We start from the raw sequence: 72,089 nt of genomic DNA on the forward strand, positions 1-72,089 counted from the left end.
GTGGCCAGACGACGACGAGGAAGACGACAGGCCGCGCCATGCCCCCGACGCCGACAGGACGGGCGCCGGCTCCTCGACGGTGCCGACTGGAGCACCCGGCGTGCCGCAGCGCCCAGCCGATGCCGGGTTGTTCGGCAGTCGGCCGTCCAAGAAGGCCATGGCCACGACCGCTGCGACCAAGCGGCAAGAGTTCGCGAAGGCGGCCACCAGTCGAAAGGGCCCGAAACAGCGCCCAATGGTGTCCGCGTAAGTATTTTGATCACCCTTGTTTTGATCATCTTTGTCTTGTGTTTGTTTCTTCTTTTCTTGCAAACTTCTTCTCAGCTTCTCTTGCTGTGTCGCACAGGGCTCCGCTTTCCCTCTTGCGGGCCCCATCTACCTCGGTGATTGGGCGGCAGACGGCCCCGCAGACACCCGCCGCGTAGATCCGGCCGGCTCCCTTTGGGAGGCGTGGAGAGGAATGCACGGGAGGCGCAGCTGGAGCGGGAGGCCATGGCCCAGGCGAAGCCGGAGGCGGCCGACGCGGCACGGGCGTCGGCCGATGTGATGGCCAAGGCGCGGGCCGACACGGCGGCCAAGGAGCAGTCGGTTGATGTGGCCAAGGCATAGGAGGAGGAGCGGGCCTGCGCTGGGGCTCCGGGGCCCACTGGCTCACAGCAGGTGGAGCCGATGGTGGTAGAGGACCAGGCGCCGGCAGGGGGAGCTGGGGCAGACCTGCCGGCGCTGGAGAGGGGAGGGGACGACCCATCGTCCTGGAGACAGGGGTGCCCCCGCGCACGCCGACTGCTGGTGTGTAGGGCGGCAGACCCGAAGTGCCAGTGCTGCGGCCATCTGGCGGCGAGCTAGTGGTGGGCCGGGTTGCAACGTCCCGCGTTCCGGTGTGCCAGCGCCCAGTGATGGCGGTCTCGGCGCCAAAGCCGATGGATGTTCGGGCCGCGAGTTCGTTGGCGCCCGACACCGAGGCCACCAGCGCCGTTCCGCCAGACTGGACGTCCGGGGCCGGCTCGGGTGTGCTCAACGTGGTGGTGCAGGACATCCTGGCCTACTTCAACGCCCATGCGCGCCACCCTCGTGCAGTCCAGGAAGGAGCTTTTGGCGATGCAGGTGTCCGTCCGGGTACGCTCTCTGGTTTTTGCTTTCAATTCTTGTGATCTTCCGTGGGGGCGCGCCAGCGCACCCACTGGGTGTAGCCCCCAAGTTCCGGGCCGGCTGCTGAGCAGGCCGTTCGGAACTTCAAGGTATGCTCCGAGTGCTGAATTGTCGTTTTGTTGCAGGATTACCACAATCTTCGTGCGGCCGCCTACAACTCCCAGAACCAGGAGCTGGCCAAGCAGGCCGCTGATCTGACCCAGAGCCGAAGTAAGCTCTTCATCTTTCTTTCCATGGGGGTGCGTCTACTTGCTTTTGGTTGATGCTGACGTTTTCTCTTCCTTGTCTTGGCAGAGGCTGTCGCTGATCTGCGGAAGCGCCTGGGCGAGGATGAGTCCGAGCTTCACACCAAGGAGCAGTAGCTCAGCCAGGCCGCCCAGGAGCGGGACTGACTGGCGAAGGAGCTAGCGGACCACGCGGAGAAGCACAAGGCGGAGGTCCAGCGGCTCAAGGACGGCGAAGCTCTCCTTAAGGCCGAGTTCGAGACTCAGTGCTCGAACTGGGATGAGAGGGAGAAGTTTCTGTCGGACGGCAACAGGGAGGTTGAGGACATGATCGAAAGTAAATTGTATCTTCTTTTGTACAGCCGCCGACTGCTGCATGAGCCGACTTCTGGCTTCTAAACTCTTTGTTTTTCTTCTTGGACATAATTTTTTCCCGGTCAGTCCATCGTTGTCAGCCAGGCCATCGAGGCGCGGCGCGAGTAGCCGAGGAGGGCGGGCGTGGACATTCTGCCAAACGCACCTCTGAACCTTGGCGAGTAGCTTCTGGCCATCAAGACGCGCTTAGATCCAGCTAGCCGTCTGCTCCGCCGCCTGTAGTGTGCCGGGTCGCAGGTGCTAACCGCGCTCTGGCCGGATGCCCAGGTCCCCCGCACCCCCAGGCGGACTGCCGACTGGCTAGAGGTGGCGGTTGAGCGGTTCGAAGCTTGGAAGGGCGCCGCAGCCCGGGCGGGCACTCGGACGGCCTTGGAGTTCGTCAAGCCCTGGTACCCGGAGCTGAACCTGGCCTAGCTGGCCACCTTCTGACAAGAGGCCGGGCCCGAGCTGGAGGCGGTGCGCGGCGATCGCCGAGTACGCCGACACCGCTGTCTTCATCCTGGAGCTGGACAAAGAAGGCGCTGTGGTGCCGCCCAACTGGTTTGGGCTGGACCCAGAGGTGGGGGAGGACTAGGCGGAGGAGATCGCCTCCAGCGACGAGGGTGAGGAAGATGAGGACGAGGATGACGAGGACATCGGACCGGACGACGGAGCAAGCAGCCGGCCTCAGCCTGATCAGCCTCGGCCAGTGAGCCGCGGGAAGCCCCGCCGACTGCTGCCGATGCCAACCGAGCCAAGACCCACCAGTCGGCCGCCCCACCAGCCGGTGCCTCTGCCTCTGCCGACGACTCCACTCCGCCTGTAGCGTCCCTGGCCTAGTCGGCCATTTTATCTTTCGTGTTTTTCCAATCTTGTACTTAGAATGAACAAGTTAAATTTGCGCAGTTCCACCCGCTGGGGGTGTAATTCAAACTTTGTTGAATGCTGGCCATCGGCCTTTTGATATGTAAATAACTTTATCTCGCACATGCTTGTGCTTTTGCCGGGTTCTGGCTTGGTTTTCCTTTTGCTCTTTTTGGCTTTTTCCTTTGCCGCCTTCCTTTGGCTGCCGCCCTGCCAGCCGGACAGCCGCTCTGCGGCTGTGGCTGGGATAGGGACTTGGCCGTTTAGGATAGGAAAGTACTTCGGCCGTCTAGAACGTAGCTAGTCAAGCTAGAAGCCGGTCGGCCGGCTGCTCAGTAGCCGGACGGGTGAGGCGAAGAGACGGCTTTCCCTATGATGGCATTCTTCCTTAGTCATTTTTCATGTGGACATCCTTTCCCGCCTTTAGCTCTTGCCAGCCAGGCAGTCGCTCTGCGAGCAACGGCCTTGAGGCAAGAGAGGGCTTAGATATCAGCACACTACTTGTCCGACTGTAGGTGGTACCAGCTTAGGTCAAGGTGGCAAGCCCCCGGGCCGGCTGACCGGACCCGGTGCAGGGTGAAAGAATGAAATAATACATTCATAGGCGAGATCTTACCATATATATAAAAGGGTAGCCCCCGAGTGCTCCTCGAGGGACCCGTTGTCTTTGCATAATACAAAAGGTAGCATGGTACATACAGTGCATCAACTGTAAAATCAACGGAGAAGATTTGCATTCCGTGGGCTCTCTGTTTCCTTGCCGGAACCGTCCCTCTTGCTTGCCCTGGGCTTCTGTGCGTCGATGGGGTAGTAGGAGTCGTTGCCTAGGGTCTCGCTGATGATGAAAGGCCCCTCCCACGGGGCCGAGAGCTTGTGCTGGCCGGCTGTTCTCTGGATCAGCCGGAGCACAAGGTCCCCCTCGCGGAAGGATCGTGGCTTGACCTTCCGGCTATGGTAGCGACGCAGGCCCTGCTGGTAGATGGCGGCCCGGTTGAGTGCCAGCAGTCGGGCCTCTTCCAGCAAGGTGACACCATCTTCTCGCACTTCCTTCACCTCCGCCTCCGTGTACATGGTGACGCGAGGCGAGTCAAACTCGATGTCAGTTGGGATGACGGCCTCGGCCCGTACGCGAGGAAGAAGCGAGTGAAGCCGGTTGCTTTGTTTGGCGTAGTCCAGAGACTCCAAAGGATGGCCGGCAGCGCTTCGATCCAGCAGCCGGCCGAGCACTCCAGCGGCTCGACCAGTCGGGGCTTGATGCCAGACAAGATGAGGCTGTTTGCTCGCTCCACCTGGTCGTTTGACTGGCGGATGGGCAACGGACGCTAAGTCCAGTCGGATGCCCTGTGTCGCGCAGAAATAGGCCAAGGCGCCTTTGACGAAGTTCGTGCCGTTGTCGGTGATGATGCTGTGCGGTACGCCGTACCGGACAGTGATGTCGGCGATGAAGGTCACAGCAGTCGGACCGTTCAGTTTCTTGATTGGCTTCGCCTCAATCCACTTCGTGAACTTGTCCACGGCGACCAACAGATGGGTCATGCCGCCGCGTGCTGTTCTGAACGGGCCCACGATGTCCAACCCCCAGACGGCAAAAGGCCAAGTGAGGGGGATGGTCTTGGGTGTAGAGGCCGGTAGGTGTTGCTTTGAGCTGAAGCGTTGGCACCCCTTGCACTTCTTGACCAACTCCTTAGCGTCGTCCAAAGCAGTCGGCCAGAAGAAACCATGGCAGAAAGCTTTGGCGACAGGGGATCTAGAGGCGGCGTGGTGACCGCACTCGCCTTGGTGAATATCTCTGAGGATTGCCATGCCCTTCTCCCGCTCTACGCAGCGCTGGAAGACGCCAGTCACACTGCACCTGACAAGCTCTCTGTTGACAACTGTGTATGTTGCTGCCCGGTGTTGCACTTGCCGGGCCAGAATCTCGTTGGATGGTAGCTCTCTGCTCACCAGGAAGTTGAGGATGGGCTGCGCCCAAGATGGTGCTTCTACCACTGTCATCACGGACATTGGTACCAGGGCGGCTGGATTGGGAGGCGGCGGGTCATAGCAGGCTGCTGCTTGCATCGTTGAAGTCCCCGGGCCGACTGCCACAGCCACCGGGCCGGGTGGTGAAGTCCCCAGACCGGGTTCGAGTGCTGCAGTCCCCGGGCCGCCTGCCGAAGTCCCCGGGTTGGCTGCTGCAGTCCCCGAGCCGGATCCAACTGCTCCGGGGTCAGCCGGCACGAAGATGGATTCTGATTCCAGCGAAGGCTTGATAGACGGCTTGCGCAGGCACTGGAGGGAGACGCCGGCTGGTATTGCCTGTCGGGTGGAGCCAATCCGTGACAGGGCATCAGATTGCTCGTTGTCGGCCCGTGGCACGTGATGGAGCTCGCACCCGCCATGTTTGCGTCCTTCGCGTCCCAGTCACCTGACGGCTGATGGACCACCAAGTCCGAGTCGCCGTAGCACAGAATCCGGCGGATGCCGATCTCCTTGGACAGCCGGCCGGAGTTCGTGTATGAGCGCCTCGTACTCGGCCACGTGGTTGTTTCGGCTAGAGGAGGAAGAAGGGCAAGGCTAGCTCTATCTCCTCTCTCTATATGTGTGTAGGTTGGCTAGGGTTCTGAACCCTTTGCATGGGTGAACCTGGGGGGTTTATATAGGCCTACCCCCCAGGGGTACAATGGTAATCCGGCCGGGTGTAGGACCCGGCTGTTAGTGTCCCTGGGCGCTGGCTTCTCCGCCAGCTGCTGGGGCCCGCCACTGGGTGGGTCCCGCCAGCTGTCGTGAACTCGGCCGACAGGTCGGGCCCGCCGCCTACGGGCCATGCTGACAACTTTATACTCTAGCCCCGCCCTCGATGATGGAGGCTTTGTCGGGAGGCGCATGCCTACAGTCCCGCCGCCTGGCGGGCGCTCACTGTAGCCACGCTCCGTGTCATCAGATTAATGGCGCACAGACTCCGGGGGAGGGAGGGCCGCCTGCTAGGAGTCGGGCCGCCCTCGATGCCGCTTGCTCGGGTTCTGCCGTCTTCTAGTGGCTCGCGGACAGGTAGGGCCCGCCGCCTGCGGTCCATACCGACCGCCCATCATGGGATCATGGCTCCTGCTAACGTAGGAGGCGTCGTGGGCTGCGTGGCAACAGTGCTGTGCCGGGCGAGGGGTGTCCACTTGGTACACCCGCATTGTGGCCACGTTCGCCCTGGATTCGGGGGTGGCAGGTAGCATTGTAGCCACGCCCCGTCTCGTCGTCGTAAATGGGTGCAAGCGTTGAGGGGGCGAGGGGCCGCCTGTGGGATGCCACCCCGTGAAGCCGCCTGCTGGGGGGCGCACCGTCTCCTAATAGCCGGCCCCATGGACCAGCCGGCCCAAGGAGTCGGCCGTTCGTCCGGAAGGTGTGAGGGGCGCAGCTAGCCCCGATGTCTTGAAATACTATGGGGAGCCGATGAGGCTACCCGTGGTCAATCCCTCCGACAGTAGTCCCCAAAGCTGGTGGGGCGCCGCAGCGGAAATCGAGGAGCCTCAGCAGCTTCCTACTCCGAGTGATCTGGTAGTCTTGCTTCATTCGGCTTCTGGTGATGCAGACTGTTGGATTCGAATCGCCACGGTAGACGCCGGGTGGCGTGCCAGCCGGGCGGCAGGCCTGCCGCCCGTTGCTCGCTTGCCATGCATCACCAGCAGACCAGGTCAGCCGCCAGCCCACGCGTGCGACCGGACGCCGCTGCAGGCCTAGGCCCGCTACTACAGGGCCTCGGCGCGCACGCGGATCTGCTGCGGCCGAGGCAGACGGTTGCCCTTCTCAGGCGCTTTAATTATGCATCGTTAAGGCACAGAATGCGAGGGGCCATGGGGGGCATGGGCGCAGTTAATCCCACGCCCCCCACGCCTTGCCTCTTCGGCTCCGCCGCCGTGGGCCTATATGCAGGGGGAGGAGGGAGCGGCAGTACGCACGCGCGCCCTCCCAGACCTTCGTCTTCTTCTAACTCCATCTTCTCTGCTCCCTCACTGCCGCCGTGCCGCTGCCAGCCGTCGGAGCACCGCTGCAGCCTGCAGTTGCGTGTCTTCTCAGCATCGCCGCGGCCTCGCCATCGCGTGACCGTGTCGCGTCGTCACCATGCAACCACGAGGAATGGCTAGAGGAGACTGGGATGGCTCGAACATCCACGTCGACCATCTCGAGTTCCTCCGCCAGACGTGGCGGCTTCCTCGCGCGGCGAGCGTGGAGGTGCGTATTCCTCCTGAGAAGGAGATCTCGCCGGCCCGGTAGGAGGGCGAGCACGTCGTCTTCAGGACGCACTTCTTCCGCGGCTTTGGCTTGCCGGCGAGCGGCTTCATCCGCTCCTTCCTCGACTTCTACCAACTCCAACCCTGTGCGAAGGATACCTCGGCGTGCTACCCTCGCTCGAGCTGTGGGGGGGAGCTCTTCTACCTCAAGTTCGGCACCACCCCCAAAGGCGTGGCGGCCAAGTGCGGGGCTTGCGTGGCGGTGCAGCGCACCGGCTCCGGGGTCCACTTCCCGGCCCTTACTCTGCTGGAGTCGGCCAAGCTCTGGCGAAAATCATACTTCTACGTCTGGAACATCCACGCGACGTGGGACTACGTCAACTTGCCGCCTTACGCAGCCGGCCCACCAGTTGAGCCCCGCACCAACTGGAAGTTCCGGCCGAGGACACTGTCAGCCGCCGTCTCCACCGCGCTCACCCGGCTCCAAGAGACGATGGAGTCGGAAGGCCTCAAGGCCTTGGACCTATTGGCCACCTTCGTCGAGCGCCCGGTGCTGCCTCTTCAGGCCCGGCCCCACCTGATCAGCGACATGCTCCAGGACACATGTCGGATGTGCACCAAGGCGCTGCCGACTGTTGTGGTGGTCCGGCTGGTCAATTACTTCTCTGACTGCAAGCTCTACTAGGTGAGCTGGCAGTTCGGCAAGGAACTGTAGAGCCGCGCCAACCCACCACCTCTGGTAAGTCTCTAAATCTTTTTTCTTTGCTCTTGTCAATCTTCTCGTGCCGCCTGACCATCCAGCTGTGATGCAGCGCTTCCTGGGCCAGATGGTGTAACATCCCAAAATTCCAAATTTTGGAATGTTATAATAAACAGATAGATTGGATTGATTGTTTGATTGATTGACTGAAAGTGAGTGAATTCAAAATCTTTTGAAAGTTAAATGAGAGGTAATAAAAGGACTTTCCCAAACTTTCATTTTTGCTTTTATGATCTCCATGAATTCAAATTCTTTTCATCACAAAACCCTGGAGAGAAGATGACATGACTTCTTCCATTTATTCAAATGACAAGGGGTGTTGAAAATATTTGAATTTCATTTGAAAATATTTCTAATTCTGAAACTTTATGCAACTCAATGATTTTCACGAAAGAAGATAAAATGACTTCTTCAAAACATATGAAATATGAGTTGGGAGTTTCAAAGGATTAAATTCAAAGTCCCATTGAAATTATTTTTCAATATTGGAGTTATTTGAGTTTTATTCAAATTATTTTTCTCCAAAATAAAAATATACAGAAATTAGGGTAAAATGATTCCCTACATCAGAAAATTGGATATAAATAAATTTGAAATCATTTTGGTATTTTTAAAAGGATTTCTATTGGATTTTATTAAGGCTGTAGCACTGTTTGATTTATTTAAATTTGTGTGGATTTTATTTGACTTTACAAAAATGTTCATGTTGTAGGAAATCTTTTTCTGAAAATTTTGATATATTATATGCCTATATAATATTTTCATTTTTTTTGTTTTTATTTCTTTCTCTGTTTGTTAAAAAAAGATTTTCCGTCCGCCGAACTGGGCCGGCCAAGCTCTTGCCAGGCCAAGGCCCAGCTCCGCGCACCGCCATCGTCCCCGTCGCCCCGTCGCCTAGCCGGACTCCGGCCGGAGTCCGAGCCGCGCCCGCCGCCGCCTTGCCCCTTCCCCACGCCTCCCAAGGCCACCCCTCCTCCTTAAATACCGGGCCACCCCGGCCCCCCTCTCTCTCTCCTCTCTTCTCGCCGCCGCCTCGAGCCGCATCGCCGCCGCCGCTGCCAACCGCCGCCGCCACTGCCAACCACCGCCGCCGCAGCCGCGCCCCGCCGGAGCCGATCCAAACCGCCGCCGCCGCCGCCCGGACTCGCCGCCGGCGCCGGAACCCGACTCTAACCGCCGGTTTTCTTCCGGTCCGGTAAAACCACCCGGTCCGAACCGGTTTTATTTTAAAGGTGCGGTTTTGGTTAAAAACCCATTTTTTTATTTAGTTTAGTTATGTAATGAACGTTTTCTGTTTAGGTAGTTCTAGTGAACAGATTCGTTAGATAACGTTCGGTAATGAACGTTCATTATTTAGCTTTTCCTTTTTCCATTTATTTTTTGCCAGAGACCTATCTGTGATGATTTTATTTACAGTTTAGTCCTTGTTCTTCAAACGGTCACAACTTTTTGCTCGTTTGTCCAAATCCAACAAAACCAACGCCCACGTCTTCGTTATGATCCCCACTATCCAGTAATCCAACTCAAACATGTTTTTGAAATTTTAAAATTTGAATTAGAACAGATTTCAATTCAGACTTCTTTTGTTCATAACTTAAGTTCCGTAACTCCGATTTAGTTGATTCTTTTTGCAAATCGAAGCTCTTGACCTAAACTTTCTGATAAGGCCAAATTCACATAATTTTGGTACTGTTAGAAATTGTTTTATGTTGCAAGAGTTATTTGCTTTGGTTTTGATGTTTTCCGAACTGTCTTCTTCGTTCTTCTCGATCTTTTGAGTGATTTCTTATGTGTGGTTACTATTGTTTGCTTACGATAGATTGACCGGAGTGTGACAAGTAGATCTATCAAGAGTGTTGAGTGCGAATCATCTTCATCAACATTGCAGGCAAGTTCACACTTTGATCATACTTTTCATTACCCAGTTTTTATTGCATTAGACCAATCCTCAAACAACTGCATGATTAGGATCTGATTAATATGTGGGTTTTGGGAAGTAGATGAGGTAGGTACCTATTGTCCTGTTTACTATCAAACCCTTGGGAGTTACTTCTACGTTTGCTTATATTGCTATGCTATGCTCGTAGACGTGGATTGGGTTTGAGTGAATTTCCATGACAGATGTGAGATTGTTAATTAATGGTTCAACTTAAGGTGGCTACTTAAATAAACAACTGGGTGGATTGAGGCAGCTGGAGAACCCAGTGTTGCCTGTATTTTTGGATATCCCGGAGTACCCGTGTGATCATCCTATGGACCGCCACCCTGACTCAAAGGGATCATAAGATTATTCATGCTAGAAACTTCCGTGTGCAGCCACAAGCTATTATGGGCTCTAGCATAGTTTGAGTAAGTTGCATGACCTCTTCCAGTGGTAGGCTAGCAGATGTAGGGGTGTAGTTGGTACTGTCTACCCAGGGTTAGAGTTAATGTTTCTGAAAGACTGTGTCTCGGTCATCCGTTTCTCAAACACCATGCAATGTGAGAAATCCAACGGAGGAGATCGAGTCTTGTGGGAAAAGTGCACAAACCTCTGCAGAGTGTACAAACTAATCATGATTAGCCGTGTCCCCGGTTATGGACATCTTGAGTATCTAGTACTTGGATTATCATGTGAATCTCATCATCATGTTACTTAATTTAATTTGATTGGGTTAATCACGTTCTTAATTGGGATTGAGTGGAGGTACCTTCTCAATGTCTGACAACCACCATGGTAGTTAAATAAATTTATTCCTTTGCAGTAGGGAAAAATTGGCTTTTCGCAAAAACATTATAACCATAGAGCTTTTCCACCAACCATATACGCATGTAGTGATAGTTATTATTCATCATTATCCTCTGGTGTGAATTTGCCAGTACATTAAATGTACTGACCCGTTTTTGGGCTGCAACGTTTCATGTTGCAGGATGTCTTACGACGAGTAAGTGATACGTTAGGGTTACGATTTCTACACTCAACTTTGCCGTTGGTGTTGATGGGAATCCACAACCTTGTTACTTCCGCTTTTGGATTGAGGTAATAGTATTTACGTTACTTTATACATGTGATTTACCTCTGTTATAAATCCTCGAGTACTGTGTGTGTCAGCATACCGATCCAGGGATGACACTTAAGCACAGAGACTTGATCCATTCGGGTCGGGTCGCTACAAGATGGTATCAGAGCACATGTTGACTGTAGGACGTGACCCTAGAAACTGGCAAGCCCATAGGAAGGATTTTCTCTACAACTTTCTTTTCAAAAAGGATCTTTTACCTCTCTTCTCTTCTGAGCTTATTCAAATATTCCGTTTAGTGAGACCATACCCCTTTTACCTTTTGACCACTCGAAGATTCGACTGATGAGACCACTCCAAGAAGAACAAGGTATCAGACAACTAAAGACCATTCGGAATGAAGAGGATTTTACCGTGCATTATGATAATGGAAACTACAACGGTTGAAGATTCCGAAGACTGGGAGAATTTGAAGGCTCTGAAGAATTGCCCAGATGTGTATGACCTAGGAAGGCTACCCCTATGGAACTTGGCAGACTATGGAAGCCGTCAATACCGAGATCAAGTTGTATCGGAGAAAGACCGGAACATGGAGAGTTAGAAACTCAAAGTTTTTGTTAAGAAAACCCAAAGAGAGGAGATATCAGCTATGGAATGATAGCTCATGAAATGACAAGAGCAGAAACACGGCTATCCATGATGTTATCGCCCGCTTATGCTATTGTCACCGTGCCGAGTTAAGCATGCATATGCATGGAAGGATTGGATGGTAGAAGGCTGATGGAGCACCTATCAGCAAGATGAAGTTTTAACTTTAGACCGGTGTATCACCAGGATCCGGAGTGTTACATCAAGAAGTTAAGATGGAGCCTCAGGAAGCAGTATTCGACAAGCAAGCATTTCGTGAAGGACTCATGACCCAGAAGCTGAAAGTAGCCATGATGGAGGAGCAAAACCTCAAGACATCAAAGATTCGTCATGAACTGAAGGACAGTAGGATCATGGTCCATGTCGAGGTTGATGAAACCCAGAAGTTTGGAATGCAACTCCAGAATATTCAAGGATCTCACGAGAGACTTCGCGTCAACAGAGAGGGTCTGGCAAAAGAACTTGAGAAGGACAAGCATGATCGGAAGAAGCCCATTGGAGACATGAACAAGACCTGAAGAGTTTGGCGACTTTGAAGATTTTTGACCTCTAGAAGACCCAACCCCTGTTATATGCCTACGTTAGATGCGACGTTTGTGAGCTGTCATTTGTTTGATGTTTTTCCGACAGCCACGATAAAAATCTGTCTTTTCAAAATTTTGTTTGTATTGTGTGCATCTCTCTCTACCTCTCTTATCTCACCCCAAACCCCTGGACCCAATAGAGGATGAATGGAGATGAGCTTGTATTTTCTGGACCGATGAGTCAATTGGAGACGGACCGATGGATTCAGAACATGGAGGATCACATGAAGAATAACCCTATAGTCGGAAAGGATATGACCCAGCATGCTCTTCAGTGTTTGAAAGAGGTGCTGCTACTTGGTGGAGGATGTACCAAACCATCAATGGATGGCAAGGAGTAACCACTTGGGAAAGAATTTAAGTGGACTCTACAAAGATCTCGTCTTGTGTCCCAGAAATTGAAGCCTTATGGAAAGGATATGAAGAAACCTTGTGCATACAAGCCTTGTGGAGAAATAGGACACAACCATAAGGAACACAAGGATGAATGCCCTAATTGTGAAGGAAGTCACCCAGCTGAAGAATGCCCAACTAGGCAGATCACTTGTTTCTTGTGTGAAGGGACTACCCACTACCCTGCTCAGTGTCACATCTACCCCATGGTACAAAGGACCATCCAGCAGAAGAAAGAAGCAATGAAAAGAGCCCTCATGGAAATTTTAGAGGAATCTGTGATGAAGGAAGAGGTGGAGGACACACCCAAAGAAGAACCAATTAAACCCTGCACCAAGTCATGCTATTCATGTGGAGAAGAAGGACACATCTCCCAAAATTGTCTGAATGGGGATTTAGTAGAATTCCCGACAGAGGAAGTAGAGTATGACCCACAGGAAATAGAAGCCCTGATTGGAACGGAAAAGTCCAGGAAGAGAAGTAGATTGGATCCCAGGAACAACCCAATTTCTACAAAGAGAGACCTGAGTCATATCACATGTTTCAGGTGCAAAAATTCAGGACACTACCACAATGATTGCCCAAAAGGGAAGATGAGGACCCCAGGAGGCTATATAATCACAAGGAAACCCCGAGATATGTCAGAAGTAATATGTTTCCGTTGTGATGAAGCAGGGCACTTTGCCAGAGAATGCCCCAAGGAGACGGAGACTTGTGACAAATAGTGGAGTGCAACGAGAAATATAGTAGTAGTAGTGTGGACATTTCTTTTATTAGTGAGGTGTCGGATTGAGGCATGAAATGGAATGGAGGAGATTGTAATAATTTGAGAATCAATAAAGTTAGCATCATTGGTATTGATTTGGATTTTATGAGTTGTTACTCTATGAAGAAAGATTTTGATCATTTTCGAGGATATGAGAAATATGGTCTATGAAGATAGTGCATTTTAAGGGTGGTAGTACCCTGTGAGGAAACTTGACCCTTGGAAAAGGTAATGATATTCCACGAAGTGGATTTCGAAAAAATAAGTATGAGTTTTATCTCGATATGTTGGATACCCCAAGAATATGAGTGTATGGAGTATTATTGGATGTAAAGGAGGTAGTCTATGAGATTGGAGACAGAGCATGTCTTTGTGTGTTCCCTCTGCGAGGAGTTAAACTATTTGGAGTTAAGGGAAAGTAACCCCGAGATTTGTAGGACCATACCGAGTTTTGGAGCGTATGGGAGAAGTGGCCAACAGGTTGGAGTCACCCGAAGGACTGTTAGGAGTTCATGATGTGTTTCATGTTTCCCAGTTGAAGGAGTGCCATGCAGAGATGGCCAATATTCCCCTGTAAGGACGCTTGACCCTGGAAAGGATAATGATGTTCCACGAAGTGGAGTATGGACTTCATAAGTATAAGTTTTTATATCGATATGTGGGATATTCCCCGAGGATGAAGAGATGAATTACTATTGGATATAAAGGAGGTATGATGTTGGAAATATGGATCAGTGGAATTCCATGATGAGTCTGAGTAATCATGTCCTAGTTTGGTGCCAATAGAAGGAAGTAAGACAATACAATTGGATGGATTTAAGAATACTAGGAAGTTGGAAGTTGGAATAATGATCAGTTGCCCGATGATAAGTTCAAGGTTTACCAGTGATGAGATGGGCCATAACCCACAGGCCCCAGGACCTGCCAAGAAGCAAGCACCCTCTTGCTGAAGGAGAAACCCTGGAAGAAGATACGACTTTATCAGCAGACGATTTCATAGGAGTAACGCAAAACCTGAGAGTTGTGAAGAAACGATAGAGGTTTGTTTGGCTTGCAGAATCCACGGATTATCTGAACTTGGTTCGTTGACAAGAGAAATTCTGCAATGCTTGTGAGGATGACCGAGTTTGATTCGCTAAACCACATACAAGGTAATGATTTGGGTGCGGGATGGATTGATCACCATACCGACTTACTCTTATTGTTCGCTTTGCTATGTGGGATGGAAAATCTGAGTGACTTACCTATAGTAGAGAGACGACGATCAAAACCTTGTTTAAACCTTAGAATGGTATGATAATTTTACCCTTGTACACGGCAGTTGTTGCCAACCGTAGGTTATACGGTGAGTATCAACTCAGACCCATTTCCTACAGGAGAAACCATAAATTGTTGACCACCAGGAGATGTCGATAGTTGTTTAGTATTGGCGCCTGACCCGTCAGCTAAGAAGACCCAGTCATAGAATAACCTTACCAAGAAGAAAGGATACAGAAGAATTGAGGAAAAGGTTATGCCGCTACCGGAAGGGCCAGAGCAGGAATTTTCTCGAGAATTTGAGAAGACCGGCCCCATTCAAGAATAAGGATGGATTATAAGAGTTTTGATGGAACCGTAACCATTCTTCTAAGGGTGGTAGCACCCCAGACCCCTGTGATGATCGATGGATTTCGAGAAGACCCCAAACCCTAACCTATTTCTTTCTTGCCTCTCCGAATCTCGAGGACGAGATTCATTTTAAGGGTGGTAGTTTGTAACATCCCAAAATTCTAAATTTTGGAATGTTATAATAAACAGATAGATTGGATTGATTGTTTGATTGATTGACTGAAAGTGAGTGAATTCAAAATCTTTTGAAAGTTAAATGAGAGGGAATAAAAGGACTTTCCCAAACTTTCATTTTTGCTTTTATGATCGCCATGAATTCAAATTCTTTTCATCACAAAACCCTGGAGAGAAGATGACATGACTTCTTCCATTTATTTAAATGACAAGGGGTGTTGAAAATATTTGAATTTCATTTGAAAATATTTCCAATTCTGAAACTTTATGCAACTCAATGATTTTCACGAGAGAAGATAAAATGACTTCTTCAAAACATATGAAATATGAGTTGGGAGTTTCAAAGGATTAAATTCAAAGCCCATTGAAATTGTTTTTCAATATTGGAGTTATTTGAGTTGTATTTAAATTATTTTTCTCCAAAATAAAAATATACAGAAATTAGGGTAAAATTATTCCCTACATCAGAAAATTGGAGATAAATAAATTTGAAATCATTTTGGTATTTTTAAAAGGATTTCTATTGGATTTTATTAAGGCAGTAGCACTCTTTGATTTATTTAAATTTGTGTGGATTTTATTTGACTTTACAAAAATGTTCATGTTGTAGGAAATCTTTTTCTGAAAATCTTGATATATTATATGCCTATATAATATTTTCATTTTTTTTGTTTTTATTTCTTTCTCTGTTTGTTTTTTTTTTAAAAGAAAAGATTTTCCCTCCGCCGAACTGGGCCGGCCCAGCTCTTGCCAGGCCAAGGCCCAGCTCCTCGCACCGCCATCGTCCCCGTCGCCCCGTCGCCGAGCCGGACTCCGGCCGGAGTCCGAGCCGCGCCCGCCGCCGCCTTGCCCCTTCCCCACGCCTCCCAAGGCCATCCCTCCTCCTTAAATACCGGGCCACCCCTACCCCCCTCTCTCTCTCACCTCTCTTCTCGCCGCCGCCTCGAGCCGCATCGCCGCCGCCGCTGCCAACCACCGCCGCCGCTGCCGCGCCCCGCCGGAGCCGATCCAAACCGCCGCCGCCGCCCGGACTCGCCGAATCGCCGGCGCCGGAACCCGACTCTAACCGCTGGTTTTCTTCCGGTCCGGTAAAACCACCCGGTCCGAACCGGTTTTATTTTAAAGGTGCGGTTTTGGTTAAAAACCCGTTTTTTATTTAGTTTAGTTATGTAATGAACGTTTTCTGTTTAGGTAATTCTAGTGAACAGATTCGTTAGATAACGTTCGGTAACGAACGTTCATTATTTAGCTTTTCCTTTTTTCTATTTATTTTTCACCAGGGACCTATCTGTGATGATTTTTTTTACAGTTTAGTCCCTGTTCTTCAAACGGTCACAACTTTTTGCTCGTTTGTCCAAATCCAACGAAACCAACGCCCACGTTTTCGTTATGATCCCCTATATCCAGTAATCCAACTCAAACATGTTTTTGAAATTTTAAAATTTGAATTAGAACAGATTTCAATTCAGACTTCTTTTGTTCATAACTTAAGTTCCGTAACTCTGATTTAGTTGATTGTTTTTGCAAATCGAAGCTCTTGAGCTAAACTTTCTGATAAGGCCAAATTCACATAATTGTGGTACTATTAGAAATTGTTTTATGTTGCAAAAGTTATTTGCTTTGTTTCGATGTTTTCCGAACTGTCTTCTTCGTTCTTCTCGATCTTTTGAGTGATTGCTTATGTGTGGTTACTATTGTTTGCTTACGATAGATTGACCGGAGTGTGACGAGTAGATCTATCAAGAGTGTTGAGTGCGAATCATCTTCATCAACATTGCAGGCAAGTTCACACTTTGATCATACTTTTCACTACCCAGTTTTATTGCATTAGACCAATCCTCAAACAACTGCATGATTAGGATATGATTAATATGTGGGTTTTTGGGAAGTAGATGAGGTAGTACCTATTGTCCTGTTTACTATCAAACCCTTGGGAGTTACTTCTACGTTTGCTTATATTGCTATGCTATGCTCGTAGACGTGGATTGGGTTTGAGTGAATTTTCCATGACAGATGTGAGATTGTTAATTAATGGTTCAACTTAAGGTGGCTACTTAAATAAACAACTGGGTGGATTGAAGCAGCTGAAGAACCCAGTGTTGCCTGTATTTTTTGGATATCCCGGAGTACCCGTGTGATCATCCTATGGACCGCCAGCCAGACTCAAAGGGATCATAAGATTATTCATGCTAGAAACTTCCGTGTGCAGCCACAAGCTATTATGGGCTCTAGCATAGTTGAGTAAGTTGCATGACCTCTTCCAGTGGTAGGCTAGCAGATGTAGGGGGTGTAGGTTGGTACTGTCTACCCAGGGTTAGAGTTAATGTTTCTGAAAGACTGTGTCTTGGTCATCCGTTTCTCAAACACCATGCAGTGCGAGAAATCCAACGGAGGAGATCGAGTCTTGTGGGAAAAGTGCACAAACCTCTGCAGAGTGTACAAACTAATCATGATTAGCCGTGTCCCCGGTTATGGACATCTTGAGTATCTAGTACTTGGATTATCATGTGAATCTCATCATCATGTTACTTAATTTAATTTGATTGGGTTAATCACGTTCTTAATTGGGATTGAGTTGGAGGTACCTTCTCAATGTTTAACAACCACCATGGTAGTTAAATAAATTTATTCCTTTGCAGTAGGGAAAAATTGGCTTTTCGCAAAAACATTATAACCATAGAGCTTTTCCACCAACCATATACGCATGTAGTGATAGTTATTATTCATCATTATCCTCTGGTGTGAATTTGCCAGTACATTAAATGTACTGACCCGTTTTCGGGCTGCAACGTTTCATGTTGCAGGATATCTTACGACGAGTAAGTGATACGTTAGGGTTACGATTTCTACACTCAACTTTGCCGTTGGTGTTGATGGGAATCCACAACCTTATTACTTCCACTTTTTGGATTGAGGTAATAGTATTTACGTTACTTTATACATGTGATTTACCTCTGTTATAAATCCTCGAGTACTGTGTGTGTCAGCATACCGATCTAGGGATGACATTTAAGCACAGAGACTTGATCCATTCGGTTCGGGTCGCTACAGATGGCAGCCGGCGCGCCGGCCCCAGGCCATCAGTACCTGGCGGACCGCGCGGAAAGCGACGTGGATGACCCCGAGCTGGGGGCGGCCTGCATGGAGGAGGACGACGCCGCAGGAGGCGGCGGTGAGGTAGCAGGCGGCTCCGCGGGACGCGGCATTGGGGAGTGGCCAGACGACGACGAGGAAGACGACAGGCCGCGCCGTGCCCCCGACGCCGACAGGACGGGCGCCGGCTCCTCGACGGTGCCGACTGGAGCACCCGGCGTGCCGCAGCGCCCAGCCGATGGCGGGTTGTTCGGCAGTCGGCCGTCCAAGAAGGCCATGGCCACAACCGCTGCGACCAAGCGGCAAGAATTCGCGAAGGCGGCCACCATTCGACAGGGCCCGAAACAGCGCCCAGTGGTGTCCGCGTAAGTATTTTGATCACCCTTGTTTTGATCATCTTTGTCTTGTGTTTGTTTCTTCTTTTCTTGCAAACTTCTTCTCAGCTTCTCTCGCTGTGTCGCACAGGGCTCCGCTTTCCCTCTTGCGGGCCCCATCTACCTCGGTGATTGGGCGGCAGACGGCCCCGCAGACACCCGCCGCGTAGATCCGGCCCGCTCCCTTTGGGAGGCGTGGAGAGGAATGCGCGGGAGGCGCAGCTGGAGCGGGAGCCCGTGGCGAAGGCGGAGGCGGCCGACGCGGCACGGGGCGTCGGCCGATGTGATGGCCAAGGCGCGGGCTGACACTGCGGCCAAGGAGCAGTTGGTTGATGCGGCCAAGGCATAGGAGGAGGAGCGGGCCCGCGCTGGGGCTCCGGGGCCCACTGGCTCGCAGCAGGTGGAGCCGATGGTGGTAGAGGACCAGGCGCCGGCTGGGGGAGCTGGGGCAGACCTACCGGCGCTGGAGAGGGGAGGGGACGACCCATCATCCCGGAGACAGGGGTGCCCCCGCGCACGCCGACTGCTGGCGTGTAGGGCGGACGGCCCGACGTGCCGGTGGTGCGGCCATCTGGCGGCGAGCTGGTGGTGGGCCGGGTTGCAACGTCCCGTGCTCCGGTGTGCCAGCGCCCAGTGATGGCGGTCTAGGCGCCAAAGCCGATGGATGTTCGGGCCGCGAGTCCATCGGCGCCCGACACCGAGGCCACCAGCGCCGCTCCGCCAGACTGGACGTCCGGGGCTGGCTCGGGTGTGCTCAAGGTGGTGGTGCAGGACATCCTGGCCTACTTCAACGCCGATGCGCGCCACCCTCCTACAGTCCAGGAAGGAGCTTTTGGCGATGCAGGTGTCCGTCCGGGTACGCTCTCTGGTTTTTGCTTTCAATTCTTGTGATCTTCCGTGGGGGCGCGCCAGCACACCCACTGGGTGTAGCCCCCAAGTTCCGGGCTGGCTGCTGAGCAGGCCGTTCGAAACTTCAAGGTATGCTCCGAGTGCTGAATTGTCGTTTTGTTGCAGGATTACCACATTCTTCGTGCGGCTGCCTACAACTCCCAGAACCAGGAGCTGGCCAAGCAGGCCGCTGATCTGACCCAGAGCCGAAGTAAGCTCTTCATCTTTCTTTCCATGGGGGCGCGTCAGCGCACCCGCTGGGTGTAGCCCCCGAGATTCGGGCCGACTGCTGAGCTGTCGGGCTGGATCTTCCAACGACTACTTTCTTTTGGTTGATGCTGATGTTTTCTCTTCCTTGTCTTGGCAGAGGCTGTCGCTAATCTGCGGAAGCGCCTGGGCGAGGACGAGTCCGAGCTTCACACCAAGGAGCAGTAGCGCAGGCAGGCCACCTAGGAGCTGGACCGACTGGCGAAGGAGCTAGTGGACCAGGCGGAGAAGCACAAGGCGGAGGTCCAGCGGCTCAAGCACGGCGAAGCTCTCCTTAAGGCCGAGTTCGAGACTCGGTGCTCGAACTGGGATCAGAGGGAGAAGTTTCTGTCGGAGGGCAACGGGGAGGTCGAGGACATGATCGAAGGTAAATTGTATCTTCTTTTGTACAGCCGCCGACTGCTGCACAAGCCGGCTTCTGGCTTCTAAACTCTTTGTTTTTCTTCTTGGACATAATTTTTTTCCGGTCAGTCCATCGCTATCAGCCAGGCCATCGAGGCGCGGCGCGAGTAGCCGAGGAGGGCGGGCATGGACATTCCGCCAAACGCGCCTTGTAACCTTGGCAAGCAGCTTCTGGCCATCAAGACGCGCTTAGATCCAGCTAGCCGTCTGCTCCGCCGCCTGCAATGTGCCGGGTCGCAGGTGCTAACCGCGCTCTTGGCCGGATGCCGGGTCCCCCGCACCCCCAGGCGGACAGCCGACTGGCTGGAGGTGGCGGTTGAGTGGTTCGAAGCTTGGAAGGGCGCCGCAGCCCGGGCGGGCACTCGTACGGCCTTGGAGTTTGTCAACGCCTGGTACCCGGAGCTGAACCTGGCTCAGCTGGCCACCTTCTGACAGGAGGCCGAGCCCGAGCTGGAGGCGGTGCCAGGCGATCGTCGAGTACGCCGACACCGTTGTCTTCATCCCGGAGCTGGACAAAGAAGGCGCTGTGGTGCCGCCCAACTGGTTTGGGCTGGACCCACAGGTGGGGGAGGACTCGGCGGAGGAGATCGCCTCCAGCGGCGAGGGTGAGGAAGATGAGGACGAGGATGACGAGGACATCAGACCAGACGACGGAGCAAGCAGCCGGCCTCAGCCTGATCAGGCCTCGGCCAGTGACCCGCGGGAAGCCCCGCCGACTGCTGCCAATGCCAACCGAGCCAAGACCCACCAGTCGGCCGCCCCACCAGCCGGCAGCTCTGCCTCTGCCGACGAGTCCATTCCGCCTGCAGCGTCCCTGGCCTAGGCGGCCATTTTATCTTTCGTGTTTTTCCTATCTTGTACTTAGAATGAACAAGTTAAATTTGCGCAGTTCCACCCGCTGGGGGTGTAATTCAAACTTTGTTGAATGCTGGACATGGGCGCCCTTTTGATATGTAAATAACTTTATCTCGCACATGCTTGTGATTTTGCCGGGTTCTGGCTTGGTTTTCCTTTTGCTCTTTTTGGCTTTTTCCTTTGCCGCCTTCCTTTGGCTGCCGCCCTGCCAGCCGGACAGCCATTCTGCGGTCTGTGGCTGGGCTAGGGACTTGGCCGTTTAGGATAGGCAAGTACTTCGGCCGTCTAGAACGTAGCTAGTCAAGCTAGAAGCCGGCCGGCCGGCTGCTCAGTAGCCGGACGGGTGAGGCGAAGAGACGGCTTTCCCTATGCTGGCATTCTTCCTTAGTCATTTTTCATGTGGACATCCTTTCCTGCCTTTAGCTCTTGCCAGCCAGGCAGTCGCTCTGCGAGCAACGGCTTGAGGCAAGAGAAGGCTTAGATGTCGCCCACTACTTGTCCGACTGTAGGTGGTACCATCTTAGGTCAAGGTGGCAAGCCCCCGGGCCGGCTGACCGGACCCGGTGCAGGGCGAAAGAATGAAATAATACATTCATAGGCGAGATCTTACCATACAGATAAAAGGCTAGCCCCCGAGTGCTCCTCGAGGGACCCGTTGTCTTTGCATAATACAAAAGGTAGCATGGTACATACAGTGCATCAACTATAAAATCGACGGAGAAGATTTGCATTCCGTGGGCTCTTTGTTTCCTTGCCGGAACCGTCCCTCTTGCTTGCCCTGGGCTTCTGTGCGTCGATGGGGTAGTAGGAGTCGTTGCCCAGGGCCTCGCTGATGATGAAAGGCTCCTCCCACGGGGCCGAGAGCTTGTGCTGGCCGGCTGTTCTCTAGATCAGCCGGAGCACAAGGTCCCCCTCGCGGAAGGATCGTGGCTTGACCTTCCAGCTGTGGTAGCGACGCAGGCCCTGCTGGTAGATGGCGGACCGGTTGAGTGCCAGCAGTCGGGCCTCTTCCAGCAAGTTGACACCGTCTTCTCGCGCTTCCTTCGCCTCCGCCTCCGTGTACATGGTGACGCGAGGCGAGTCAAACTCGATGTCAGTTGGGATGACGGCCTCGGCCCCGTACACGAGGAAGAAGTGAGTGAAGCCGGTTGCTTTGTTTGGCGTAGTCCAGAGACTCCAAAGGACGACCGTCAGCGCTTCGATCCAGCAGCCGGCCGAGCGCTCCAACGGCTCGACCAGTCGGGGCTTGATGCCAGACAAGATGAGGCTGTTTGCTCGCTCCACCTGGCCGTTTGACTGCGGATGGGCAACGGACGCTAAGTCCAGTCGGATGCCCTGTGTCGCACAGAAATAGGCCAAGGCGCCTTTGACGAAGTTCGTGCCGTTGTCGGTGATGATGCTGTGCGTTACGCCGTACCAGACAGTGATGTCGGCGATGAAGGTCAAAGCAGTCGGACCGTTCAGTTTCTTGATTGGCTTCGCCTCAATCCACTTCGTCAACTTGTCCACGGCGACCAATAGATGGGTCATGCCGCCGCGTGCTGTTTTGAACGGGCCCACCATGTCCAACCCCCATACGGCAAAAGGCCAAGTGAGGGGGATGGTCTTGGGTGTAGAGGCCGGTAGGTGTTGCTTTGAGCTGAAGCGTTGGCACCCCTTGCACTTCTTGACCAACTCCTTAGCGTCGTCCAAAGCAGTCGGCCAGAAGAAACCATGGCGGAAAGCTTTGGCGACAAGGGATCTGGAGGCGGCGTGGTGACCGCACTCACCTTGGTGAATATCTCTGAGGATTGCCATGCCCTTCTCTGGCTCTACGCAGCGCTGGAAGACGCCAGTCACACTGCGCCTGACAAGCTCTCTGTTGACAACTGTGTATGCTGCTGCCCGGTGTTGCACTTGCCGGGCCAGAATCTCGTCGGATGGTAGCTCTCTGCTCACCAGGAAGTTGAGGATGGGCTGTGCCCAAGATGGTGCTTCTACCACTCTCATCACGACCACTGGTACCAGGGCGACTAGATTGGGAGGCGGCGGGTCGGAGCCGGCTGCTGCTTGCATCGTTGAAGTCCCCGGGCCGACTGCTACAGCCACCGAGCCGGGTTGTGAAGTCCCCAGACCGGGTTCGAGTGCTGCAGTCCCCGGGTCACCTGCCGTAGTCCCCGGGTTGGCTGCTGCAGTCCCCGAGCCGGATCCGACTGCTCCGGGGTCAGCCGGCATGAAGATGGATTCTGATTCCGGCGAAGGCTTGATAGACGGCTTGCGCAGGCACTAGAGGGAGATGCTGGCCAGTATTGCCTGTCGGGTGGAGCCAATCCGTGACAGGGCATCAGATTGCTCGTTGTCGGCCCGTGGCACGTGATGGAGCTCACACCCACCATGTTTGCGTCCTTCGCGTCCCAGTCACCTGACCGCTGATGGACCACCAAGTCCGAGTCGCCGTAGCACAGAATCCGGCGGATGCCAATCTCCTTGGCCAGCCGGCCGGAGTCCGTGTATGAGCGCCTCGTACTCGGCCACGTTGTTGGAGGCGGTGAAGTGGATTTGCAGCGTGTACTTGAGCTTGTCTCCTTTGGGAGAGGTGAGGACGATGCCGCTCCCAAAAGGGTGCGCATCTTTGAGCCATCAAAGTTCATCCGCCAATGGGTGGAATCCGGCGCTGGCGGCAGGTACTGGGTCTCGGCCAAGTCGACTAGGAAGTCGGCCAGCGCTTGGGACTTGATGGCGGTGCGGGGCTGGTAGAGGATGGTGTAGTGGGCCAGCTCGATGGCCCACTTCGCCACCCAGCATGATGCATCTCTGTTGCCTATGATCTCGGCAAGTGGGGCGGTTCAGACGACTGTGATGGAGTGCTCTTGGAAATACTGCTTGAGCTTCTTGGCGGCGAAGTACACGCCATAACACATCTTCTGGTAGTGGGGGTAGTTCTGCTTGGAGGCGTACAACATCTCACTCGGGTAGTACACGGGCCTCTGGACCGGCTGTGCCTTGCCACTACTAGGGAAAACCTTATACAAAGAATCTTACCAGCAGCGCGGTTTAAAAACAAACGCTACTGCTACTTACTAGCAGCGGTTTGTATAAAACCGCGCTACTAATAACCTAGTAGCAGTAGCGCGCTATGTCAAAAGAGCGCTGCTACTACAATTGCCAGGGCGTTGCCTCCATACTAGGTATAGTAGTAGCGCTCTTTCCAAAGACGCGCTACTGCTAACGTACTTAGCAGTAGCGCGTTTCGCCAACACACGCTGCTGCTAAGTATCATCCCCTCTTGCAACTAAGTTTAGTCCCATACTGCTAAGAGAACAGGGTGTTGACCACCTTGAATATGTTACTTCTCAAACTATCACAAGCACTTGGTCTTCATTTAACTCTATGTGTAGGATTTGTGGCCGCAATATGAATCTTCACCTGTACCTAAACAGGTGAGGATTCATGTTGACTATTTAGATTCTACACAAAAAGATCATTCATGACCAATGTATTTTTTATGTTTATTTTTACACGCTTAGCCTTAGCAGTAGCGCGTTATTGTATAAAGCGCTACTGCTATAGAGTTTAGTAGTAGAGATTTTCCCTAAAGAGCGCTACTGCTAAAGCCATCATATCTTCTACATCCGGCCCGGCCGCCCCTCACTCTCCCCTCTCCCCTCTCCACTCCCTACTCCATCCCCTCCCTCATCTCGCCATCCGCCGCCGCCGCTGTGCCACCGGCTGCTGCCGCCGTCGCCCCCTCCCTCCTCCATCCCACCACCGTCGCCCCCTACCTCCGTAGCTCCCTCCTCCATCTCCCTCCATCCCGCCGTCGTCGCCCCCCGCCCGCCATCACCGCCACCGAGGTAACTCCTCCTACATCCCTCCTCCTCCCTACCCCTCCTTCCCGCCCCCTCCCTCCTTCCTCCCCCTCCTCCCTCGCTCCTCCTTCCCACCTCCTCCCTCCTTCCTCCCCCTCCTCCCTCCCTCCTTCCTACCCCTCCTTCCTCCCTTTCTTATCACTGTTCGTCATCTGAGCTACCTCTACTTCCTCTACTCCCAAGTCGGTGAGCTAAAAGTCCACCTCCTCTTTATCCACTCCTCGTTGTGTTGAATAGAGTAGAACTAGGGTATTTAGTCAGTGAGCTCATGTGCGAATGCTTATGATAATTGATCCGGATGGAACTGCAAGTTTAAGCATCATTGTATGTGTATGAACATCTTTGTATTGCTGGGAAAATCCGAGTGGCCTATGTTTTTCCGGAGAGTTGATTCATTTCTGTTCCGGCAAATTTCAGGCGCTCGATATGTCCTATTTTAGCAAAGGTCATGCCGGATTTTTTCGTGAATTTAAGCATGACTTGTGCTAGAATATGTAGGAAATATCGAGTGCCCCGGATTTGTGTGTTGAGTTTCCTGGTAGTTGCCTTTGATCGATTTTCAATTAATGTTCCAACTATGAACATAGGAAATGTCTGATGACGAAAAAGATTTCGGTATGTGCGAATACTGCGAAGGCGAGCGCGGCCTGTGCGACAGACATTTCCTAGTTGATGATAGGCGCTTCAGCATCAAGCTGGACGAGAACTTCAAAGTGGATACAATAAGTCACAACGACAAGTCTTTTTTTCGTAATTAAGCATGATTTCTTCTTCTTTTGCTTCAACTTATAATCTTAATTTTTTTACTATTCTGCTAGTGTATCCCCTGCCATGCAAGAATTTTTGTCTTGGATAAGATTGGTTTCAGTCCTATGAAAACTATGGAGGTAAAGAGAGTTCCCTTGAAGACCGAGCATGGTTATACTTTCGACACAAAATTATACAATTCAGACACCTACACGTATTTTGAATGCAAAACTTGGAGAGCAATATGCAAGGCTTATTCATGTGAGCCTGATATGCTTATCACCTTCGATATTCATCCAGAAGGTAATATTGAAGGCAATATCAACATCTGGGTCGATGTGCAGACGCCTCCAGTTCTACCATTATGTGAGTTTCTCAACCATATTTATGTCTTGGATATTGTTTATTCAAAAATAGTTGACAACTAATTTCTATTGACAGCTTATTTCCAATCAAGCAAACATGTCCGTGGCTTGGTAGACATGACCTACTACTATCCCGAGGCTGAACTAAACTATGAGGAGATAACTCATTATGTTTCATGGCTTGAGGATCTTGGTGCTGTCAAGAAAAATTATTTTCCTGGACATGAAAATATTAGTACTCAAAACGTGCGACCAATAGTGTTCGTATTGAACTATGGTCACATCTATTTAGGAAAGATGGAAAGATTTTTACTATTTGTCCTTAGTGCATCTTTTGCATACATTATTTTATAAGCTAAACTTCATTGCTAAGTATGTTACTACGATGTTCTTCAATAGGGACTCCCGATGATAGTTGTGCCTCATTGGATCGAGCCTAAAGGTTGCATGGCAATGGTTAGCTTACGGCCAAGACATCCTACATTGCACATGAGTGCATTCAGGATTTCTCGAAAGCGAGCAAGTCTTAATAGTCAAAGACTGGAGCAGAATTGTGAATGGATCGCAGAGAAGTACTAGGGGGCAGCAATCAGAAGCACATCCCACAATTAGGAGACAGGTTCATCTGCATGCTCCAATATGATGAATCAGGACTGCTACACATGTTCTATGATATTTTACCTGAGAGAGAGAGAGCAGCAGGAGTGATTAGCTAGCTAGAATGAGTTTGAAGATGATGATGTGCTACACTATGACTATGATGATTAAATAGCTAGTGTTGGTGGTAATGACTATGATGATTATTATTAGCTAGTGTTGGTGGTGATTAGATAGCTACACTATGACTATGATGATTAGATAGTGGTAATGACTATGATGATTATTAGTTAGTGTTGTTGGTGATGATATGATGTAAGAGTTTTTATATTAATATGATCATGATGATGAGTTATTATATCATTGGGTCAAAGAACCGCGGATTAGTTTCAAGTGGATGGATCCTAAGTGATCAAGTCATGGATTATCGTGATAATCCATGACTTGATCACTTAGGATCCATCCACTTGAAATTAATCCGTGGTTCTTTCACCTAGTGATTCAATAACTCATTATGATGTAAAAACAATCTCTAAATTGCTACTGTATGAAAACTTGTATAAAGGTGTATGAATAACGACATAAAATAAAAAAAATAGAATACGGAATAATAGTAGTAGAGTGGGCAGTGAGACGTGCTACTAGTAATTACCAGTAGCGCCTGTTGCTCCACGCGCTACTACTAAGTAGATATAGCAGTAGCGCGTGTCAACAACGTTACTGCTAACCTTTAGCTGTAGCGCCGTAGCAGTAGCGCGGTTAACCGCGCAACTGATAGGCTAAAAACCCGCGCTACTGCTAGGCTTTTCCCTAGTAGTGTGCCGTCTTCTAGGCGCTTGACCACGATCACGGTACTGACCACCCGGCTGGTGGCGGCGATGTAGAGCAACATGGGTTCCTTAGCAGCCGGAGCGGCCAGGACAGGCGACATGGTCAGCATCCGCTTGAACTGGAGAAAAACCTCGTCGACCTTGTCATTCCACTCGAAGCAAGTGGTCTTCTTCATCAGCTGGTACAGGGGGAGGGCCTTCTCGTCCAGCCGACTGATGAACCGGCTGAGAGATGCCAAGCACCCGGTGAACTTCTGGACCTCCCGTAGCCGGGTTGGTCTCTACATCCGCTCGATGGCCTTGATCTTCACAGGGTTGCACTCCATGCCGCGTTCGGAGAGAAGCTAGTACTCCGGAGACACATTTCTACAGGTTTAGCTTGATTTGAAAACGGCGCGAATTATCAAAGGTCTCCTTGAGATCCTCCAGAAGGGTGCCACGCTTCTCTGTCTTCACCACAATATTTTCTAAATAGACGTGGGCATTTCTGCCGAGCTGCTTGAGGAGACACTTCTGCATGCAACGCTGAAACATGGCGCCGGCATTTCTCAAGCCGAACATCATGGAAGGCTCCGAATGGTGTGATGAAGGCGGTCTTCAGCCGATCGGCCATGCTCAGCTTGATCTGGTGGTAGCCGGAGTAGGCGTCCAAGAAAGACAACAGCTCGCATCCGGCTATGGAATCAATCACTTGGTCTATCTGAGGCAAGGCAAACAGATCCATGGGGTAGGCTTTGTTGAGGCTAGTTTATTCGATACACATTCGCCACTTGTTGTTCTACTTCAGCACGAGGGCTGGGTTGGCAAGCCAGTCCTGGTAGAATACTTCCACGATGAAGCCGGCTGCCAGAAGCCGGGCGATCTCTTCACCAACAATCCTTCTATTCTTTTCTGACAGGCGGCGGAGGGGTTGCTTGAACGGCTTCGCATCCGGCCTCACATGTAGCTTGTTCTCGGACAAATCCGTCGGAACACCCGGCATGTCCTTGGGGGACCATGCAAAGATGTCCCGATTCTCACGGAGGAAATCGACAAGCTCGCTTTCCTATTTGCTATCGAGGTTTGACCCTACGACAGCAAACCTTTCCGAGTGCGTCGGATCCAAGGCAATCTTCTTGGTCTCTTTGGCTGGCTGGAAGGAGCCCTAAGCCTCCATGTCCTTGGGGTCGGATGGTATGTCCGGCTGCTTGCTGGCCATGGCCACCGCCCGGTCAAGGAGACGCTTCTCTTCGGCAATGACGAGGGACTCGGCCAGCTGACTGCTGGCAGCGGCGCACGCGACTGCCTTCTGGTAGTCGCCAGCAATGGTGACGATGCCCTTGGGACCCGGCATTTTCATCTTGAGGTAGGGGTAATGCGGCACTGCCATGAACTTGGCGAGTGCGAGCTGGCCCAAGTGCACATGGTAGGGGCTGTCCAGGTCAACCACCTCGAACCAGATTGGCTCGCGACGGAAATGATCCTTGTCGCCAAACAGGACGTCTATCTTGATCTTGCCGATCGAAGAGCAGGAAAGTCCGGGTACAATGCCGTGGAAGACAGTCCGACTAGGCAGGAGCTACTTCTCCTTGATGCCCAACTTCTCCATGGTGTCGTGACAGAGGATATTGATGCTGCTACCGCCGTCTGTCAGGATCCGGGAGAAGCGGCAAGATCACCTCTCTGTCGAGAAGGTGGAGTCCAGCACCTTGGCATAGGAACCCGGCGATGCCATCACGGTCGGATGGTCAGCGCGGCTCCAGCTGATGGGCCTCTCGAACCAGTGCATGAACTCAGGGACCTCTGAGGCGACAACATTCACCTCGCGGTGCTGCTGTCGTCGGTTGTGCTTCGGCCATGCTGGTGAATACGATGTAGGTGCCATGCTCTTCAGGGAACTCATCTTGGACTGCACCGACTGGTCGGACCACCGGCTGTTGAGGAGGCGGAGCCGGCGGACCTGTTGGTGGCGGCGGCAGGCCCTCGCCCATGGTGATTCGGGTGAGCCAGTGGCATTTCCGCGTGGTGTGGTTGGACGGAATCGCCCCGCTGTGGAACTTGCAGGGAGCGTAAAGGGTCTGCTCGAAGGAGAAGGCGGGCAACTAAGCAGGCTTGCCGCCCTTCTTGCGCTTGGGGCCGGGTTGTCCCTCCGGCTGCTGATCTTTGACTGTAGCCGCTTGCCGGCTGCTGGGCTTTGCGCTTGTTGTCATTCGGCTGCTGGCGCCGGTTGGAGTCACCAGCCGGCATGTGAGGGGCCGGCGGGAGCATCTTCCCAGATGCGTCCACCCGGATCTCCGACTTCATGGAGGAGTCGGCGGTGGCGTACTTGTTGGCCACGACCAGGAGCTCGTCCAGCATGGCCAGCTCGTCGCACAAGAGCTTGTGCTTGAGCAAAGTGCCTTCTCTGCACCCGGCGGTGAAGTACTCGATGGCCTGCACGAGGCTTGGGTGGCCGCTTGTAGGTGCTGGTTAAGTTGCGGATGAAGACATCTGCGAAGTCCGGCCAGCTGTTGATGTTGCACGGCTTGAGGCTGTTCAGCCATGTTCGGGCCGTGCCCCGGAGCATGAGCGGAACATACTTCACGACAACAAGCTTGTTGCCGTTTGCGATGCTGACGGCCGTGCAGTAGTCGACCAGCCAGTCCTCCGGCTTCATGGAGCCATTGTACTTGGGAGTATCTCGAGGTAGCGAGAACCCTCTGGGGAAGGGCTCGTCACGAATGCGGGGGCCGAAGCAGGCCGGGCCGATGGCATCTTCTTCTTCTACCGCCAAGGATCGAGCAAGCCGGTCGATCCGGTGGCGGGCGTCATTTTCTCCGACTCCTTCATGGGGACCCAGCCGGCCTCCGAGAGTCGGATGATCAATCCTGCGAGGGGGAAGCGGACGATCGTCCCGCCGTTCTTCTGCTCATAGGCGGCCGTCTTGGTCGCGCACAATCGTGATGTGCGTGTGCCGCCTGCGGCTAGCAGCCGGCTCTTGGTCTCGCCGACCGCGAGCGCCGCCTGTCGGGGACCCGGAAGTCGCCCCATGCTCACGGCGGGGGGGGATGGTTCTCGTCTTGCTCGCTGGGTTCCACCACGCGGCGGCCAGCTTCCTGCTGCGCGGTAGCCGCGTCGAGGAGCTGCTGGAGGCGCTCCATGTGGATGCGATGCTCGTCGCCCTCCAGGTGGTTGAGTTCGTCTGCCTCCGCCTGGTCAGCGCGCAGGTTCTCCAAGGGGTGGTGTAGACTGGGCGTCCAGCTCCCAGCATGCTGGCGACGGCCGCGCCGCATTGCCGAACCGTGCCCATCAGCTAGGCTCGCCAGCAGCCGGAAGGTCGCCCACTTCGTGGTCGATCCCGCGCTAGTAGGCGTCAGTGAGGCGCCTCATGGCCGCCAACTTGTTGGCGCTGTCAAGGAGCAAGACGCGAAATGACTCCAAGGTCGCTCCATCGGCGTTCGCTACAGCGGCCGTGGACAAGCCCCGCATTGCCGCCTGCAACGGGTCCTGGCCAGCCCCGTCAGAGGCTCCATCATGGCTAGTGACCAGCACCTCTGTGATGGTGCTAGCGCTGGCGTTGCTGACCGCGGGAGGGAGCGGGTCGTCGATGATCAGCATGTTGCCAGGGAAAGCGTCGGTGAACGCCGCGTCGGAGTCGATGAGCATCTTGACGGGCGGGTCGTTGGAGCCGACGGACTCCAGGTCGGAGGCAGGCTCGTTGGTGATGCAGAGCTTGCCGAGGAGGTCAACGAGGCAGCTCTCAGAGCTGGCCGCTCCCGCGTCGGGCGCGGGCTCGTCGGAGAGGCGGATCCCACCGATGAGATCAACGAGGCAACTTGCGCGCAAGCGGCTTCCACATCGCGAAGCGCGTCGACGCAAAGGCCATTAGGCGTGCCGGGCTGGCTGCGCTCGCCAGGAAGGAAAAGGGTTCCCGTCCAGAACATGTTTTTGGATGACGGTGCACTTAGCCCCACGGTGGGAGCCAAATGTCGGTGATATCTAGCGACATATGCCAGGGGGTGGCTTATCATGGATGGGGACAGGAGTACGTCGTCGGGTCCTAGAAGCGGGAGTGAGCAACATCTCGAACGCCTACGAGTCTTACCCAGGTTCGGGGCTCTCCGTGGAGATAACACCCCTAGTCCTACTCTGCGGGGTCTCCGCATGATGACTATCGTCAATAGTGTAGCTACAAGAGTGCTCCTTGAGCTGTTTCGGCTAGAGGAGGATGAAGGGCAAGGCTAGCTCTATCTCCTCTCTCTATGTGTGTGTAGGTTGCCTAGGGTTCTGAACCCTTTGCATGGGTGAACGTGGGAGGTTTATCTAGGCCTACCCCCAGGGGTACAATGGTAATCCGGCCGGGTGTAGGACCCGACCGTCAATGTCCCTGGGCGCCGGCTGCTGGGGCCCGTCGCTGGGTGGGTCCCGCCGGCTGCCGTGAACTCGGCCGACAGGCATGGCCCGCCACCTGCGGGCCATGCTGACTACTTTATACTGTAGCCCCGCCCTCGTTGATGGAGGCTTTGTCGGGGGGCGCATGGCTACAGTCCTGCCGCCTGGTGGGCGCTCACTGTAGCCACGCTCCGTCTCATCAGATTAATGATGCGCAGACTCCGGGGGGGAGGGAGGGCCGCCTGCTAGGAGTCGGGCCACCCTCGATGACGCCTTGATATTCACAGGGTTGCACTCCATGCCGCGTTCGGAGAGAAGCTGGTACTCCGAAGACACATTTCAACAGGTTTAGCTTGATTTGAAAACGGCGCGAATTATCAAAGGTCTCCTTGAGATCCTCCAGAAGGGTGCCACGCTTCTCTGTCTTCACCACAATATTTTCTAAATAGACGTGGGCATTTCTGCCGAGCTGCTTGAGGAGACACTTCTGCATGCAACGCTGAAACATGGCGCCGGCATTTCTCAAGCCGAACATCATGGAAGGCTCCGAATGGTGTGATGAAGGCGGTCTTCAGCCGATCGGCCATGCTCAGCTTGATCTGGTGGTAGCCGGAGTAGGCGTCCAAGAAAGACAACAGCTCGCATCCGGCTATGGAATCAATCACTTGGTCTATCTGAGGCAAGGCAAACAGATCCATGGGGTAGGCTTTGTTGAGGCTAGTTTATTCGATACACATTCGCCACTTGTTGTTCTACTTCAGCACGAGGGCTGGGTTGGCAAGCCAGTCCTGGTAGAATACTTCCACGATGAAGCCGGCTGCCAGAAGCCGGGCGATCTCTTCACCAACAATCCTTCTATTCTTTTCTGACAGGCGGCGGAGGGATTGCTTGAACGGCTTCGCATCCGGCCTCACATGTAGCTTGTTCTCGGACAAATCCGTCGGAACACCCGGCATGTCCTTGGGGGACCATGCAAAGATGTCCCGATTCTCACGGAGGAAATCGACAAGCTCGCTTTCCTATTTGCTATCGAGGTTTGACCCTACGACAGCAAACCTTTCCGAGTGCGTCGGATCCAAGGCAATCTTCTTGGTCTCTTTGGCTGGCTGGAAGGAGCCCTAAGCCTCCATGTCCTTGGGGTCGGATGGTATGTCCGGCTGCTTGCTGGCCATGGCCACCGCCCGATCAAGGAGACGCTTCTCTTCGGCAATGACGAGGGACTCGGCCAGCTGACTGCTGGCAGCGGCGCACGCGACTGCCTTCTGGTAGTCGCCAGCAATGGTGACGATGCCCTTGGGACCCGGCATTTTCATCTTGAGGTAGGGGTAATGCGGCACTGCCATGAACTTGGCGAGTGCGAGCTGGCCCAAGTGCACATGGTAGGGGCTGTCCAGGTCAACCACCTCGAACCAGATTGGCTCGCGACGGAAATGATCCTTGTCGCCAAACAGGACGTCTATCTTGATCTTGCCGATCGAAGAGCAGGAAAGTCCGGGTACAATGCCGTGGAAGACAGTCCGACTGGGCAGGAGCTACTTCTCCTTGATGCCCAACTTCTCCATGGTGTCGTGACAGAGGATATTGATGCTGCTACCGCCGTCTGTCAGGATCCGGGAGAAGCGGCAAGATCACCTCTCTGTCGAGAAGGTGGAGTCCAGCACCTTGGCATAGGAACCCGGCGATGCCATCACGGTCGGATGGTCAGCGCGGCTCCAGCTGATGGGCCTCTCGAACCAGTGCATGAACTCAGGGACCTCTGAGGCAACAACATTCACCTCGCGGTGCTGCTGTCGTCGGTTGTGCTTCGGCCATGCTGGTGAATACGATGTAGGTGCCATGCTCTTCAGGGAACTCATCTTGGACTGCACCGACTGGTCGGACCACCGGCTGTTGAGGAGGCGGAGCCGGCGGACCTGTTGGTGGCGGCGGCAGGCCCTCGCCCATGGTGATTCGGGTGAGCAGTGGCATTTCCGAGTGGTGTGGTTGGACGGAATCGCCCCGTTGTGGAACTTGCAGGGAGCGTGAAGGGTCTGCTCAAAGGAGAAGGTGGGCAACTAAGCAGGCTTGCCGCCCTTCTTGCGCTTGGGGCCGGGTTGTCCGTCCGGCTGCTGATCATTGACTGTAGCCGCTTGCCGGCTGCTGGGCTTTGCGCTTGTTGTCATTCGGCTGCTGGCGCCGGTTGGAGTCACCAGCCGGCATGTGAGGGGCCGGCGGGAGCATCTTCCCGGATGCGTCCACCCGGATCTTTGACTTCATGGAGGAGTCGGCGGTGGCATACTTGTCGGCCACGACCAGGAGCTCGTCCAGCGTGGCCGGCTCGTCGCACAAGAGCTTGTGCTTGAGCAAAGTGCCTTCTCTGCACCCGGCGGTGAAGTACTCGATGGCCTGCACGAGGCTTGGGTGGCCGCTTGTAGGTGCTGGTGAAGTTGCGGATGAAGACATCGGCAAAGTCCGGCCAGCGGTTGACGTTGCACGGCCTGAGGCTGTTCAGCCATGTTCGGGCCGTGCCCCGGAGCATGAGCGGAACATACTTCACGACAACAAGCTTGTTGCCGTTTGCGATGCTGACGGCCGTGCAGTAGTCGACCAACCAGTCCTCCGGCTTCATGGAGCCGTTGTACTTGGGAGTATCTCGAGGTAGCGAGAACCCTCTGGCGAAGGGCTCGTCGCGAATGCGGGGGCCGAAGCAGGCCGGGCCGATGGCATCTTCTTCTTCTACCGCCAGGGATCGAGCAAGCCGGTCGATCTGGTGGCGGGCGTCATTTTCTCCGACTCCTTCATGGGGACCCAGCCGGCCTCCGAGAGTCGGATGATCAATCCTGCAAGGGGGAAGCGGACGATCGTCCCGCCGTTCTTCTGCTCGTGGGCGGCCGTCTTGGTCGCGCACAATCGTGATGTGCGTGTGCCGCCTGTGGCTAGCAGCCGGCTCTTGGTCTCGCCGACCACGAGCGCCACCTGTCGGGGACCGGGAAGTCGCCCCATGCTCACGACGGGGGGGGGGGGTGGTTCTCGTCTTGCTCGCTGGGTTCCACCACGCGGCGGCCAGCTTCCTGCGGCGCGGTAGCCGCGTCGAGGAGCTGCTCGAGGCGCTCCATGTGGATGCGATGCTCGTCGCCCTCCAGGTGGTTGAGTTCGTCTGCCTCCGCCTGGTCAGCGTGCAGGTTCTCCAAGGGGTGGCGTAGACTGGGCGTCCAGCTCCCAGCATGCTGGCGATGGCCGTGCCGCATTGCCGAACCGTGCCCACTCAGCTAGGCTCGCCAGCAGCCGGAGGGTCGCCCACTTCGCGGTCGATCTCGCGCTAGTAGGCTTCAGTGAGGCGCCTCATGGCCGCCAACTTGTTGGCGCTGTCAAGGAGCAAGACACGAAATGACTCCAAGGTCGCTCCATCGGCGTTCGCTACCACGGCCGTGGACAAGCCCCGCATTGCCGCCTGCAGCGGGTCCTGGCCAGCCCCGTCAGAGGCTCCATCATGGCTAGTGACCAGCACCTCCGTGATGGTGCTAGCGCTGGCGTTGCTGACCGCGGGAGGGAGCGGGTCGTCGATGATCAGCATGTTGCCAGGGAAAGCGTCGGTGAACGCCGCGTCAGAGTCGATGAGCATCTTGACGGGCGGGTCATTGGAGCCGACGGACTCCAGGTCGGAGGCAGGCTCGTTGGTGATGCAGAGCTTGCCGAGGAGGTCGACGAGGCAGCTCTCAGAGCTGGCCGCTCCCGCGTCGGGCGCGGGCTCGTCGGAGAGGCGGATCCCTCCGATGAGATCAACGAGGCAACTTGCGCGCAAGCGACTTCCACATCGTGAAGCGCGTCGACGCAAAGGCCATCAGGCGTGCCGGGCTGGCTGCGCTCGCCAGGAAGGAAAAGGGTTCCCGTCCAGAACATGTTTTCAGATGACGGTGCATTTAGCCCCACGGTGGGAGCCAAATGTCGGGGATATCTAGCGACATATGCCAGGGGGTGGCTTATCATGGATGGGGACAGGAGTACGTCGTCGGGTCCTAGAAGCGGGAGTGAGCAACATCTCGAACGCCTACGAGTCTTACCCAGGTTCGGGGCTCTCCGTGGAGATAACACCCCTAGTCCTACTCTGCGGGGTCTCCGCATGATGACTATCGTCAATAGTGTAGCTACAAGAGTGCTCCTTGAGCTGTTTCGGCTAGAGGAGGAAGAAGGGCAAGGCTAGCTCTATCTCCTCTCTCTATGTGTGTGTAGGTTGCCTAGGGTTCTGAACCCTTTGCATGGGTGAACGTGGGAGGTTTATCTAGGCCTACCCCCAGGGTACAATGGTAATCCGGCCGGGTGTAGGACCCGACCGTCAATGTCCCTGGGCGCCGGCTGCTGGGGCCCGTCGCTGGGTGGGTCCCGCCGGCTGCCATGAACTCGGCCGACTGGTATGGCCCGCCACCTGCGGGCCATGCTGACTACTTTATACTGTAGGCCCGCCCTCGATGATGGAGGCTTTGTCGGGGGGCGCATGGCTACAGTCGTGCCGCCTGGCGGGCGCTCACTGTAGCCACGCTCCGTCTCATCAGATTAATGATGCGCAGACTCCGGGGGGAGGGAGGGCCGCCTGCTAAGAGTCGGGTCACCCTCGATGACGCCTGCTCGGGTTCTGCCGTCTTCTAGTGGCTCGCGAACAGGTAGGGCCCGCCGCCTGCGGTTCGTCCCGACCGCCCATCGTGGGAGCATGGCTCCTGCTGACGTAGGAGGCGACGTGGTTTGTGTGGCAACAGTGCTGCGCCGGGCGAGGGATGTCCGCTTGGTACACCCGCACTGTGGCCACGTTCGCCCTGGATTTGGGGGTGGCAGGTAGCACTATAGCCACGCCCCGTCTCGTCGTCGTAAATAGGTGCAAGATTTGAGAGGGCGAGGGGCCGCCTGTTGGATGCCGGCCCCCTGAAGCCACCTGCTGGGGGGCGCGCTGTCTTCTAACAGCCGGCCCCTCGACCAGCCGGCCCAAGGAGTCGGCCGTTCATCCGGAAGGTGTGAGGGGTGCAGCTAGCCCTGATGTCTTGAAATACTATAGGGAGCCGATGAGGCTACCCATGGTCAATCCCTCCGACAGTGAGGATTTCTTTGATACATACTCACCAGTAGCTAGGATGACTACAATTCGGGAGTTGATTGCACTTGCAGCTTCACATAAATTCCTTATCCATCAAATGGATGTGAAGAAATCTTTCCTAAATGGAGAGCTCAATGAGGAAATTTATATGCAGCAACCTGATGGTTTTGTAGCAACCGGGCAAGAGAGCATGACGTGTAGATTAAAGAAATCACTCTATGGCCTCAAGCAAGCGCCAAAGTAGTGGCATGAAAAATTTGACAAAACTCTCACTTTGGCAGGCTTTGTGGTTAATTAAGGAGACAAATGTGTGTACTATAAATATGGTGGGGGTAAGGATGTAATCTTATGCTTATACGTTGATCGCATATTAATTTTTGGGACAAATATGAATGTTATATATGATGTTAAATCCTTCTTCTCTCAAAACTTTGATATGAAAGATTTGGGAGAGGCAGGTGTTATTTCAAACATAAACCTCAAATGAATGAGAATGGGATTACATTAAGCCAGTCTCATTATGTGGAGAAAATCTTGAGTCGGTTTGGTTTTGAGGACTCCAGAACATCTCCAACTCGGCCCAAGTCTAAAGCTTCGAAAGAACAAAGGACAAGGGGTCGAGCAGCTAAAATACTCTCAAATAGTTGGTTCTCTCATGTACCTTGCTTGTGCAACTAGAAATACTCTCAAATAGTTAGCAAACTAAGCCGGTTTAATTCAAATCCGGAAATGATCACTGGACTGCGGTAGAACGAGTAATGAGGTATTTGAGAGGAACCACAACGTATGGGCTGCACTATACAGGGTACCCTGATGTACCAGAAGGGTATAGTGATGCTAATTGGATCTCAGATGCAGATGAGATCAAAGCCACTAGTGGATATATATTTACTTGTGGAGGTGTTGCAATCTCTTGGAGGTCTCGCAAGCAGACTATCTTGACGAGGTCTACTGTGGAGGCTGAACTTGTAGCACTTGACTCAGCCATTGTTGAGGCAGAGTGGCTGCGTGAACTCTTGAGTGATCTGCCAATGGTTTAAAAACCAATTCCAACCATCCTTCTGAACTGCGATAACCAAACCGTGATCACTAAGGTTAAAAGTTCGAAGGATAACCTGAAGTCATCAAGACATGTGAAACGGCGCATCAAATTCGTCAGGAATTTGAGACGTAAAGGAGTGACCGCCGTTGATTATATTAACACTACTAAAAACCTAGCGGATCCCTTTACAAAGGGACTATCACGTTTAGTGATAGATGGAGCATCAAGGGAAATGGGCTTGAGACCCACCTGAGTTGCACAACTACAGAAACCCGGCCTATGTGATCGGAGATCCTGTGAATTAGGAAAAGGGGAAAACAAGTTGTTGGAGCAACATGAGAGATGACATGTGTATCTTCCATTTCCCGCAGAGATGAGTACTCTAAGTACTGCATGGGAGGCTGACTTTTGTCTTAATATGTTCTAAGGCCGAAACACTTCGGAAAGATACTGTCATGCAGGGTATTCTTGAAAGAACACACCTATGTGAGCTTAGCTGTGAGGTCGCAATACATGAGATTTGGGTGATCTCTAATGAGCTCATTAAAGGACTAGGGAGCACGACCGTAACGCTCCAAACCTTAGGCGTGGATCAAGGCGGCCTAGTATCAGTGATGCCTTCGAGTTAATCTCTTCTACACAAGACTGGCAATTCAAGGCACTGTCCATTGCCTAGTTGTAAGATGAGTGGATCATGGAGTGCTAGGTATAGTTCAACTCGAGACAGGTCTATACTTTAAAACTAGTATATAAAAGCCAGATGAGAACAAATTGCAGACCTTGACTTCTTGGTGGGGACTGTTGGAATTAATGGGCCATCTACTCAGATTGAGCCCAAATTAATTTCAGAATTGGAGAGAAGTCTAGGGGGTGGACAGCCATGTGGGAGTTTAGTCCCACATTGCTAAGGGAGCAAGAGTTTGACCTGCATATAAGGGGGCCTTTCATGGTTCTCTTGATTAGGATGACTAAAGATGCAAAGTGTACACCACACACGCGCCCGTGCTCGCTCGCATTTCACATTTATTTGCGTTTAATTACGCGTGACTTGTGACTTTGGGCGAGCGCGACCGTGGATAAAATGCATTTTTTGTTATTTTCATCACGCAGTTTTTACTCTTATCCACCCGCGTCTGTCTCACGCACGAACCGAGGATAGACTCGCACGTTTACGTGCAATTACAGGTTCGTTCATGATGGAGATATCCCGGGGGCAGATCCTAGGATATAGGCAGATCGTGCTGCGTGGGGATTATCCATCCAAGTCTATAAGAGGGAGACATCCTTCTCGACAGAGACACTCGAGCAAAACACAACCCTAAACCATTTTCATCTGCGCCGCCGCCGTCGACCTTCGCCAATCCTCTCCCTGCCGTGCAGCAGGGCGAGGAGAGCAGTAGTCTCCGGACTTTCCCCGGCATCGGCGACCTGCACGGGTAGCCGGGCGATAAAGTTTCTAGGCAGTGCTTCCGCACGGCTGCTCCATCTTCCTCCACTACGTCCGTCTGCACTGCGATCTCTTCATCATCAACTCTCCGTCGACATGTCCGTCTGCACTGTGATCTCTTCATCATCAACTCTCCATCGACATCTCCCTCTGCACTGCGATCTTTTCATCAACCCCGCTGTAAGAAATCCTTTGAGATCGGTCATATTTTATGTGATCTTGTTGTGGGACTTCAGTCCATGTCGTTTTCATTTACTCTGTTAGATTTCATCTACGTGATTGCATGTATAAATCTGTTAGATCTGTCCTTGTCATCAGTATCACATAAATTCGGAATTATATTAATTGTAGTACATGCTATATTTCCAACAGCTACTTGGGACGGTCTTGAGGCATTTCTTGCATGAGCTCATTATTCATGAAGCAGGCACCACATATATATAGTTGCCTTTCTAGATTGTGATGTTGGTCTCTAGTCATTGTTAACTTTGCGTGGAAGGCTGCGATGAATGCCTTGCCAACTTGGCAAAAGAAGCACATTAGGGGATTGGAGATAGATGATATATGCCTGATTTGTGCCATGGAGGCCGAGGATAATTTCCACCCCCTTTGTCGCGGTACTTATGCTCGTGAGTTGTGAGCAACTATGTCGGATGTCTGGAACCTCCCTGATCTTGCCTCCATTCGGAACAACGGGAAATTGTTGCACCATAAACCTGCACCCCCCATGGAAGCTTCTATAAGGTTTTTGGTAAGCTACTTAGACCCGTTGGTAGGCATGAAGATCAATCTCACCCCTGATAAGATTAAAGGGAAGTCGCTAGTGACATATGATACAGTCTTGAAAACACAACATGTGATAAAGGATGCTGTTCCCCCTCTCGTGTGGTGTCCGCCAACGCTATGATGGGTGAAACTGAATACTGATGGTTCATTTGCAGAGGATGGCACAACTGGAGCTGGAATGGTGCTGCGAGATGATAGAGGTCGCATTATGTACTCAGCATGTAGACAACTCTTCTCCCGCCAGGAAGCACCTGAAGCTGATCTTTGTGCTTGCATGAAAGGACTGTCTTTTGCCATTCAGAGGAGTGACTTACCAATTATAATTGAAATGGACTCTGTTGTCGCACTCAAGCTGATTCAAGCTTCGAATCTTGATAGATAGATTTATTCTTCTATAGTTAAAGAGATTAGGCACCTTAATTATGATTGTTCATGATTCTTGTGTTACTCATGTAAATCACAATGAAAATAAGGTTGGCGATATCTTAGCTAAATTTGCTACATTAGATGGCAGAACGATGACCTGGATTGGTTCTGGTCCGATAGATTCTTTAGAGCTAGCAAAAGCTGACTGTATGGACTGTGGGATTTGAGTAATGCAAGAGTTTTCCCGCATTTTTTACAGGGAAATCTTGTATGCAGTAGACACATTTTGTATCTTCCATTTACCCTTGTCAAATTATGAGTGCTTCATCTTTTGTGGAAAATTTTGCCTGTGTTATGAAGCAGTTATATTCGATTGTTACTCAATCTGGATGCTGACGTGTGAATTGCTTCATTAACTCAAATGGAGAACCAAACAGAAATATAAGAATGTGAGATCTTACAAAGCAATAGGATGTCAACATAAATGTGATTGCTACTACTGGATGCTGACTGAATCAATCACTACTGTCCACTTGATTTGTGTGTGTGATATGACATGTATGTATATGTAGGTGCATTGCACTAACTATACATGATACTCCAACTTGATGCAGTGCCGTCTGCATCACACCGGCAGCGACCTATGTGGCGAGGGCGACAAGAGCCTTAGAAAAACCAGGCAGAAGCAAAGTGCTCTCTCTCCCTCTCCCAGGCAGGGAGGGAGGCTCTAACTGTGTGAGTTCCAGCCCTGAACGCAGCAACCCGCTGCTGCTCTTTTCTCTGACAGTGACTGAACTCTTTCTCGAAAAGCAAGTTTCAGTTTGTCACTCATGACAGCAACAGCTTGTTCATGACAATGATTTGTGTTGTTTGTCAAATTTCGATTGCCTTCTTAATCCATTGGCGGGGCAAAAGAATAGTTTTTGCCCTGGATTATTACTTGGGTAGACGGTTTCGGTTAACCCGTGGGGTTATCGACGCCTCGTAAACATTGCACGTAATTCCACTTTGCTGTAATGAGGTGAGATGGACCCTAAGCCGCCATAAAGAAAAAAGAAGGATCATGATCCTTTCCTGGAGAGCGTATTTGGGGTGCCAAGAACATATCGGGTGCGTATTTGGGGTGCACTATTTACATGTGTTCAAAAATTCCGAAAAAAATCATGGATGTAGAAAATACATATTTCTGCAAACATTACAAGATTTCAAATCTCAATTTAAAACATAGCTCGAGAAAAAAAAGAGGAAAATCTTGTGTGAATACTAGCTAATCCCAATCACGCAGTGATTTTGTCCTATTTTTCCTTGTTAGCACTGGATTCGTTCCGTTTTTCATGCTATGTTATGTTTCAAATTTTATGCCATGATAGATGTATGTTTAGGTTCAGCTGTGGTAGTGGATAAACAGAAAGGAAGAAAATATGGCGGGGGACAAATTTCTTGTGATTGTGAGAAAATAGACCTCTGAGCTAAGTGGGCTTACATAACGGAAAAGATGTAACAAATAGAAATAGGCATAGTATAGGAAATCTGTAAAATCTCAGATATTAGTTATTAATCTTAGCTATTAGCTAGTTCGAATGACTTGAATTTATTTTGGAAGTTCCGAACACTACAAAGATCAGAGGCACTGTGTTCACAAACACACCCCAAAAAATATATTTGGAACTGAATTCTGAACAGTACAGCAGAAACCCATATTTTGAGTTTAAATTTGATTGCTGAAACTATTCGGTACAAACAAAAGGGTTACCGCTCATAATTAACTGGTATTTTCTTGTAACCGGTTATGGAATCCTTGCTTACGGCTGATTCTACTAAAAAAAGTCATGCATCTCTGTTATCCTCTGTGCTGTGCTAATCAGATATTTCTCTTTCAACGGATAAAACAATTGCACTGATGCTTAGCTGCATCACAGCACTACTAGCCCCAACTATACAACTCACAGTTGCTTTAAAACTCCCACACTTGTTATTTTATTTTATTTTATTTGGTGCAGAGTAGAACTGCACCACAGAAATGAAGTGGATAGAACGTGGCAAGCTAACTGAATCAACAAAATAGTATCTTAGGGTTCTGAACAGGGCACTACTGCCTAGCCTATAGCAGGTCATTGTTTTCTGATTTGCCAGTCCAGTTCAAAATTTCAAGATTTGGAGAAAATCAATGAGAACTATAGCTGTCCTGACCCCTCAAATCTTATTCTTCAGAAAATTAGGAGTGTGCTGGCTCTTAAGTAGCAAGGGGTTGCATTACTGGTGCTAATTCTGCCCCCCATGGATCATCAAGGAATATGCCGCCCCTTCGCGACCCTAAACCGCAATCTCAAGCGGTGACGCACGCCTAATATCATATTGTGTACTGGCTAACCTTTTGAATCAGTCAGCAGTATCTAAAGTAGTGCCCCTTCCCTGGAAGATTCTTATGCATTCGGTGGTCAGCACACTGCTTACTCAAAAAAGTAGATGCAGAAAACTGGAACCGCTCGATGCCTCGATCGCTCTTACCGCCTTTTTAGTATTTTTTTTATTCACAAATGATGGTTGACATTGCTTCTCCAATTTATGTTTTATTGATGTATGTTGTGTCCGGCATGCTTCACCAAGTGAAAAAACAATTACCGCAAAGATACCAAACATTTGCTTTGATTCCGCGGTACCAAGAAATCAGATATAACCAGCATAGCAAGCAAGTCAACACAAGCAATTCAGAGCATTGGGCGCTAAAGCTGTGTGCCAGTTAAACAATCCGCAGAGGTTTGACATGATGATACAGGAGTTTGAGAATCTCAGATGTTGCTGAATCTTGAGGCAAACCAAGAAGCAAACTTCTACTTTTGACCATTTTATGCGGCAAATAGCGGGTCTGTTCTTGTTGTTTATGCTGAGAGGGAAGCAAGGTTGTATCTTTGCTCAATTATGCGGGGAACGGCAGACGCAGCGCAAGCTTCAAGATCAGATTCAGACTTGGGAGGGACACAGAAGTAACTTATGTTAACATGTTATGTGCTGTCAGGGTGATTATTATTACTAACCCAATGGGCTTAAGTTGCCGAGAGGAATAGAACTCCAGCCTCGAAACGCCAATCATCGGCAAGGTCTAGATAATAGCTCTACCTGTATAGCAAACAGCAAATTGGCCATTTCTGTTTCTCGGGCAAATGTGTGCTCAGCAAGTTATCTGAGTCTTCTATATCAACTGGACAGTTGGTGAGCAGAGAATAATTGCTCCTTTTATAATACCGGCTTGAGCGTATCGTTGACACCGAGGGATCATGTTGCTTGAGGGTGTACAAAGGACTATCTTGCCAACTGGCCTTTGCGAATTCTTTTGCATTGCATCCAACATTATGAGACGCAGCGAACAGATTCGAAAAAATGTGCGTTGTCATCTGTGTACTACTAGCAGTGCTACTACTAATATGAAGAATCTGAAGTACTGAGAAGCAGTGATGGATTTCCCAAAGACTCTTTAATTTAGCCTTAAGTACTAATTACTGTCGGTAGAGGTTTAGACATCACATAACCAAGAGTTCTGATGAGATCCATAGCATAGAATCTACATTTAGTAAATTACCTTTCTTATCTCTTAAATGTGAAAAGAGGCAAGATTCCATTTGATCCCCATCAAACACTCCCACTGTGGAACAAACCGAGACGCCACAAACTCTAAGTCCTGAAGTAGCAACAGAAGGCACTATTTAACTCAAGTTGCAAATTATAAAACTAGAAAGTAGAGGATGCACAACTAAGCCAAGCTACTTTCCTGCTGACATCAAGCAGCAATTATTGATCAGTTCAGTCCAATCAGCTAGTGCGGTGTGGACGCAAGCAACCCCGAGAACCAATCATCGTCGATAACCGCTAATTTTAACATGAAGAGTTGGATTTGTTTAATGTCCAGTCTCAGATGCCACTACTTGATGGTACCTTAGCCTGGCTACTTTTGACTGGAAGAGCCATCTGTGACACTATACCAGTGTTGCAAGTAAGTGCGAAAGGTATTAGATGCCCTCACAATTTTTTTAAGGAAAACAAGAAGAGATCTGGTTTCATGTGGCATTTGGAGCAGGCATGAGATATTCGATAAGATCATCATTAAGAAGGCGATCTTTATCGATCATCGTTGTGATACTATTTTAATTGTCATTCCAGGTTTCCCTACTAATCAGCCTAGTTAGTCATCACCAAAACTGATGGGACTGACACAAGTAAACTCCGCAGGATTCAGTGGGCCACAATTTATCCCAAGAAAAGAAAAATGGGATCTTCGTTGACACAAAGTACCATGCCGTCATAATCTACACACACACACAAAAAAGAATAAGTGTAGACACAAAGTACCATGTCATAATCTCATCATCTCAGTTCTCAACTGATCCTTTTTTGCTTTCTGATATGCAGTGCACTTGTTGATAACTTGATATCCTTCCTACCACATTTCAAAGATTCTGCTCTTGAATTTTTTTTCTCGAGAAAACGCAAAGGAGTTTGCGTTTCATTGCATTGAACAGGAAGACATCGGGGGTACAACCTCCAGGAAGGAGGGACACACACACACACGACCGTCCTCGCCAAGCGACTACAACTAGGTAAGGATGTGCCCTCAACTACAACACACAACGACATTAGGCCTCGCCCAGCCACTCCAGCGAGGCGCCGAGACTCGGAGCAACAGGCAGCATCACCGCCATTGCTAGACACCACCAGGGACGATTGCAGCTCCAGGACTGCCCAGACCAACGTACCACACACCCATGTGCCTAGGAGTCGGCGGGTGAAAGGCAGGGCCCGATAGGAACTGGCGCAACATTCGTTGGGGGAGCGCTGACGCTGGCATACGTTGCGACCTGCTCCCTGTGCAGCCGTCGACGCCAGAGCGATGCATCACCAGCCACCATCTGCTGCATCAAACTCCACATGCAGCCAAAGCAGCGCCATCAAGAGGGTAACGGCGTTGAGACGCCGCCGCTGCCCGGTCTGGGAGGCCGGACCTAGGATTTCTCCCGGTGCTCTAGGAGGAGGTCCGGTTAGGGTCGTGCCAACGCCTCCAAGGAGGTGACGGCACCCTCGGGTGTCGCCGTTGACAGCGCAGGCCATCGCCGCGCGGGGATTTCGCCCCGACCCATGAGCAAGGACCTCAGATGCAGATTCAGACTGGACATGGCAAAGAACGCCGGAGAAGACAGACACACATGGAGGAGGGAAGCCTAAGAACGTCGACAGTCGCAGAAGTGGGCACCGGCCAGCGCAGCGCCAGCAGGCCGGCCACCGCCGGGAGCGCGTCCAGCAGGCGACAGCAGTCACCTGCATCGTGCCGCCGCTGCGCCGGCCCGCAGCCTCCGCCACCAGGGTCCGCCGGGGCACAGCATCGCAGCAACCGTCAGGGTTGTCGCGCGTGTGCTCACCAACCCAACGGCGACCACTGGCGGCGGCCGGGAAGGGTGGAAGGAAGGACAAGGGTGGTTGACGCGGGCTAGGGCGGGCAGGGGCAGAGTGGTTGACGCAGGCTAGGGCGGGCCCGCGCGGCCCAGATCTGGGCGCCTGCAGCTCTGCCGCTCGCTGCAGCGGCCAGCCGTCGCCAGGCAGCTTCACCGCGCGCGCGCGCCGCGCCATCTCGACCTCCACTGCGCGCAGACCGCCGTCCGCCGCGCCATCGCACGCTCCCGCCGCTCCAGCGCGCCCAACACCTGCGCGCGAGCACGCGAACAAGGGCCCCGCCGCCGCCGTGCACCGACGTGAGCTTCGCCTGCCGGCATCCTCCGGCGGCGGCGAGGGGAGGGAGGGGAGGGAGGGGGCTTGGGTGGCGGCTAGGGTTTCGCCACCTGAGTCGCCCCTGGGAGCGACGCGGGGGCTTGGGGGGGGGGGGGGGGGGGGTACCGCTCTTGAAAATTTTCAGCCTCTCCAAAACCAGACAGGTCTCTAGAGGAGGAAACTGTTGACCTTGAGAATATATAAAGGCCCTAATGAGTCATGTGCACAGGTCAAACCTGAATAAGCCCATCTGGTTGATCTGAACTGAACTACTGAAGCGGCCGTGCACAGGTACGTGCATCATCATGCTACATATATTTTCTGTTAATCCAAGGGATGCACTGAGCTCGTGACGCGTCGCGTGTGGCTCTAGAGCGGCTCGATCTCGAACCACTTGCATGGTTGCATCTAAGCAGCGGCGTCGAGGAGATACTCGACGCCGCCGTTGCTTCCCTCTTCATCTATCTCTAGGGCCAAGTTGTGCATTTCTTTAACCGGAGAAACATATACTAGATTAAGTGTCACTACTGCCTAGCTACTACTGGGTGATTTGTTTATAGTGCAAATGGCCTATAAATACAAGTGCGGCTTGATGCGTTTCTTCTTCATCAGCTTCTTCATCTTCAGAGTTTTAGAGATCAAGCAGTTGGGTTCAGAGGAATGACGAAAAGATTTGCTTTCGAGGAGAAGGAGATGGCGCGCATGCTTCTGCTCGTTTCGCGCGAGCAGGCGATGCCCATGCCGATGCCGGTGGCGGTGCACGGTGACCGCGCCCCGGAGCGGGTGTTCGTCTGCAAGACGTGCGACCGTGTGTTCCCGTCGTTCCAGGCTCTGGGCGGGCACCGGGCCAGCCACAAGAAGCCGCGGCTGGACGACGGCGGCGACCTCAAGCCTAAGCTGCACGGATGCTCCGTCTGCGGGCTGGAGTTCGCCATCGGCCAGGCGCTCGGTGGCCACATGCGGCGTCACCGTGCCATGGCCGTGGGCGGAGGCGGAGGCGGTGGCGTCATGGCCATGACGCCACCGACAGCAGTGATCAAGAAGCACAGCGAAAGCGGCGACGACGCTGTTGTCGGCATGAAGCGCGGGCTGTGGTTCGACTTGAACCATCCACCTTGCGACGAGTACGGAGCCGGCAGTGAGAGCGACGACGAGTGCGGCCACGACGCAGCTGCTGCTGGGTACACTTTCCACCAGTTCCTGGATACCGGCACCATGGCGGTTGGCTGCGTCTAGCAACACGATCTCTCCCACTCCGTTGCCGGGTTTTTGCCGGATAGTACAATATTTTCCTGTGTGTACTTTGGCAGTAACTTCTCTTTTTTTTTTTACCCCTTTTCTTTTCCTTTTTCATGCATGGATAAATCCATACTTTGTAGCAGTAGATGAGTGCCCAGTGAAAGGCGTCCCACGGCACATAAATCATTTCTTTGAGATGATTAATTTTGTGCCTAATTTGGTGGCTTTGGAGGCTCACCAGAGCTATTTCCCTCAGGTTTTCCGGTTATTATTTGTCCGGTTATTATTGAGAAAGAAACCTTTGGTCAAGTGGCTCAAGATGTAATTATCCAACTGTAGTAAAGTATATATAGAGCTTGTGATTTATCAATTGGTGCCCCATGTCATCTTCCCTCTTTTAGTAGGTGTTCATTATTACCTACAGAATGATATTTTTAAATTGTCTACTTTGAACCATTAATTATTGTTCGGTCCAAATTGAGCCGTGAACTATGCAACTGTCGACCACATTAAACCCAGAAAATTCTAAAACCATTTAACATGAACTCAGACCTAGTATTGAAGAGTGGCTTGCATTTGAGGCATTTCAGAAAGGCAAAATATTCCATATATTTGGGAAACACTATAACTTGATAGTCTGCACAAATTCGTCCAAAAAAATGACTATTTATGTCATGTGAAGCAATCAGGAGAATTTCATTATCTATTGTGTTTAGTTGTGTGTTTACATGGAACACAAATGATCATACTAGTTGCTTGATTTTTCATGTTTTACGTTTTAGCATTAATTCTATATGCCCTAAATTCCTTTCCACTTTTAGGATCTCTTCTAGTTAATTAGTTGTTTTTTCATGATGATTTAGTGTGCTTTGGTAGTAACTTGTTTCAATCTTTTTTCGTGCACGATAAATCCATATTTTGTAGCACTAGATGGGTGCCTAATGGGAGGCATGACATAGCACATAAATCATCTCTTTTTGATAATTAATTTTGTGCTTAATTTGGTGGTTTTGGAGGTTCACCAGAGCTATTTACCTCAGGTTTTCCAGTTATTATTTGTCCGGTTATTATTGATGAAAAATACTTTTGGTCAAGTGGCTCAATATTATCTTGCCTCTGTTAGTATGTGCTCAGTATTACCAAACTAATTTGTTTTTTTATAAATTTCCACTTTGAATATAAATTGTCATGTGGTCCAAAACGTCAAATGAACCATGAGCTCTGAACTATCCACAGTAAAAAATAAAAATTCTAAAGCTGTTTAAAATCAACTAAAGCATGGTTATGAAAAGTGGCTTGTGGTTTATCAGTTGCCTCTTTTAGTATGGTGTTGATGATTACGAAAAAGATTTGAATAAACTTCCACTATGAACCATAAACTATTGTGTGGTCCATATTCGAGAACTATATATAACACTATCAACAATAACCCCTGTGATACTAAAAAAAATTAACAGGAACTCAAACCTGATTTGGAACAGTTGATTGTATTTGTGGCCTTCTAAAAAGGGTGGTAGGTTCCATACGTTAAAAAAATGGTATGACACGATAATCTGCAAAAATTCATTAAAAAATTATAAATATTATGTCATCTAAAAAAATCAAGAAAAGTTTTTTATCTTGTGTGTTTCCATGGGAAAAAATCATGTTAGTTGTTTGGTTTTCCAAGTTTCCATATTTAGCATTAATTATGTATATCCTAAATATCTTTGGATTTTTAGGAATATTTTTGGAAGAAGTTACACGTAAGGATTTGCAAGAAAATGAATTAAAAACATGAAACATGACAAATCTAAGAATTGGGAGCATGCATAAAGTCATCCAAAAAATATGAAAATTCATATTCTACATACAATAAAAGGAATCTATATCTCTTGTTGTTTCTGCACATGACATAAATGGTCATATTTTTTAGATAAACTACTACTCACAATTCCTAGATCTCGTGGCATTTGTTAAATTTATGAATTGTTTTCACATTTTTCGAATACCCCAAAATGCCAAAATACTATCCAAACAAAGTTATGTTGGAACGGAACAATTTTTAGAAAGTTTAGGGTAATATGTATTGTTTCGTAGTTTAGGTTCAAGTTGGACCTAGCACCATAGTTTGAGTTTCAGGATAAACTTCTTGAACTTTGAAATGCATATCAAAACGGAAATTTGGTGCACTATCAAGGCTAGCTAGCTGGTACTGTATTATTTAAACAAAATATATATTAAGCTGTTTTTGATGATGAGAACATTGCCTAGGTGTTCTTTTTCCTTCTTTTAACAAGTTATCTTGATGTAGCGCCCATTAGCTATTATTCTATATGAATTGCTTGTTATAGTAGCAAGGATATCTTAACTTGCCAGCTGTTGTTACAAGCCGAATTCTCCACATAATTATACATGTAGATATTCTAGTACATATGATTACAATTTGACGTAGGGCACCGACCGAGGCGGGTGGGAGGCGACGGGGGTGACCACCTCCTCGGAGGCCACCAGCAGCAGACGAGTCGGGGAAGCAAGCGCCGGAGGGATCATACGGGCACCAGACCCCGCCTGAGGAGAGGGCGGGTCCGGGGCCGGCGGATCCGGGGTCGGCGCGTCGTCAACCGGGGCTGGGGAGGGAGCCGGGGGGGAGGCGGGAGGCGGCGGCGCATCTGCCCCAGGGGGGTCCATCGGGGGGGATCCGGGGGGAGGCACCGACGTCGGCGAAGTCCTCCATGAAGTTCGATCCAAGCACCACCGCGCAGTGTTCCTTAAGCTCGACTTTCACAAGGCCTACGACACGGTCCACTGGCCCTTCCTTCGGGAAGTATTGCTTCGGAAGGGCTTCGACGACCGCTGGGTGACACGGGTTATGCAACTCGTCACCTGCGGCCGGACAGCGGTCAACATTAACGGCAAGATCGGGCCTTACTTCCCCACCTTATGTGGGGTTCGCCAGGGTGACCCGTTCTCCCCGTTCCTCTTTAACATGGTTGTCGATGCCCTTGCGGTCATCCTTGATAAGGCCAAAGCCTGCGGCCATATCCGAGGCGTTGTCCCCCACCTTGTGGACGAAGGAGAGGTCTCCCTCCTCCAATATGCGGACGACACCATTGTCATGGTGGAGGGCTCCGCGTCCGACATCGCCAACCTGAAGTTCCTCCTCCTGTGTTTCCAACAGATGTCGGGACTCACCATCAACTTCGACAAGAGCGAAGTGATGGTCCTCGGCTACCCCCCGGACGAAGCTTTGTCCATTGCGGACCGGCTTAACTGCCGCCTGGGCACCTTCCCCACCACCTACTTAGGGGTGCCCATTAGTGACTCCAGACTCACCGTCGCGGATCTTCGCCCGACGGTGACTAGGATGTAGCACAGGGTCGAACCCTGGAGGGGACGCTGGCTGTCGAAGGCTGCCAGGGTGATCCTAATCAACTCCTCGCTGGCTAGCCTTCTCTGGTTTCTCATGAGCTTCTACAGCCTGCATGAGACCCTCCATCAGGAGGTGGCCAGATACCAGTCGAGGTTCTTCTGGGCTGGCGAGGGCGACAAGCAGAAGTACCATATGGTGAGCTGGCCCGACATCTGCAAACCCAAAGACCAGGGGGCCTTGGGATCCTGTCCTCCCGACGCATGAACATTGCCCTCCTGACCCGATGGCTGTGGCGTATTGCCAATGGGGAGGGAGGCCTCTGGCTCTCCATCATCCGTAATAAGTACCTCCGTGGCCAACCTCTTGCCTTTTGCCAACGTACGGGTGGTTCCCAGTTCTGGCAGTCCGTGATCCAGCTTCTGCCCGTACTACGCATCGGCACATCCATCTCAGTTGGCTCTGGAGCCTCGACCTTGTTTTCGTTCGACCGCTGGCTTGGGGACGCCCCCCTGGCGGCGCGTTTCCCAGAACTTTTTGCCATTGCGGCTGACCCTCGGGTCTCTGTCGAGACGGCCCTTATTGACTTAGGGCGTCTCGCCTTCCGGCGCCCCTTTGGCCCCCTTGAGGTGGCCGCCTGGGACTCCCTCCTCCAAGACATCGCACCTATGCCGATGGACGTGGCGGAGGACCGGGATGTTCTGTCCTGGCGCCTCGAGCCCTCTGGACGTTTCTCCACGAAGTCCCTGTACGGCATCATTGCTCCCTCGACGGCCCCAGAACCTTTTAGCCTAATCTGGGACATACGTCTCCCGCTGAAGATCAGGATCTTCCTGTGGCAATGGATCCGTGGACGCCTCCCCTCTGGGGTTGAGGTCCTCAAGCGTAATGGCCCGGGTGATGGGATGTGCCCCATTTGTGGCACGATTGAGGATGCTAACCACATCTTTTTCTCGTGCCACTCTGCCCAGTTCCTTTGGGCCTGCTTCCGCGAAACGGTTGGCGGACAGTGGTGTAATACCAACTTTCCCGACCTGCTTGCCGAGCTTAACGCCTGCCCTGCTCGCTACCGCCATATTAGATGGTTGTGCATTGGGGTTCTCGCCTGGACGCTTTGGAACATTCGAAATAAGCTTGTTATTCAGAAGGTGCCCCTCCGTCGTGCGACTGACGCAATCTTCAAATTGTGTGGTTACCTACAGCTTTGGCGGCCTCTTAGCCGCCCCTAGGACCGAGTGGCTCCCCCGATCTTCGCTCGATGGCGCTCCGCGTGGCTCCCCCGCTGCCGCCTCCTCCACCTGAGCCTGACTAGACCGCCTGGCGGTTATGTGGTTTGTGGCGTGTGTGTTTTGGGTTTAGGGCTTGTTGTGCTGTGCCCTCAGCATTGACCCTTTCGTGTACTATTTGTTCCTATGGACCTCCGTATGTGTGTGCGTGTGTGTGTGTTGGACCTTGTTGGATGCTTGTTGTGCGGTTGGCTTTATAATATAAAGCAGGGCGAAAGCCTTTTTCGGTAATATATGGATAGTTCCACAATGACACATGGCTTATGCATGTCTTGTCTCAAGAATAAAGTTATGTTGAATAATGTGAATGAGAGTTAATACATAGTTCAAAACATATTAATGGTTAGATAATTTGGCTAAATCTTCATGAATTAATTATCATTAATAGTTATGTAGGATTAGTATATGTGGTGGAAGGATATATATTTGACCTTAGGCCATTTCTTTACACCATTTTACGGAGACAATATTCAGTGATGACACCAGTTTAAAGAAATAAATGATTCGCTAGTTTTTTCTTATCGTGGATATTAGTTGAGCAAAATTTTTTTAAATGTGCTATGGTATACATATATAGTTGAGACCTGGTCTCTAAAAAAATAATACTTTCTGACTTTATTCTATTTATTTTGGCAGATAACTCACATTTTGTCTCCATATTAGTCAGGAATGGACACGTTGTGGGATATGAAGAATTGATATTCCATGAAACAGTGTTTGACAGATTCCTAAAAATAATTCGATACCGGGTGAGTGTAGTAGTTATCCTACCCTTCTCCCGTCGCTAGGTAATTGCATGTACTAGTAAAGAAAGCTGTTATTCCCCTTAATCATGTAATGCTTGATGAGGTTGTCATGAGCACACAAATGTTGACAAATGCAAAGCATCCCTAAATATTTCTAACACAAGAATTGATGCCTTGGTGACTCCACCACCAAGGAGAAGCGCGTAGAACTGTTACTTACTATACTAAAGCGATCGAATCTTGAGGCCTGAATTTTCCTAGCTAGTTTAGTTTAGTCCATAGTACGTAGTGCTTCTCATGTGTGCATGCAAATAAGTATACCTTCTTGCTCAAGGTTAAACAAGTGTTAGTCAAGAAGCAAATTTGCATTGCAACTCTCCTTGCGGCTTTATATATATGATTAATAATGGTGGTGTACATACGTATGCAGAAAACTGAAGCTGTTCAAGCATGCTCCAGGTGATTAATAAACTGCTGGCTGCTAACGTCGAAGGGAGCTAGATCAGGCTCAACTCAGCTGCAGGTTTGGCTTGAGATGGGTATGGTCCAGAGGCTCACACATCACACATGCTACCAATTACCAAACCAGTGCAAAGCTGCATGCTGCATGATGCATGAACTGTCTAACAGACTAAGTGACGTCGATGCCATGCAAAGATGGTGGCTAATAAAGCCCTACCTGTACCTTAAAAGAAACCTTGTTCATGGGAAATAGAACTCTGGAAACTTTCTCGGCATGCCAGAGTAATTTCGTGTAGAAAGCCCCGTTTTGACGAAGATTACACTGGTGTTGTTCACGGTTAAATGCACTAGAGCAATCCTGTGACCAGATTGTATAAATGGAGCAAAGGTTTCATGGAACTACTCAGGGAGCAGTGCTTATGGCGTGTGCCGTAGTTACGTATATTTTGTTCTCGCCAGGTTGAGAAGGCGTAAATATTGTCTAGAAAGTGGAGTGTATCCCAACCAAGTCCATCCAAAACCAAATTAATTTTGGTTCACCATGGATATGAAGAGTCATTTCAGAATGGAAACTCAGATAATACATTTCAGAATGGAAAGTGGATAGGAAAACTCAGATACTTGAAGGGACAAATTCTGAATTTGCAGTGAAAGAGTCTTCACCAGGAATAAAAACTGACGTAGAATTTCTTTTACGGAAATGCTCTCTTGTAGAAGTTAATTTTGAGCACAGACAACTTCTGGAAAGCGCATAAAATTAGGTTAAGATGTGCAGCTTGGTACGGGCCAGATAATACATATAGATCCGGCTAGGTATTACTACTACTCCGATGGTTATTTAACAGTAGTTTTAATTAAGGTGGCTTTTCGGCTGGATGAAGCCACAAACTGGAAGAGGCCTTTTCTTCGTACTGCCAGCCAGCATTGTTGGTTACTGAGTGAGTGCACAAGCTACGTATCAGATTCAAGATACTGTTTCATGTGGCTACTTGGGACAGCGATGAGGCGTTTCATGAATGAGCTCATCATTCATCAAGCAGCAACTAATTATTCATGAAGCATAATTGTCTTTCCAGATTGCGATGTTGGTCTAGTCATTCATGAGTCACGGCCAAACTCATGGACCTAACACAAGTAAGCTCTGCAGGATCTATTCATGGGGAGCAGATGAGCCTGGGCTCAAACGCAATTACCGTGCAACGTACTCCCTCCGTTCCGAATTACTTGTCGCACGTATGGATGTATCTAGATGTATTTTAGTTCTAAATACATCCATTTCAGCGACGAGTAATTTGGGACGGAGGGAGTACTACTTAGGTAGCTTGGTGGGCCCACCAAGTTCCAGGAAAAGTGCATGGCAATCCTCACTAACACAAAGTATAATCCCATTTTAATTAGTTTCCAGTAGTATCATCTTCCATTTTGTGAAATGAAGTTTGATTGTTGTTGTGCCAGGCTTCACTGAATCTTGGCAAGAATCTGCAAGTGGTGTCTATCCAAATTCATATTGGATACTGAATTTGTTTTCTCAGTTTCTCTGGAACGGGACATGTTTCTAGAAGAGGGAACAGTTGACCCAGAATCTAATTGGCCGCCTGCATCATGCATCATCATCATCATGCACGATCGTCTGCTACTGCTAGCTGCTGCATATTTATCCATTAGCTAGCCCAAGAGAAAAGAAGAGGTGCATCATAGTTCAATACTTCCATGGCGCCGCGTTACGTGCACTTGCAGAAGGCGGCAGATGCTTCTTGGTCTTGTTGTAGGGGTAGCTTGTGCTGTTTGTTTAATCAGAAACTCATGCAGAGATGGTTAGAGTCACTGCTGCCTTGCTACTGGCTGGTTACTTTATGGCTTAGTTCCTTGTCTATAAATTCAGATGCAGTCCGATGCCTTCTTCTTCATCCATTTGTCCATCTCTGCTTCTTCTTCTTCATCCATTTGTCCATCTGTGCTGCTTCTTTTTCATCCAGTGAGGTGCAATGATGAAGAGATTTGCGTTCGAGGAGAGGGAGATGGCGCGCGTGCTGCTGCTCGTATCACGGGAGCAGGCGATGCCGATGCCCGCGCGCGGCGACCGCGCTCCAGAGCGCGCGTTCGTGTGCAAGACGTGCGACCGCGTGTTCCCGTCGTTCCAGGCGCTGGGCGGGCACCGTGCCAGCCACAAGAAGCCACGTCTGGATGGCGACGGCGATTTCAAGCCCAAGATGCACGGCTGCTCCATCTGCGGCCTTGAGTTCGCCGTTGGCCAGGCGCTCGGCGGCCACATGAGGCGTCACCGTGCCATGGTTGCTGGAGGCCATGGCGTCACGGCGGTGCGGCCGGCGATAACGACCAACAACCCTAATGACAATAGCAACGCCGTTGTGGTTGTTGGCAGCGCAGGCGGCATCAAGCGCGGGCTGTGGCTCGACCTGAACCAACCGCCGTGTGACGATCTGTGTGGCAGCGACGTCGATCACGGCGAGTGCGGCCATGACGCCGCAACCGCTGGGTACACGTTCCACCAGTTCTTGGATGCCGGCACCATGGCGGTGGACTGCGTCGGCTACTAGCGCTCCTCTCCCTCTATTCCCGGGTTTTTGCCGGACAGCAATTAATATCTGTGTGTGTACTTACTACTACTTTAGGTTCTCTTTTCTCTCTTTTTTTCTTCCTGGATTGGATGAAGACATTAATCCATATTTTGTAGTAGTAGTTTTTTTAAGGTGATTTTGTAATAGTAGCTTTTTTAGGGGTATTTTGTAGTAGTAGATGTGCCTAATGGAAGGGCATGACGCACATAGATCATTTCCTTTTGAGATGACAGTGTGCTCAATTTGGTGGCTTGGAGGCCCACCAAAACTAATTACCTTGGGTTTTGCTGTTATTATTGATGAAAAAAACCTTTGGTCAAGTGGCCCAATGTAATTATTTTATCATTGTAAAATACACACGAAGCTTATGGTTTTTTCAATTTGGTGCAAGTGAGGATGATATGTTTTCTCCTTCTTTTTTTGACGTGCAAACCAGCAGCACTGCCAATTTTCATCAAGATAGAAAAACAAAAAACAGAGTGGCTAGTTTGTAAGGGAAACTAGGCCGAAAACCTACATCGTATGATGATCAAGGGACAACCATGCCAAAGAAAAACCCGACCACGCGATTGATTAAGGGACAATCGTGTAAAATCCCCACAACCATGACGATATCGGCCAACTCGAACTCCACCACAAATATGATTACAATCCGGAGATGTGTGGGCGAGCTCTTCGAATACACCTTCAAGAAGGGCTTTCGCCGAGAGCCACTCACACCAGCCCCACCAGACCCCGGGAAAAGTTCGGCCACACCAATAACCACCACGACAACTATCGAACCAACAAGCCACGATCTAGTGGAGAGAAGGAACCCTTCGGCGGCAGCTCCAAGAGAATCGTCGCCGGTATCCTTCCGTCCCAATTGAACCAAGGCTTTCTCCTAGAGCCCTAAGCCCCTCCAGCTGCCCTAGGCAAGCACTCCAACCATTTCCAGCAGAGAGGAAGCTGAAGCGAACCTGAACCGACAGTAGCACACCATGACCGTCGTAATAAAACAAGCTGATGCTTTTGTCTTCTAGTATATTCTTATTCTCTCACAACAATCACTAACGGAATAACACTAAAAGTTGAGTATCCACTATACTCGGCTAATTTTAGAAAAAGATCAATTTTAACCCTAAATCATTTTATTGCTGAACATGAACATTAAACTAGAGCTCTCTTGACATTAAGCACTGGAATCTCTGATAGCAGCTAACATGAGCTCAACCCTTGTTTAAAACTGCTTTGCATTTGAGGTCTTCCGAATTAGGTGGAAATTTCCATTTATATAGGAAATTATATGAACTGGTTAAGAAACCATCAAAAAAAATATTACCATATACTGTTATGGAAAAATGACAAGAAAAATTCATTATCTCTAATACGTTTGCATGGAACACAAATAATCATACTTGGTTGATTTTTTTGACCTTCTCATTTCATAGATTCTCTACATATTAAAGATAATATAGATTCCCCATATTTAGGAAGACAAACCACCCTGCAAACCATAACCTAGTTATTTAGGGTGGGTTCACACCTTAAATATTTCAGAAAGTTGAACAATAAAAAAGCAAATACATCAGATGCTACATATTGGGTGCCTATAAAAACTCATCCATTAATATGACAAGTAGTCTTCTGCATAGTAATCCTGTAGCATTCATAAATTTATACCGCTTTCCATTTTTTCACAACAAACCCAATGTAATTACTTAACTAGAGTGCAGTTTATATAGAGCTTATGGTTTTTAACTTGGTGCATGTAATGTTGCATCATTTATTATATTTTTATATTCTTCCAAAAATATCAGTTTGAAATAAATATTAAATCTGGTTGGTGCTCCGTTTTTAAAACATAAAAAACGGTTCAAAGTTGCTTGGGTCCTTTTTACTCCCACTAGTGAGCTGAAGAAATATGCAAAAGCTGATTGCATGTTTAGATTTTTTTTACTGCAGACAATCGAAGAAATATTATTTTGAAATATATATTAAATCTATTTGGTGCTACGTTTTGAAAATAAAAAACTTCAAAGTTATTTTGTTCTTCCAAAAATCTTAGTTTGAAATACATATTAATATAGCTGGTCCTCCATTTTTATTCTTCCAAAAATATTAGTTTGATATACATACTAAATCAAGCTGGTGCTCCGTTCTTAAAGGAAAAAATGCTTCAAAGTTATTGATGTCTTCTTTACTTTGACTAGTAAATTGAAAAAATGTGCAATTATATATTGCATGTTTAGAATTATTTTCGACTGTAGACAATCTAAGAAATTCACGGGTCTGTAATTGTTTTTAATGATAAAAAAATACATCAATATTTCCTTCTTTTAAGAACGTATTGTTTAATTTGATGTAGTACATACGCATTACCAGGAAAATCCATATGGATTTTAGTCTCTTGTGGACCCTTATGAAAGAAAAATATGGAAAATAAATTAACATGTAAGTACTATATACGCGAACCATGCACGAATAGAACTGAACTAATAATTGTTTATTGGGGGGCACCAAAGAAAGAAATATTACGATGAATAATATATATACCTACCAGTTTTGCTATTATAGATCAAGCCCAAAAAATAAGGCATTTCTAAATGGTATTCTACATAGAGATGTACACCTACATGCAAATATAATATTTTGTTAATTTCTTTGATATTTTTATATGTGCTTTCAAGTTTTTTAATATTAGAGCTCAATGAGCCTAGGATAGACTAAATGCTTGGTACTATAGTGATGGAATCTTACTCATTGCTAGTATCACAAGATGAATTCGTCCTTGAATCTTCTAAATGTACTTTTCATGCAATACTACAGTGCGTTTGAAGTCATTGTGGCCACCAGGTAACAATATGTACTTAACCCATGTTATGTTTCATGGTTTTGCTTTCGAGAGATAAAAGAGCTAACTTATTGCCTTCATGATAAAAAGGATGACCATTAACATTTTTTCTGCGAAGTCCAAAAGCTACATATTTTACCAAAGGCAAACCTTACAAGAACACCCCTCACGAATTTTGTACAAAATAAGTACAAGGGGAATTCGCGACTGTCTCTGTCTAGCACAAGCCGATGGCAAACCATGACCCTAACTTCGTGTGGTACCAGCTCCACATTGCGGGGGGCAAGGACTTATTGTAACTGCGGTAGGGAGTCACCAGATGTTGATGCCAACGACAAATAACAGACGGGCAATATTATATACATTCTTGCTCACACTCCTAGTTTTTGTGACAATCCTAAAATTCCTTCTATACCGAAACCAATAGACCATGCAACTAGAAAGTTACAATGGTGTACAAATTAAGGCTCATCACAACAACACAATCTTGTGTAGTGTGTTGATAATTGTGACAAAAACAGAAAGGCTATGAAACTAGGAGATGAAATTAAGTTAGAATATTAGTTTAGTTTCATCAAACCTTTTATGGTTCTTTTAAACTGATAAAGCGGAAAACACCGGTTGGCAATAGAATTACAAGAGCTCCAAAATCATCTGTCTATAAGACAATGAAATAATTTCCACACGGGGACCCACAACAAACATGCAAAAACACGAAACTAATTTCAAAGTTGAAATCTTAATTATCAACATAACAAACCTTCTTGAGTTCACATTCTAGCCGGAATAGAACAGAAGGTCCGTTTAAATCCACAACAAGAAGAGTCGGGCGGAACAAGAAAACAATCTGGGCACATGTTCTAGAGCATCATCCGAGTTTGAGGATCATGTCCCCGCTCCTGGAAACTGGGATCCACACCATAGATCATCAAGTCTAAAGAAGATGAAGAAAAGTACTATCATGGTTTACCAGAACATGTGACCTAGAACTTCAAATTGACACAACATAAACTCACATCATGATCGGCGCCTAGCAGCAAGGTCGCCATATCTAAGGAAAAGAAGAACAATTGAGAAGCTGATGTTATCACCATCGTCAGAGCCGAGACGAACAACAAAAACACACCTAAAAGAATGACAAAAAATAGTCAGCTTCCCCAAACCTCACGACGCTATGCATAGAGGCCGTTGGAGGGTGGGTGGGTTGGGGGGAGGGGGGGAGTGTTGCTTCACCGTTGTAAAGTGATGGGATCTTTAGAGGTGGTATAATGTTTTCGAAAATTTGTCTGCCTAGTTTTGAAATATTGATGTGTGAGGATAATGTATTTGACAGTGTTGTATTGTTTCAAAATGGCTGACTTGGCAACTTGTAAGCCTCGATGTGCGTAGAGATTCAGGAATCAACTGTTGCTGGCCAATGGTATCCACCATTAATACCTAGTAAAACATAAGGAAAAATACGGCTTCCCTTGACATGGCAATATTTGTTCTAATGTTTTGGAAGATTGGGTATATATGAAATGAAAACTCGACCACTGAGTAAAAACTTTGTAATACACAATAAATGGTATTTTCCCACATGACTATAACCTTGATGAATCTAACAAGAGCACGTCGATGTACTGACAAATGCAAGCTAGCACCCCTAGTTTTCTAATAACACACGAATATATTGCTCGATGATTAATTCCGTATAGCTTTACCACTACTCTCGTGCGTGATCCTGTGCGTCACTTTCAACAAGGAGCAATACTACTGGCTGTTGCTTCTAAAGTGATCGAATCTTTAAATAAACAAGTGTTGATCATCGAGAAGCAAAATTCTAACTCAACTCTTCTTGCTTGCAAGTGCATGTATAATTAGTACTCCCCTGTTCACAATTATAAGGCGCTTTGGATATTTTAATATGAACTACATACGGACTGAAATGAATGAATATACACATTAAAATGTGTCTATATACATTCGAATCAGAAAAAAAGTGAAACATCTTATAACTGTAAACGGAGGAAGTATTATATATACACGAACGGACTACCCATACATAGCAAACTGCAGCTGCTCAAGCAGTGTTGCAGTGGTCGAAACAAAATATATTCTAATTTGTTGGAAAGAAAGAAAGAAAAAGCTGCAACATATCCCAAATCAATTGGACATATGACGTGTTAAGTTGTTGGCTATATTCATCGCGAAAAGAAACTTGTGAGCAATTGCGACAGGTGAAAATTAGATAACTTGTGACGCAACATACGGATATGCGGGAAGTAGATAGCATTATGCTCTTATCAGTTATCATTATCCGTTGAAGTATAGCTGATTGAGAAGTATCTTGCTCTTATCAATTTGTCAATGGCGTCAGCAGGTACCAATGATTTTTCGCAAAAAAAGAAAGAGCAGGTACCAATGATTTGTGCAGAATAATTGATTAATAAGGAAAGAAAGTATTCAAACTTGGGCATACAGGAAGTAGCATGGCAAGAGCATATACATGTAACGCATATACTCCCTCCGTTCCCAAATATAAGTCTTTCTAAAGATTACAACAAGTGACTACATACGGAGCAAAATCAGTGAATCTACACTCTAAAATATGTCCGCATACATCCGTATGTGATAGCCCATTTGAAATGTCTAAAAAGACTTATATTTAAGAACGAGGGAGTATGACGCATTGCATGCATGCACGGACGTAGGACATACAAGAAAGTAAGTTTTGAGCCTCCCAGCCCAATTGATCAAATCCGTGGCTTTTTACCTGGTCCACTTATGTAAACCCAAAATGTAAACCCCGTAGCATTCCTTACTTCTACATATCCTCCCCCTTCTGCACAACACACTAAATCTAATGAACTGAAGATTTTTTTTAAAGAAACACGGTACAAACGAAGATGCTTACATACACACTCATCCCTATGAATGTACGCACACTCCTTACCTTTATGAGTACCTCCAAGAGACGACAAACTTGAAATAAATGCAGGAAATATGCTACCACCTATGCCAAGTCAAGGAACCTTGTTGGTCTGGTTTCATCACAAGGAACCTAACCATCTAAGCTCAGTATATACTGAGCTTCTATTTTTTTCTCTTGGGGCACCACGCTATGTTGCCTCTCTAGTAAGTTCTTATTCTTCAAAATAAATGTAAATTTAAAATATTTATCAAATCTAGCTGGTATCCTATTTTTTTAGTAGTAGTAGGTATGTGCTCCCGTGTTACCGACAGGGGGTGGTAAATATTTTTTAACGCAATAAGACGACCATACGGGACAAATCTTGATGCAAACCAGGTAGACAAAATAAGATTATGTTCTTATTATAAAAGTGCAAATTTTCCTACCATTGCTTAAATTGATAAAATATATAGCTGCATGTGATTGATCTGCTATTTATTTGCTTATGGAATGTGAATTTACTATTATTTATTAGGTACAAAAGATGTCTGACTAGTATCAGCATAAGAAATAATTTGTTTATGGACCATGAATTTATTGTATACCATAGATTGATTTGATTTATTGTTTTACCAAAGATTGATTTGATGAAAACCAGAACGGGATGGAAAACCAAAAAAATTGGTGGTGGATGGGAGGACGTACGAAGAGGTCGTAGGGAGAAAAATTGACGTAAAATGGAACCTTACGTTCTTTTTAAGTAAATTAGAGAAACTTGAAGCTCCCTTTGGTGGGATTGGTGTTTTATCGTGATATCTTGAGATTTTATATATTTAAAATTAGATACATGACCCTAAAAAATGTTCTGAAATTAAGCATAGAATAACCTATGAAAGAAAAAAGCAAGCGTAGCAACATGACATTTGATGGCGGCGTTCAACCGAATACCACATCTCTAGTTGTATTTTGCCCAGGTGCTTCTTCATGCATGTGATATGCAGAAAGCTGCGTATGCTTGCCCATGTACTTCTGCTTCCGACATATTGAACACCTAACAATACATATTGTGCTTAACATGGGTGTAGGAAAAACTGGTTTGTGGTCTACCATCTATCCTTCGGCGTTTTCCATGGTGCTGTGCGCTAAGAGGCTACATTAAGAATTCTCTTATACTGACTTTTTAAAGAGTGTACCTCTTATACAATTAAGATTTCCTAGCCTCATAGACAAGTTTTTAGGCAGAGTCCAGATCAAACTACACAACCACGATACATTTAAATCATTCATATTGTGTAATCCATGGGACACACACCTCTAAGCAATATGACATGATCATGTCTAAACTCTTCTAATCATGCATTTCGTTATTAGAGCTATAACTTAACCCATGACCTAGACACCTAGTTCCTTTCAATTATCAACGTACCCAAGTAATCTTTCCAATGTACATCCAAAGTATATTGCATTCCATTGACACCCGAGTAGCTTCCTTAAGCATATAATACTTAAGTACATTCCAGTAAGTAATAGTTAGATGGTAAACAAGTAAAACAATTCCATGCATACATGAATACATGTATAATTTCATAATGAGGTGAACCAAATATTAATAGTTCCAAACCATTTGAATATAGTTGCAAGACAAATAATTATAACAAATTTTCTTTTTTTTGGGGGGGGGGGGGGGGGGGGGGACCAACCATAGCTAATTGACCTAGAGTTTCGGTTATTATTTAGAAAAATAACCTTTGGTCAAGTGGATAAATTTAACCATAGTTTGTAGTTTTTTTTCCAGTTGGTTCTCCATGTCCCTATTTTAGTATTATTCTCCATGACAATTTTAATCTTGAATTATTAAACTTCGAACCATGAAATATGTTTGGCCCAACTTGAGTCGAAAAGTATGATACTAGTTACAAGAAACACTAAAGTTTCTTGAAACCATTTTCCACGAATTACAACATGGTTTTAAACACTATTTTGCATTTTGAGGTCTCAAAAGATAGTCCAAATTGCATGCACATAGGAAACAGTATAGAACAAAACATTGTTATGCTATGGAATTTAACATGTGTTGCAGGAAAAAGAGGCAATTTAACATCTTTGTGAGAAAAAAGGAAACCAACATGGAAAGAATTGAAGATTGAGTCTCTCTCTCTCTCTCTCTCTCTCTCTCTCTCTCTCTCTCTCTCTCTCTCTCTCTCTCTCTCTCTCTCTCAACTTAGTTGTGTGCCAAACTCTAAAAGGACATCTATTTTGAAACCGTCTGGGGACTATGCGACTAGACATCTTCTGCCATTTAGCGTTGACTATAGTTTGTCACAACAATAGAATAAAGGTGAGGTAGTGTATACGAGAACTGAGACATGTTCGGAACATATCAAGGATTGACCAGTTTTGTCAAACTGTTCCAATTAATTAGTAGTGGTAATTTTGAAATATTAATGCGTGGTGACGCTATATTTGACCGTGTGCAATGAAATTCAGGAACCAGCTGTTGCTCGCTGATGGCATCCACTAACTCCACTATCCACTATCAGGCAATGATGACACTATGAGCTAAAATAGCATGCTTCTCTTTACATGGTGGGATGTGGATTTCTTTTATACATTGAAATTGCGAGATTTATCCATATTTACAGCGGAAACACACCGCCTCCAAGAAAAGAACACCTTCATATTAACTGAGGGTAGCGAAAACAAATAAGATCGAAAACAGTGTGGTCGCCTTACTCGTATTTTTATAACTTGGGGTGTCATACATGTGAACTACACAATCAAGAGTACGTAGTAGAAATTATGTCCTGCATCCCTGTATGAAGCAACACTAAGGACTTGCTCCACAAGATTATATTAAGCTTTATGGGGCTAACATGAGCACATCGATCTGTTGACAAATGCAAATTAGCATCCCTGGTTTTTTGAATTTTTTCTTCTTCTTAAGATATGAATGATTCCGTCATGCTGTGTCATCTCCAACAAGGAGCAGTTCTACTGTTACTAACTTGAACTTCTAAAGTGTCCTAAAAAAACTTCAACTTTTAAAGTTTACTAAACAAGTGTAAATGATCAAGAAGCAAAATCCCAACGCAACTCTTCTTGCTTGCAGGTGCATGTATAAAATTAGTATATAATAAAATATACTGCTCATACGTAGCAAACTGCAGCTGCTCAAGCAGAGAACGACACAAAATATATTCCAATGCGTGGGAAAGAGATTATGAAAGCAATTGAAATGGTCTAATCCATTGAGTGTGTGACGTCTTAATTAGGTTGTTGGCTGTTGCAGCTAGTAACTAATTCTTAGGGAGAAGTAGAGATCAGCAAGTTTCATTATTCTGCCGTCCAAAGAAAAAGTTTCATTAGGCTCTTATCATCATCCTTTGAAAGCTGATCAGGAGAAACTTTGCTCATATCAATATCCGGCTTACTTCTGTCAGCAGGTGGCAATGATACGCGTAGAATTATTGATCCAGGAAATTAACTGAACTTTGCCACAGAAAATGGACAATGAAGAGCCAGCATTGACCTGACAATTGCGTGCATACTCAAAAATAGATATACAACACGTGACTTCCATTGTCATGAAATTTCAAATCCAAATTCAACCCACATGTGGAATAATGGCTAATTAAAAATGGGTGTTTTTTTGTTCATAACTATTGAATTGCAATCTTAGAATTAGCTATATTGTACAAGTTGGATATATAAATTTTTGGCATGACAAACAGATATGAAATCGTATAAGATAATTTTTATCATGAAAATTTATGGGACACATAGAAGATATAAACTCTTCATAGCATCTTAGATCACACAACAAAAGCAAAATCTGTTGTATAATTTCGACACCGACACCGGATGAAAATTGAAAGAGATTAATAGTGTGTGCTGTTTTAACCTTGGCTAGTTCATTGGCTAGACTGACGAATTAGGCTGCATCGCTCACTCGCCGTATGAATCAGTTGAGCTCCGCGTACAGGGAGAGCATAGGCAGGCTGGCGACAAGGGCATGGGACGGCGGCAACCGCGCCTAATCACACGTGAACCCAACTTCCACGAGAGTAGGGCGGAGGCTAATTTTCCACGTTGTTAAATGGGCTGTTACATGGCTTTTACACATTGAGAAAATAGGGTTTTCCCTAGTAATTACCCTATTTGATGCATCTTGTATCAAATACTCTCTCCGTCACGGTTTAGAAGGCACAGGTAGATTTACGTGCGTTTCTAAAATAGACAAGATTTGAGGCGCCAATGCAATTACTCCTAGTACTGTATGCATGCGACCGTGTGAATCCTACGCTGCTCACGTCGGGGTGTAATTGATGCATGCATGGTGTGAACGTCTCCACCAGTGCATGCCGGAGGGACTCCTCGTTTAGTGGCTCTGGAGTTTACCACACATTAATATCTCAACTAATTAGGCGCCGGGGTGTTACTGCATGGATTTTTTCCAGTCACGCCCAAAGGAAAACAGGGCCAATCGGGATTCACCTAGATCCGAGCGATTCCAAATGTATGCCCTCTAAACCGTGACGGAGGGAGTAGTAGGCGATTCGCACAAGGCGACCTAGCGAGTGACTTGGGCCGGCCTAACTGGATCGTACTTGCAGGTTCTGGTTTTTGGAACCTTCTAGGTCATTCCCAGCCGGTTTTTACTGGTTTTGGGAATCTTCTACAACTTCCTGAACCGGTTTTTATCTTTCCTTTCTAATTTCCTTTTTCTGTTTTTTTTCTATTCTGTCATTTTTTTTTCTGTTTCTTCTTCTGTCATTTTTACTGGTTTTATGGATCTTTTTCTGTTTCTTTCAGTTTCCCTTTTCATGTTTATTTAATTTTTCAACAAAATCTGGAATTTAAAAAATGTTCGAATTTCTAAAAATTTGTCCATTTTTTAAACTTTGTTCCTGTTTCCAAATTTAGTTATGAAATTCTAAAAATGTTGTAATACATCAAAATCTGTTCACTTCTTTTAGAAAACGTTTGAAAATTGAAAAAAGATTAAAATATCTGAAAATGTTAGTATTTTTAATTTTGTAAAAAAATTTAAAAAATGAACGCGGATTCCATAAATTGTTCCTGTTTACAAAAAATCACAAATTATTAAAATGTTCACGTTTTCTAAATTTGTTTGCAAATTCAAAAAATGTTTGGGAAATTACATAAAATATTTGTGTTTTGAAAAATTTGTTAATTTTGAAGAAAAATGTTTGCATTTATTAAAACATGTTCCTGTTTATAAAATTTGTTCACAAATTCAACATTCTTGCAAATACCCAAAAATGTTCACATTTTCGTGCAATGTTTGAGATTTTAGACACAGATTCCTAGGAATTAAGGTTGCTAGTGACCTCGTTCGGTAGTAGGAGGTCCTCTGTTCAAACTCTCACTTGTGTTTTTGTTTTTGGGAGTTTCTGAATGTTTAAGTTTTACCACTGCGGTTTACTTCTTTTAGCATTGCGCTGCTAGTTTGGCGCAAAAGCTAATGTGGCGTAGCGGCTACCCCTACTTGTGCCTTGCCTTGAAGTTAGGGGATAGAACCCCAGCGCTAGCGCTGCTTTTTTCGTGTTTTTCCACCTCACTTATGGCTATGCCCTGTGCGAACTGTTGACTTTTTGATGCAAAGAGTGTCACGCAGGAGCTCCCAAGTACAAGTGTGCCCGCGATTGGAGACATACTTCCAAGTTCGCTCCGTCGTTGAGGCTCCTGCTCGTCCCCTAGGCTACGCCATTGGATGTACCCTAACCTGGCGTGAAGCTTTATCGGGTCGCCACACAGTACTGGGCAGGCACAATACTAATGCACTGTTCTTTCAACGTGTTGCACTGTTTTGCATGCTTTGTATTTTTGGGGTTTTTGTTTCTTTTTTTTCTTTTTTCTCGGTTTTCTTTATTTCTTTCTTGGCTTTCATTAGATTTCGCCGATTTTCAATGTGTTCGTCTCTTATCCATCGGTTCCTTTGGGTTTTTGTTTTTTATTTTCTTTCTTAGCTTTCGTTGGTCTTCATTTTTATTCTTTTTCCTCAACTAATTTTTACTTTATTTCACACATAATGTATATTTCCCACATACATCTGGAATATTTAAATAAATGATTACCTTTTTCTGGAAATATATGTTTCGATGTATATTTTTTTTATACACGCTGTACAATTTCTGTATACATCTAAAATACTATTTTTGCACATGTTTAATTTATCAAATATATGCTTTTATGTCTAATTTTTTCATGTACATTGTATATTTTTCATATACATCAGATACATATTTTTATAAGTTTATTATTTTTCATGTACGTAACAAACATTATGTTTATACATGTATCAAAAAAAATTAACAGATGATTAACATTTTTTCTCAAATATAAGTTTTGATCTCTATTTTTCATATACATTTTACATTTTTCGTATACATAAGGAACATCTTTTTATACATAGTTCAAATATTTAAAGACATGATTAATTTTTTTTCAAATACATATTTTGATGTCTACTTTTTACATATACATAGTATATTGTTCGTATACATAAGGAAAATCTTTTTCTACATTTTTAACATTTTCTAAATACAAGAATTACATTTACTTTAAATGGTACAATTTTTTTCAAACTTTATAAATAATTTTTAATACTGTTTATGTATATGGAAAATTTCACTAACAAAACGTTTACACTGTGTAATTCATAACTATAACACAGTGTAAACGTTTTGTTAGTGAAATTTTCCATATACATATACAATATTAATATGTAACAATACAACATTTTTCAAATGCATTTACATTGTGTTAGCATATTTCAAATGCATGGTGAATATTTTTCAAATTTATTATGTTTTTGGTTTTAAAATATTTAAAAATTATAAGCATAGCTAAGAAACAAAAAAAAAATGAACGTAGACAAATGTAACAATACAACAAGCAACGCCGATTTAGAGGGTCCGTTGAGGGGACTTTCACTTCTAATTGGCATGAAGCGAGGTATAGTTGTGGGATGCGGGTATGTGCTACCTGGTGCGTGTCGTACCAAGCAAGGCTCACCTGCATGGAACACGTGTCGGCCAGACCAGTACCGCACGTGTTTCTGCAGAAACTAAGGCTCCGTTCGGACTGCAGGTATTGAAAAAAGAGGATTGAAAGAATCTATAGGAATAGCAGAAGACTGCAGTTGTGAAGCGAAGGAACAAGAAAACAGAGGAAACATGATGAGAGAGGGGGGCGGGGGGTTGTGAACCAGCAAGAGAACGATAAATCCTATCTGGTGCCCATTGCATCAGATAGGCAGCAAAAGCCCACAATGGTCGGGGACCGGTTTCATTGTTTTGTTTTTCCGTTTTGCTTTGTTCCCCTATTTGCCTCTTCTTTCAATGTTTTTATTTATTTTTCCTTCAATTTAATATTTCATTAAAATTTTCCTTTTCATGTTTTTTTTATTTTGGTTGTTCATTGTGTATTTAAAACATATTTTTAGTGTAATTGAAAACATGTCTATGGTAAAAATTGTTGATCATGCATTTGACTAATGTTCGAGTAATTAATTTTTTATGTAATTTTTAAAGTGCGTACGTGTATTTTGAAAATGTGTTACAATTTCTGAAAATGTCAGAGTATTATTCAAATAGAAAAAATAATAAAAAAATAGGAAAACACAAAGATAAAATAAAAAGTAAGAAAAATGAATAAGGGAACGAAAAAACACATAAACACAAGAAAAACCAAAGAAAAGTATAAAAAGGCAAAAAATATCGAGTTGCGACACAAAATTGAATCCGATAAAAACCAACCATAAAATTGGCTATGATAAAAACCATACACAAAATTGGAGAAGTTTTTAGGCTAAACACATGCTCTATTTATTACTCAAGAATGTTTTTAGGAATACAATTGAGATTAGGAGGTTGTAGTATCCAAACATGGCGACCTACAAAGAGAATATGCCCAATCAAGAACTTAGCCCATACACAAGCAAGGTTTTGGCTGGAACTATACCATCTCACTTGACGTGAGTGACTCCTGCCCGTTTTGAAGTACTAGTAGAATGCCAGTGGTACAACAACTTGTATCATGTGCTCACTTTAGCTGCTCAAGATCGCAACAACACATGAACATTTTCAAATTAGGATGAACAAGTAATTGTAGTACAACAGAATTCTTTTATTCAGAATCTTATTGTGGGAATTTGCAAATCACTTTTCACTAGTGGCGTCACTATTTTTCAGTATGCATATACAAATCCCCCAAGTAATATAAAATTTTCTTTAAATCAAATGAAGCATTTTTATTGATGTATTAAATATTGTATCCAAAAATTAATATCTTCAAAGTGATTAATGATGAGTGGACCGAAAAAAATATCTGCTAATGGGCCGTGCCAAGGAACAATAAATGATCCATTTAAGTTGTGATGCACGATCAACGGGCTATGGAGATGCGCATCAATCGATATCAATGCGAGGAGTAGGGATTGCCATGTAACGGATGCACTAAGAGCTATATGTGTATGAAAGCTCAAACTGAAACTAAGTGGGTGTGCATCCAACTTGCTAATGAAGACTTTGGGCATTTGCGGAAGCCCATCATCAAAATATACAAGCCAAGTTCTACAATGAAAAACTCCCAGTAGTATATGAAAGTGATAACATAGGAGACTCATGAAGAACATGGTGCTACTCTGAATCACAAGTGTGGTAAAATGATAGTAACATTGCCCCTTCTCTCTTTTCCCTCATTTTATATTTTCTTTTTTCCCTTTTTTCTTTTTTGGTGCTCTTTTTGGCATCTTTTTCCCCCTTCTTTTATATTATTTTTGTTTTTTGTCCCGAGTTCCATCTCGACTTGTGGGGGAATCATAGTCTCCATCATATTTTCCTCACTTGGACATTGGTCTAATAATGATGATCATCGAACTTTTATTTACTTACATCTCGATATTACAACGATAAGAAAAAAGTATACAACACGACTCTATATGAATGCCTCTCGTAGTGTACTAGGATGTGCAATGATCTAGCGTAACATGTATAACAATGATGAACGGTGGCTGTGCCACAGATATCATGTCAGCTCTATATGATCATGCAAAGCAATATGATGAAGAACACACAACTCATGGGACAGAATGATGGAAGTTGCATGGCAATATATCTCGGAATGACTATGGAAATACCATAATAAGTAGGTATGGTGGCTATTTTGAGGAAGATATAAGGAGGTTTATGTGTGATAGAGCATATTATATCACGGAGTTTAATACACCGACGAAGTTTGCACCAGCTCTCGAGGTGAGAAAGGGCAATGCATGGTACCGAAGAGGCTAGTAAATTGCAGAAAGGTAGGAGTGGGTATAATCCATGGGATCGCATTAGTCATAACGAACTCATATACTTATTGTGAAAGCCTATTAGTCCTCGAAGCAAAGTACTACTCGCATGCCCGTAGGGAGGAGGTTGGTAGGAGTTAACGACCACGCACCCCTGATTATGATAGCACTTAAGGATTTCATTTCTGACATAAAAATGCTCAAACCTCCCCACCATGTTATGGCCAACACTTAGATAAGAAGTTAATACAAGTTTTAATACCAATATTTCTACTAACCAGTGATCATGAACCAATATCCTATCTTATTACGATATCAATACAATTAAACCATATGTTTCATATTTAGTGATCTACATGATTTTTTTAATTATATTCCCCTTCAATACCTATCCTTTTTGGCCTAGTCTTGTAACACGTGCATATTGCCATTACTGTTTTTTAGACTTCAAAAAGATTTAAGTGAAGCATGAGAGTGCAATTATTTCTATAAAATATAACCGTCGCCGTGCTCAATGGATATAAGTGAAGCACTATAGCAACTGCCTAGCTCAAAAGATATAAGTGAAGCACATAGAGTATTCTAACAAATCACGATATATGTGTATCCATCTCAAAAAGTGTGTCCAACAAACAATCATTTTGGCAAACTAAAAACCAAAGCAAAGACTACTATAGCACAAGACGCTCCAAGTAAAACTCATATCATGTGATGAATAAAAATATAACTCATATCATGTGATGAACAAAAATATAGCTCAAGTAATACCGATAGATTGTAGACGAAAGAGGGCATGCCATCTGTGGCATCCCCAAGCTTAGACGCTTGGGTATTCCTTGAATATTACCTTGGGGTGCCTTGGGCATCCCCAAGCTTAGGGTCTTGCTGCTCCTTATTCCTTCATCCATCATGATCTCACCCAATACATGAAACTTCAGCACACAAAACTCAACAGAAACCTCGTGAGATCCGCTAGTATAATAGACATATCATAAACTTTAGGTACTGTTGTACACTCATTCATAATTTATTATTGCATAATACCTATCGTATTCTAACTTCTCCATGACGTATACCCTCCGATATAATCCATAGCGTCATAAAAATAAGCACACTATGCAATAAAAACATAATCTGTTTAAAACTGAATAGTCCGCAATGATCCGAATAAACATCATACTTCTGTAACTCTAAAAATTCTAATTTTTTTGGAAAACGTGGGCAATTTTTATATCAATAATGTGTAAAACAATTCATATCAAAAGCACATTGCAGATATTTATAGAAATTCCTGGACTGAGAGCAAAAGTTTCAGTTTTGTCACAGAACTAAGTCAACCGTTACCCAAATCATCCCAAAGGCTTTGACTTGGGAGAAACAATAAATAAAACACAAAATTGCAATCATTATAGTAGAAATAATTTTGTAAGAACACAAAACAGAAATAAAAAGCAAAAAAAAACTATTGGGCTGCCTCCCAACAAGCTCTTTCTTTATACCCATTAAGATAGGCTTGAGATTTCATCGATGCTCACAAGAAAGATAGTAATTGAAACAAAAAGAGAGCATCAGGAAGCATGTGAAAAAC

At 47.8% G+C, this 72,089-nt stretch overlaps 2 protein-coding genes and 1 pseudogene across 3 annotated transcripts; 2 read left to right on the forward strand and 1 right to left on the reverse strand.

Annotated features, from left to right (window-relative positions):
* Window positions 1-45,074: 45,074 nt before the first annotated feature.
* Window positions 45,075-45,803, reverse strand: LOC123157226 (uncharacterized; annotated as a pseudogene).
* A 153-nt stretch (window positions 45,804-45,956) lies between these two features.
* Window positions 45,957-47,346, forward strand: LOC123163693 (zinc finger protein ZAT12-like). 2 transcript variants are annotated; one of them, XM_044581057.1, is made up of 2 exons: window positions 45,957-46,089; window positions 46,426-47,346. In XM_044581057.1, exon 2 carries the CDS (start codon window positions 46,459-46,461, stop codon window positions 47,032-47,034), a length of 576 nt encoding a protein of 191 aa, XP_044436992.1. In that variant the 5' UTR covers window positions 45,957-46,089; window positions 46,426-46,458; the 3' UTR covers window positions 47,035-47,346. The 2 variants fall into 2 exon arrangements, with proteins under 2 accessions (XP_044436992.1, XP_044436984.1); XM_044581049.1 differs by having other exon boundaries at window positions 45,962-46,089; window positions 46,411-47,346.
* Window positions 47,347-54,865: 7,519 nt separating this feature from the next.
* On the forward strand, window positions 54,866-55,438 carry LOC123163705 (zinc finger protein ZAT12-like). Its single transcript, XM_044581062.1, has one exon. The coding sequence runs from the start codon at window positions 54,866-54,868 to the stop codon at window positions 55,436-55,438; it is 573 nt and encodes a 190-aa protein (XP_044436997.1).
* The last annotated feature ends 16,651 nt before the right edge of the window (window positions 55,439-72,089 follow it).

Source organism: Triticum aestivum, chromosome 1D (genome assembly GCF_018294505.1).
Source record: "Triticum aestivum cultivar Chinese Spring chromosome 1D, IWGSC CS RefSeq v2.1, whole genome shotgun sequence".
Taxonomy (NCBI): domain Eukaryota; kingdom Viridiplantae; phylum Streptophyta; class Magnoliopsida; order Poales; family Poaceae; genus Triticum; species Triticum aestivum.

Coding starts and splice junctions, on each gene's coding strand:
- LOC123163693 (XM_044581057.1), top strand. CDS start 46,459: ATGACGAAAAGATTTGCTTTCGAGGAGAAGGAGATGGCGCGCATGCTT.
- LOC123163705 (XM_044581062.1), top strand. CDS start 54,866: ATGATGAAGAGATTTGCGTTCGAGGAGAGGGAGATGGCGCGCGTGCTG.